This window comes from Jatropha curcas, chromosome 5, assembly GCF_041381405.1.
Source record: "Jatropha curcas cultivar XTBG-Jc1 chromosome 5, XTBG_Jcur_1.0, whole genome shotgun sequence".
Taxonomy (NCBI): domain Eukaryota; kingdom Viridiplantae; phylum Streptophyta; class Magnoliopsida; order Malpighiales; family Euphorbiaceae; genus Jatropha; species Jatropha curcas.
In genome coordinates this window covers 1,690,030-1,762,118 of record NC_143155.1, presented here as the reverse complement: position 1 = coordinate 1,762,118, position 72,089 = coordinate 1,690,030, and the positions used below count along the sequence as shown (strand labels likewise).

The 72,089-nt window shown below is 33.4% G+C and overlaps 6 protein-coding genes, 2 long non-coding RNA genes and 1 other non-coding gene across 10 annotated transcripts in view; 4 read left to right on the top strand and 5 right to left on the bottom strand.

Annotated features, from left to right (window-relative positions):
- The window catches only part of LOC105650295 (uncharacterized), an 8,052-nt gene extending 2,114 nt beyond the window's left edge, over positions 1-5,938 (bottom strand). The window contains exons 1-2 of one of the 2 annotated variants that reach the window (XM_012237172.4): positions 5,780-5,938; positions 2,008-3,340 (exon numbers count right to left, since the gene is read on the bottom strand). In XM_012237172.4, the coding sequence (XP_012092562.1) occupies positions 2,008-3,340; positions 5,780-5,781 (1,335 nt within the window). In that variant the 5' untranslated portion in view covers positions 5,782-5,938. Of the gene's footprint in view, positions 1-2,007; positions 3,341-5,694 lie in introns of both variants that reach the window. The other variant, XM_012237173.4, reaches the window with a different exon arrangement.
- A 2,821-nt stretch (positions 5,939-8,759) lies between these two features.
- On the bottom strand, positions 8,760-12,134 carry RBL1 (RHOMBOID-like 1). Its single transcript, XM_012237174.4, has 6 exons — positions 11,614-12,134; positions 10,997-11,160; positions 10,099-10,262; positions 9,727-9,986; positions 9,207-9,333; positions 8,760-9,006 (listed from the first exon to the last, which is right to left on the bottom strand). The coding sequence occupies exons 1-6, from the start codon at positions 11,961-11,963 to the stop codon at positions 8,884-8,886; spliced, it is 1,188 nt and encodes a 395-aa protein (XP_012092564.1). The 5' UTR covers positions 11,964-12,134; the 3' UTR covers positions 8,760-8,883.
- Positions 12,135-32,932: 20,798 nt separating this feature from the next.
- Positions 32,933-40,127, bottom strand: LOC149496003 (uncharacterized). The gene is made up of 3 exons (XM_089722144.1): positions 38,939-40,127; positions 33,877-33,948; positions 32,933-33,143 (listed from the first exon to the last, which is right to left on the bottom strand). The coding sequence occupies exons 1-3, from the start codon at positions 40,011-40,013 to the stop codon at positions 33,094-33,096; spliced, it is 1,197 nt and encodes a 398-aa protein (XP_089578270.1). The 5' UTR covers positions 40,014-40,127; the 3' UTR covers positions 32,933-33,093.
- A 604-nt stretch (positions 40,128-40,731) lies between these two features.
- On the bottom strand, positions 40,732-42,872 carry LOC149496002 (uncharacterized). The gene is made up of 3 exons (XR_016320978.1): positions 42,657-42,872; positions 41,596-41,667; positions 40,732-40,862 (listed from the first exon to the last, which is right to left on the bottom strand). It is a non-coding gene; the product is annotated as an uncharacterized LOC149496002 (long non-coding RNA).
- Positions 42,873-51,582: 8,710 nt separating this feature from the next.
- On the top strand, positions 51,583-53,632 carry LOC149496001 (putative xyloglucan galactosyltransferase GT11). Its single transcript, XM_089721092.1, has one exon. It carries the CDS (start codon positions 51,773-51,775, stop codon positions 53,510-53,512), a length of 1,740 nt encoding a protein of 579 aa, XP_089577218.1. The 5' UTR covers positions 51,583-51,772; the 3' UTR covers positions 53,513-53,632.
- A 5,842-nt stretch (positions 53,633-59,474) lies between these two features.
- TRNAG-UCC (transfer RNA glycine (anticodon UCC)) lies at positions 59,475-59,546 on the top strand. The gene has a single exon. It is a non-coding gene; the product is annotated as a tRNA-Gly (tRNA).
- Positions 59,547-60,297: 751 nt separating this feature from the next.
- On the top strand, positions 60,298-64,013 carry LOC105629961 (PGR5-like A protein). Its single transcript, XM_012211628.4, has 7 exons — positions 60,298-60,630; positions 60,970-61,032; positions 61,120-61,206; positions 61,674-61,911; positions 63,112-63,185; positions 63,364-63,462; positions 63,629-64,013. The coding sequence occupies exons 1-7, from the start codon at positions 60,385-60,387 to the stop codon at positions 63,707-63,709; spliced, it is 888 nt and encodes a 295-aa protein (XP_012067018.1). The 5' UTR covers positions 60,298-60,384; the 3' UTR covers positions 63,710-64,013.
- Positions 64,014-64,107: 94 nt separating this feature from the next.
- LOC105629962 (Rab5-interacting family protein) lies at positions 64,108-67,571 on the bottom strand. Its single transcript, XM_012211630.4, has 4 exons — positions 67,155-67,571; positions 66,675-66,778; positions 64,901-65,030; positions 64,108-64,525 (listed from the first exon to the last, which is right to left on the bottom strand). The coding sequence occupies exons 1-4, from the start codon at positions 67,269-67,271 to the stop codon at positions 64,487-64,489; spliced, it is 390 nt and encodes a 129-aa protein (XP_012067020.3). The 5' UTR covers positions 67,272-67,571; the 3' UTR covers positions 64,108-64,486.
- Positions 67,572-71,511: 3,940 nt separating this feature from the next.
- The window catches only part of LOC110009089 (uncharacterized), a 1,496-nt gene continuing 918 nt past the window's right edge, over positions 71,512-72,089 (top strand). Inside the window, exon 1 of the long non-coding RNA XR_002283914.3 lies at positions 71,512-71,843. This is a non-coding gene — a long non-coding RNA (uncharacterized LOC110009089). The remainder of the gene's footprint in view (positions 71,844-72,089) is intronic.

The window sequence follows — 72,089 nt, the reverse complement described above, 5'->3', positions numbered from 1 at the left end:
AGTCTAATTTACTGATAAATGGAAAGCTGAAAATACAAGCAAGAATCTTTTACCAAGTACAAGGCTAAACAATTAGCAACTTTGTATGACTGCCATTTGCATACAAATCCAAAGTTCAACTTTTCCAAATTTCCCCATTAAGTTGTAGTTCTAATGCATCATTCCCTTATGCAACAACCTTGCTTTCTTAATCAGGGTATTTTAAATAAAGTAAAAATTGAAACCTTGGTTGCATAAAGTGAAAGCAGAAGCACAAAAGCATTATGGTGATAACAATATAATGCACACACAGGCCCTAGCCTAAATATATGTAATTTATGTCCGCATATGAAAACTTTAAATACAATTCATCTATGCTTTTACACATGGAAGAAAATGTAACTTCTGCATTCCAGTGGGAAACTCCCAACTCATGTTTACTGCAACTAAGAAATGATTTATGCTTGAGATTAAAATTGTTAATGTAGACTCTAGACTATGCATCACTTTTAATCACATAAAAATTGCCAGTATGGAATCTGGCTGTGGTCAATTTTTAATCACTACAAACATTTCTTTGCCTGTTGCTCTTTTTTATGTTATAGAAATGGAGGGGGTGGCCTTAACTTTTTCTTGAATGCAATTCCCCTTTCATGTAATCTTTAAAGAACAAAAAGCCGGATTTCACTCCCACAATGGCCCTTATCCATGAAAAGGCGCCCACTTTATATCTGACCTCACTGGCCACATGGCATTTGTGTTAACTTGACACTTAAGCCCATTTATAAGTAAAGATTAATGGATTATGGGCCTAAGTTCGCAAACCTTTAAAGAAGTAAATTCGTGAGGATGGAGGGAAGAAATCATAAATTGAGAATTCTTATTTCACAAATTTAGCTCATGTTCATTATTCTGTAAAGTAGATTAGCTCAAGGATTTCATGGTACTTCATTCGCCAAACAAACATATCACATATGCTTGGTAAAAAATACATCAACCGTCCTATGAAAGCTAAAAGTAAAAGATGAATAAAGCAAATCATGGGAAAATCAAACCAAAAACCAAGATAAACATTAGAAAAATAACTCATTCGCTGTGATTTGGCCATCTATATATATATACCTTTTGGCATTAATGCAGACTTAGTTATGAACAAAGTGGAATGGTACCAAAAGATTGATATAACCGACCCCAAATAATTTGAGATTAAAGCAACATAGTAGAGAGCATATGATGCAACTCATAGATAATAATTAGAATAAATGACAAGCAACTTTCAATACCAAAAAATATTGCCCAAGTAATGATCTAAGAGTGAAAATGGTCTAATCGAGGAAGGTCCCATGCATCAAGCCATAGTATGTAGGTGTGGAACATGGAAGCCAAAAGCCAACAAACTTTTAGCAAGCTCTATGAATTGTAACAAATATTAGTTAACTCTAGCTAAATCACGCCTAGACCTTTGTAAATTACTAGTTAGTTAAACAATTGAAAAGGGGAGGGGATGATCACATGGCCAAAAAGTCAACTTGGGTGTTAAAAGTAGTCCACTGAGGACTTGAGAAATTGAATTAATGTGTAGCTTAGTGAACTATTGCTAACACGTAGATGTTTGACTATTAGACCATGTGATCATGCTAAACTCACCCAATTGTTTGGCTAAAAGCAAACACAAGCCTAAACATGACAAATAAATGTTTTGCAATGAAAATTTTGAATTGGATAAGGTCAAATCCAAATCAATTCCTTCATGTAAAAATTGCTTTACAAGTGAGTTCTTAAGAAAAAGTTGCACGTGCGAATTCTAATTGCTTGTTAATGATTGGTCGAGAAATGTTGTTATCGAATGTTATCGATTGAAGATATAAGGGCAAACCTTTGACCTTAGCACTTGTCAAACAACAATGTAAGGATAAGTAAAAAGTGCGAATCTTGGAATTTGCAACCATTGCTAAACAAAACTATGCTTTGAGAACTTAAGCCCGAAAAAATTAAAATAAAGTTGAAATGTAATTCTTGGCCACTAACCTGGGCAGGGAATGCAGAATTGAAAGCCATTGGTTCGATATTGTAACCCCCAGGTCCCGCAGCTCTATAGATCCCGTACAACAATTTCAAATCAAAATCAAACAAGAACAACTTCATCCCCTCACAAATCTTTAGAACAATCTCTCTTTTATTTGCAGGCAAACCTAAAACCTTGTAACGGTAGCAATCTTGCTTTGTCTTAGAACTACACATAAATATCATGCCCATAAGCTTAGCATCTTTTACCTTTTTGTTTATAGGTTCTTTGCCATTCATACCCTTGACAGTTACTTCATTCACACCCATTCGAGCTATCTTCTTTTTCAAGTCTTCCCTCTTCTTTTTCTTCAATTTACCTATTTTCTTTTGAGAAACATCTTCCACTCGTTCTCCATCCTTCACTTGTTCTTTTATATTTCCTTCATGCACCATTTTCTCATCAATTTTTGCATTGTCATTCAACTCCATCATCATTTGAAGGTTGTTCTCACTAGAAGGTTTTTGATCAGTTGTATCCTTGACAATCACTTTATTCATAGATCTTAAAGTTATTTTCTTCTTTAAGCCCTTTTTCCCCTTCTTCCTCGACTTAGCTACTTTCTTCTTGGAAGTAACTTCAACTTGTTCTTCATTATTCACCTCTTGTCTTACCTCTTCTTCTTGTTCCAGTTCTTCATCAAGATCCTCTTTATTATTCACCTCTTGTCTTGCCTCTTCTTCTTCTTCCAATTCTTCATCAGGATCCTCTTCATTATTCACCTCTTCTTTCACCTCTTCCTTATGTTCCAATTCTTCATCAGGATCCTCTTCATTATTCACCTCTTCTTTTGCCTCTTCTTGATATTCCAAATCTTCATTAGGATCCTCTTCATCATTCAACATTTCCATTGAGTGCTCCTCCTCTTCATGCATGATAACTACATTAGATTCTCTTGTAAGCTCTTCATTCTCTTCGCCACAGGGAAAAAATATTGATTCTTCACCATTCACGTTCACGAACTTTGAGGAGACAATCTCAACCTCGATATCACCAATCTTATCATTATTCATCTCTGCATACATATTTTCTTTCTCCGCTTCTCCAATAAGCATATCAACTTCTTCCATGAATTGTTCACTCTCAAAACCACTAGGATTAGGAATAAGAAATGGTTGTTCATCATTTGCCTTCATTATCTCAGAGGAAGCTATCTCAACCCCAATAATGCCACTCTTACCACCATTCATCTCGTCCATCTTATGTTCTTTCTCCATTTCATCTTCAATATTGCCATTATTAGTTTTTGGCATGGAGCTACAAGCATCGTTGCCTTTCATTTCATCCATTGGCACCCTGTATGATCATTTAAAAGTTTTAATCCAGTATAGACCCTACAAACATTTAAAAACTTCAAACAATTGAAATAAATGGAGCAATAGCCACAAAGCATTTTCAAATTGCGCCCCAGTTATCAAGTTCAAGTACTTGACTTCCTAGTATACTTGCTAGAGCTCTTGAGGATTCCATAAAGAACCTAGCCTATGAACAACATGAAAGAACCACATTATCAAAAGAAATTATTCTAGCAAAGTAGAAAAATAGAAGGTTGTAGTTTGCCATTTAGGTACTTCCATAGTTTGCACAATTTTCCATTACGCTACTAAATCAAATCCAAACTAAGCTATCCACAAGAGCACAACCTAAATTCCAATACATCAAACTACATCGGCAAACACCATATCTAGTTGGAGATAAAAGGACTAAAGAAAAGAGAAATGGTTCACATTGTAGCTTTGAGCCAAATTATTATGGTATATAGCAAAAATGTTTCAATCCCACATACCAAGACAATTTTATATAGCATACACTTGGTGCCATTTTGATAAGCCCAAAATGAGGAATATTGGAGCATAGTGAATGATTGTAACACCATCCAACTATGGTTGACCATATAATTACTTTAACTATAAATAATGGCATTTGAATTATTAGTGAGAGGGAAGGGAGAAAATTTTCAAATTATTGAATTGGGAACCTATTAAATCAAGAATCCGAATAATCGATGAAAAGTCACATTTTAGTTCATTCATAGCGTTGGAAAAATTAATAGTCAAGTGTTGCATCCATGCTTCTCTGGAAACGCAACACCTCATTTTGTTTGCCAATAATGACATATCAAGAATAGGTATCGAAATTTAACTCATATGAGTTAAGTTCCTGATAACCAAGAATGATAATGATGGGAATAGAACGACTTATATTGCCTTATTTCATTCCCATTTATAGGAATGAGGAATATAAGTGAGGCAAATCTTCGTAACTAAAGAAGACTTCCATTTGAGTTCAATTCCTAAATAAAAAAGGAAAAAAATCTCTTCCAACAAAAAAAAAAAAAAAAGTCCACAAATAGAAAGGAAAATATGCCACATAGCAAGTCAAACAGAAATGCATAATAATAATGACTCTGACATTACACAAAATTTGTCCTACCAAACCAAGATTCTAATCCCATCAATAAGAACACTTATTTTATTTTTGTTTTCCTCCTTTCCCTTCCTCCTTTGCAACTTTTTTCAATATCATCTTGTAAATATTTTGATCCCCAACCGCTTAATAATCGCACCACATGACCACGTCAGGTTACGTCCTCCACATGATTGCTATCATGCTTACTCTTCTCTCTTTTCACCGCGTGAACACGTCATGTTACATCCTCCACATGATTGCTATCATGCTTATTTTCTTTTTGTTTTCCTCCTTTCTCTTCTTTTGCAACGTAAATATTTTGATCCTCAACCAATTTATAATCGCACCACGTGACCACATCATGTTACATCCTCCACATGATTGCTATCATGCTTACTCTTCTCTCTTTTCACCCATTGATGAGGTAATTAGTAAAGAAGACAATATGAGAGATAGAATAGTTAATCCAAAATAGATACATCAATGTCGAAGAGAAACTCATCAAAAATAGGATAGCATAGTTTAAGCATCATCTAATCATATGGTTATATCTAGAAATTGGGCAAATCTACTTTCAAAATATTTTCAGTAAAACAAGAATTTGGTAGAAAATGAGCCAATAAAAAAAAATCGAAGTTCCTAGTCCATCAGGTTTTCTACTTATCCAGTTTTAAATGAGCTTACAAAAACTGCCATACTGCCTTTTTAGCAGTTCTCTAAGTTGTCTTCTCAAGTTTAAGAAATGAAAACCCCTTGGTTTCCAAATTTGGAATAAAATGGCCCCAAATTTCACTTCAAGTTAGGAAAAATTGTAAAATCCCATATCTTAAATTTGAATGGATACCTACAGAATAGGTTACCAAATTTAGGGATTCTAAGCTACCCAAGGAACAATGAAATGGAAAACTATGAATCTACTAATGCAATATCATAATATCAGAATTCAACCCACCAATCTATAACGAAAACACCCTACCTCTACATCAACGAGAAAATTACAGAAACCTTGTATCTACTAATTGTTATAACAAATTAAAGGGAATAAATAAATAAACCGCACCCATAGATTCTTCAAAATTTTAAACCTGCGCAGGTACAACAAGAACATGCAAAACAAAGACATATATCTGTTTGGTTGCAGACAGAATTCCCATTACTCAAGATGAAGAAACTAATCTGATAGTTGAAAAACAATTTCTAAACAGAAAAATAAATAAATCATCAACCCTAGATAAGCTAACCTGCAATCATACATGGATCGCAACTCGCGAGCAATCACTAACAAAAAAATTGAAATGAAACTGCAATCGGATAATGAGGACTCACATGTTCCTTTCCAATTTAGAGAGAGATTGTCAAAATCGCCTCGCAGAGCGAAGCCTAATAGAGAGGAGAGGTTAATCTGATATATTAAAAAGTGCGATGATAAGAACGTCAACCGACCGATCGTAATACATTTAAGATGCTTAATATAATCCAAACAGACAGTTGTTTCTATATGAATATATTATTATTTGTATTAACTTTTGTATTTTCTTAGCTTTAGGGAAAATAATGAGTTGATTAAGTGATAAAGATAAATAAAAAAAAAATTTGATTTTCATGTTAAAAAAACTTGACTTATATATTATGTTTGGAACAAATGAATTATGGTTATAGAATTCTTTTATAAATGAATTTCTCATGTTCGGTGTGTGATAAATTAAAATAAAGAATTCAATTGAATTCTATAAAATTATATTTAGAATAAATTCTTAAATGAAAATTCATTTATTTTTATTTTTTATTATACCCTTGACATAATAATTTAATAATAATAAATAATAAACACCAATTATATTTATTATATACAATATAATAACATATTGTTTTTTAAATTGTTTAATTAATTATATAAGTATTAACATTCATCATAATAATTATTTTAATTGTTAAGAAGTCTTATTGATTTAAGTAATTAATTTGAAAACTATAAAAATATTTTTAAAAATTATTACTGTTTTCAATTGAATTTGAAAACAATTGTTGATAATGAGTTTTTATTGTTTCACAATAATAACTAACCTTTTTACTAGATTAAAAAAAATTAACGTTATTACTAGTTCATAGTAAAGGTAAAAAATAACGTAGGTTATTATCAGATTTCAGAAAAAAAAAAAAAACATTAGTAGGAATTTTCCAAAAAACAAAAAAGTAGATAAAAAGGGAAAAAAAGAGTAAAAGAAAAAAAAAATAGCGTTAGTAGGAATTTTCAAAAAAAAAAAAAAAAGTAAACAAAAAGGAAAAAAAAAAGAGTGTAAAAGAAAAAAAAAAATAACGTTGGTAAGAATTTTTCAAAAAAAAAAAACAAAAAGAGAAAAAAAGAGTAAAAAAAAAATTGAATTTATAATAGAGAATGGTCAAGTTCGCGGAATTCATTTAGAGATTTCATCGATTTCAGTAGAATTTGAATTAGATATACCAAATTCCATAGAATTCAAATCTATATTTTTCCATTCCAAACACAATATTAGATTTTCAATGAATTTGAAATTCATTTATTCCAAGTAGACTAATAATATTTACAAAAATTTGTCAAACTAAATATTTTTACAATATTGTTAGTAATATCATTAAGTATTGTAAGAAATATAAAAAAAATTACTTGTATTAACAATAGTAAATTTTTCTATCATATCACTAACAGTTGTAAAATACATATAAACAAATCAAACTTACTTATATGAATAAATAGAGGATTTTGTCGAATAAACGTGGGTTTGATTGATCTTTTTTCACTAATATGAAATATGACGTTTCAGATTTGAGTTCTCTCGGCAATAAGAGTTTTTACTAATTTGATGAATTAAGAGAAGTGTTATCTATGTTGTTAGCAGACAATATTATTCAGCCCATTAAATTAAAAAATAAAATTTTTTTTATCGCTATTTATTAAATATTTTTTAAATAAATGTAAAATAGCTATATAAAAATAAACATGAATGATTATTTGAATAACGAAAAAAATTGGAAAAAATGTTACATGCAGTGAAGCTACTATTATAAGCAGTGGAGAAATGGAGATCGATTTAATTGCAAGATTGTAGTTATTATATATTAATTTGAAGCAATTTTTCTAATAAATATGTAATTAATATCATAAATGATATTAATTCCAACTCCGTCAATGTTTAAATTAAAAGAAAATTAAATTGTAAAAGAATCAAATATTAAAAAAATTAAAATTAAAAAGGGAAAATAGATATAGATAAAAAAGTAAAATTCTTTTAAAATTAAAAAAACTTGAAAAATACTAAAGACATTTTTTATTTCACTATAATTCATATAGATATTGATTATATTATAATTTTACTTATAATTTTGAAATAACATTAATGACATTATTAATTTGATTAATTATTAAAAGAAACTGAAGTTGAAATATTTTCAAAATATTAATGATATTATTAATATTATTAATGAGATTAATTTCACTCCACAATATCTATAAATGATATTAAAAAATAATTTCCTTTAAATGAAAACAAATATTCCAACTAAAAAAAACTTATGTTTTAAAAATTGCACAATTCACAAACATGCTTCGTGTTTTATAGATCTATATATATGTTCAGAAAATAGAAAATGTTCTCATTTTTAAAAGATAAAGAGGTTGAATAAGCTATTTTAAAGGAACGAGGATTTATATGCTGAGATGGATTTAGGTTAAGTTTAATAGAGAAAAATGATTATATTGTTTATATTCATCAAAAAAATTTTTTTTTTTGACTATTATTTCTTTCACTCTAATTTTGTAATTTTATTTATGGTATTTTATAATGGCTTAAACTATAAAAATACAAAAATGCGACTTGTTGGAATATCATTCTAAAATGACATTTGTCTCTTGCACATCCTTATTTGAAAATTGAATGTGGGATCCACTGATTTACCTTAATTAAATTAACCCAGTGTAATCGGTAGGTCTCGCATTAAATATCACTTCAATGGCATAGTTAAGTACAGTTATATGCATAAAAATGTGCAAATCTCTTATTTAATAGAAAAAAGAAATTTGAATGTGATTAAATCATATTTATAGAAAGACTATAGTGGCCACAAATAGCTATGAAGTGGGACAAGCAACCGCTTATGACGCATATATTCTCTTTAACTCAATCGTATAATTCAATTTAAGGTTGTATTTTTTATTTTTTATATAAGTGATTTATTATTAGACTCTATATACAAAATATAGAAACTTGTTTGTATACGGTTTTGTCAAAAACCATAACCCCAAACATTAATACGTAGTTTGACGAGAGAATTTTCAAGAAATTGAATCGTTAATTTGATAGAAGAATGTTGTCTACAAATGCATGAACAAGCCATGTACAACAATTTGTTAAACAACCTCCTTCAATACCATCTCTTATAGATACATATGTGCATCAATCGCAAAGCTGAGAACATAACACCTCAATCTGGGAAGATGTATCTCCTGATAATGAATAAGCTCGGCTTTTCCCGCTGCTCAGGCATGTCAAGTTAAATTGATTTCCGATTTGGCTCGACTGAAAAAACAGTGACAATTGCTTGAGAAAGCTGAAGAATTTTAATTCAACTCCCTACATCTACCTTCAATAGTAGCATCTCACTATCTAAATTCAATTATTCGGCTTTTAACTGAATAGCACAACTAAACCAATGAAGAATTTGCAAGCACAGGGTGCCGGTGTGTGCGTGTGAGAGAAAGAGAGGCAGTATCAGTTACCTCACAAAGAAATTTATTTGACTTGCAACTCCATAGTTTAGTAGGTATACAGCTCAAGTAATGACACCAAGAACAGTCATTATTCAAATCTGCCCCTCGTAGAAGTTTAACCAACCCAGCAGTAAATCTGGAACATTACATAATGTCTGTTAAGGAGCAGTCCTAAATTATTCTAAAGATGCTAAATACTTACAAAACATTTATGAACTTGTTAAGATGATCTCTCAATTCGACTCATTACTATAGTAAATAACAAGTAATGAAGAATTCTCTCAATAATTTCATTTTGGTTATAGAATCGGAAGGCTGCTAAAAGGTGACCATGCATAGTAAAAAGGATCTAAGTAATGATATTGTGAAAATCTAATCAAGATTAGTAGCTTTCCATTAGGCTTTATTTAAATCTCGGGCAGCCGACTTCTCTCTGAGATCAAATTAGAAAGTTCTTTGAATCGTGGGACAATATCATATGCAAAGAATCAAAGAAGTAAACAAAATTCCAACATAAAAATCAACTTACCCAACAATCAGTAGTACCACAGAGAGAATCAACAGCACATACTGATAAGTCTTGTGTTTAGATTTAGCTGGAGGAGCAATGTATCCTGGAGGACAAGCTTTTTGGTTAATCCACCCAAACTGGGGACGAAGTAAGAACACAAATCCAAGAAGAAAGCCCGAAATAAATCCTCCAATGTGGGCAAAATTGTCCACGTGTGGAAGGATTCCAACTGCTAAATTTATTATTATAATGGAAACAAGAGTCAACAATGCTGCCAACTGCATATGAAAATTTGCAAATGTAAGAGAATCAAACCACAAACAGTATAATCTTCAAAGGTAAAATATTTTACTAGGAAACTAAGTTTTATTCAAAGAAATTGAAATGTACCTTATTTGCATATATGGACCAGTTAGTAATCAGCTCAGAAAGCATGCCTCCTAGTAGGCCAAAGAGTGCACCAGAGGCACCAACGGAGATACCTGACTGAATAAAAAGAGCTGACAACAAACTCCCACCAAAACCAGATATGACATAGACTAGTCCAATTCGAACTGTAAAAGTGCAAATCAGGGAAAGAAATTATAATTTGCACCTCAAAGAAAAAAGCATTAAAACTTCAACCAATAAAACAAGAAGTCATTCTACACAAAGTCAGAGCACCCCTCTCCTCTCTCGGATTATCAACCCACACGTACATGAACTCAAGTAACTGGCAAGAATTCTCAGTGTATGACTGCAGCCTTAAGCAGCCAAGCACATTCATGAACTCAAGTATTTAAGTTTAAAAAGTTTTGGTACTGTGACTACACAGAGTTTATAAGTGAAAACGCACAGATGAAATTACCATTATAGTTGTTTATGCATCAATCAACACTCAATACCATCCAATTTTCTTCAAAAAATTCCAATTCAAACCAGACAACAAGTAGTACAAAGATATTTTTAGTAGATAAAAACAGTATGAGTACACAATTATCTTTCATTCATCTGACCCATAAGCCTGATACAACTAATATATTTTTCAGTCTTAGGCTCAAAAGATCAAACAAATACATTTCTCCAATCAATCAGCAAACGAAAAAACAAAAGTTCCAAGAATTGTACATACTTTGATGAACTTGAAACTCCCTAATTCACATTTCAACATTAATATACAATAAAGTTATTGCAGACACCTGTTTCTGAAAGGTAATTGCAATAGTTATTCACATAAGCAAGCTTTGCCATACACATAAACATGAAAACATTAATAACAAAGGTTCAAAATGAGAAGCCAGATACATACTAAACCCAAATTCTTGCTCGAGGCGAATTCCAATAAAGATAAGGCTCAACATGTTAGCAAGTATATGGAACACTCCAGCATGCAACCATATGCAGGAAATCAGGCGCCAACCCTGGTGACTGTTCACCACTTTATCGACATCTAGAGCTCCCATCTTCTCTAATCTAATGAGATAAACCACTATTAGACACAGAAAACAAAAATTGCAATTTCACACATCCAAACAAATAAAATGGCAAGTAAAAACAGTAAAGGCCACAACTTTTATGCACGGACATTGAATAAACCACTAAAAATCCTACAACCATGCAAGCACTTTTGTCCTAAGACTTGCAACAAAATTTGGACTTACAAAAAATAATTAAAAATTATTCACATATTCAATAGAGGTTTATGCAACCAGTTATTTATAATAATAGAATTGAGCTCTTTACAGAACAAGAGTACAAAACAAAATAAAAATCTCCAAAATTTTCACCGACTGTAACAGCAATATAGAATCAATATTCAAATTTAGAAAGCATTTAAATCAAACCCAGAATCCAAAAGTTTCAAAATTTCGGAAAAAGAGGAAAAAAAAAAAAGGCTTACGAACAAAGCAAGAGATAAGCACTTACGTGTTAGAGGAAGGACCAAGAAGGGGATTTTCCTTCATGGATTGAAATGAGAATCGTCCAAGAAACTTTCCAACACAAGACTCAGAGTTCTTGGGGCAATTATTAATAGACATAGCAATAATAAAAAGAACAATATTAGCCACCACAAATAAAGGTACCAACCATGGTACCCAGCGCCTGAACGGCCTGAACTCGCCGGAAAATATAGACTGTTGCTGTTGCTGATGCTGCCGATCCCGACTATGAGACGTCACTGTAGCTTGTGGACCCAATGAGTGCACCGTGTTGTCTCCCAGCCTTGAATGAACCTTGATTTCGACGCCATTGTCAGCTAGCTCTCCCCCCCTCATAATCAAAGATTTAGATCAATGTTTTAGCTGATAACGAGACATCAAAGAGTAGTATAAAGATAGATCACACAATGTGAACAGAGAATGAGAGAGAAGGATTGAAGGGAGGCAGGGAGAGGGGGAGAGGAAGAAGAAATGGAGTGCCGTTTGGTTAATCATTTGAGATGGAAAGTGTGCTTTTTAAATAATTATAAAAAAATAAAGGGGTGAGGTTGAGATTTGGAATATTTGCAATTTATTATTTTTGGAATTTTTAGGGAGTTAGTATTAAGTTTCTGATTTTGCACGGATTCTATGATCTACGTGCATAAAACAAATTCTGATCTTCCAATGATCTTGCTGTATAAATCTGATTCTAGGATGTTTGGTGACATTTTCTATGTGAAATTCTTAGATTTTTTTCTAGTTTTAATATAAAACAATATGTTTGGCAACTGGGAATCAAATTTTCGTACTCAATTTTAAATTTTATTTTTGATTTAATAATAATAGGTTTAATTTAATTTTCACACATTAAAAAATATAATTAATATGATCAAACTAAATTTTTGTTTAATTTTCTCTTAAATATATCATATATTAAATATTAATAATCCAAATTTCAAAATTGCAAAATTGATTAATATAATTGGCAATAATTAATTTATATGTCCAAAGATTTGAATAATAATAATAATAATAATAATAATAGCAACCTATTTTTGATAGAGATAAATATTAAACATGTGTAGAATATGAAAATTACTAAAAAAACATACTTTCTTTCTTTTTTAAAAAAAACTAAAAGTAAAATTATCACAAGTAAAAAACGAAATGAATATACTTTTTATGGAAGGAAGGGAGAATCATTTATGATTTTATTAAAAAAGTCATTTTTTACATTAAAGTATATTGTTGGGGGTACAAGTGCATGTAGAATTTGACAAGATATTTGAATTCTAATGCTCTCTTTAGTATTCGATGAAGGACTAAATTATTTTGGTTCACCGAATTTCGCTTCGATGGTTGATATGGAAAAAATGAACTAACTGTTTGACTTTATAGTTTAAAGAAATCATAATATAAGGACTAGATAATACAATTTTAAAAATTGAGATTTTTAATAATATAGTTGATCAAAACCTAAAGGCTCTGTAACAATTACCCCTTAATTTTATTTTGAATTTTGTCGTATAACTAATCATTTAACTTTTTATTTTTTCTTTTTATTTTTTATTATTGGGACAACATTTAAACTAAAGATATTTCAACCATTTATTCACAAATTTCTTCCCTCTTTGTGTAAAAAATATTTAACTTTCATGTAAATTATATAAACTTGTAATATACCGTGCTATGCACGGTTAAAAAAAAGTACAATTGAGAATATATATATATATATATATATATATAATTTACAGATTTTTAAATACAATTTTTTTTATTATATTATTAAAAAATATTATAAAGATTTATCAATAGTTAAAAAAAATATATAGCATGATTTTTTATTATTAAAGTAAAAATTAGTAGATAAGCATGTGTTCAGGAATATGGATTAAAAATATTAAAATTTATTGAGATAAATTAAAAATAAATAAAATGAAAGGTAATAAAATTCATTAATTTGATTTATTTTAAAATTAATGTAAAAAATAATTAACTCATTATTTCATTAAAATTCAAGAATAAATAATTTATTTTAAATAATTAAGATTCGTATAAATTTTCAACTTATCATATTATTAATATAATAGTTAATCAATTATATTTAACATAATTTAATTTTAATACAAAAATTTTTAATGTTTTAATATAAAATAATAACTACCAATATCATTAAAATTTATAAATTATGTAGTTTATTTATACCATTAAAAAAGTTATATAAATTGTTACTTAATACATTATTAATTCTTTAATGTTATATTAATCAATTACATTTAAAACGAATTAATTCAATTATAAATTAATTTATTTTTAAATAAATATAAAAACAAATAATTAAGTCATACATATGTCATTAATTTGAAATCCTATATGGCAATATCAAGAAAAAAATGAGAAAAAAATGTTTGAGTAAGAACTACTAACCAACTTAGTGAAAATAGTTCAAATGTAGAAAATTTTGAACTTTTTAAAAAATTGAATAATCTATACTATACATAAAAGTGAGAATAAGGAAGGGAATAATGAGATTACGTGTAATGGCTTTATTGAAATTTTAAATGTTATAAAATAACCTTATTAATAACCAATTAAATTTTATTTCAGTTATATAAAATTGAAATAATTGAATTAAATCTGTTGAATTGAATTTTATTTGTTATTTTGGTGCAAATTAAATTATCTAGCTATCTTTTTCTTATTTCGGTTCAAAAATTGAATCAACCAATGCGCTACTTATGACCTAGCTTAGTTTAAATAGGAAAAAATAATTGGATTTCTAATTTTTATCATAATTAATACTCCATATATTTCTTGCTACTTTCGGGGACAAATTTCGAAATTTCTAAATTATATTCAAATTAACATTTAAGTACCACCACTACTTAAAAAAAAAAAACATTTTTATACATAATTCTCAATTTTAAGCTAAATAACATTTTTTAACACCAAGACACAGTCTAGTAATAAGTGCATGTATAACTTGGTAAAGCTTGTCCATATTGAAGCCAAAAAATTAACAATTTTTATACCTTAATTTTTCATTAATAAATTACTTTTGTCCTATGTTTTGTCAAAATTAACTAATCTATCATTGTAGTTATTAACAATTTTGTCTTTGTATTTTATTAAAATTAACTAATGTGTACTTATACTTAATGAAAAAATATACAAAAATTAACAGAATAATATATCAATGCAACGTAGGTAAAAAGATAACGATAAAACTATGCATTTCGAAAAATGCAAGAGTAAAATAATGTATTTTGATAAAATATAATGATAAAATAGTAATTTTTTTCTTTAATTATATATTGAAAGGACTGTAATTTGTATTAAAAGTAATGGGAAAAATTATTATTGGCACTTAATTCATGTAGAACGAGATTAAATTTCTTGTTTAGGTAATTTTTTAAGGATATGCCCACTTCCTCACATCGATTTTTTATGTCTATGGTGTACGTTATCATTATTTATTTTTACTCATTTATTATTTTTTATAATAATAAGAAAAATATAATTATCTGTATGTATATATCTATAATAGTTGGAGTCAAGGCGAAACTACCTGAGTTAGGACGCCATTGCCGCCGAGACCTTCAAAATTATATATTTTCAAAATTAACCTCATTGGCCTTCCCAAAATATTTAAATTCAATTTTTCTCCCCTCAGTATATATAACATAGGCCCCTCAATTTTATTATTATTATTGTGATTAACAACCAATACTTAAAAGTCTTGTTCTGCCTATGGTGGGAGTTCTTTTTTTCAACAAACTCCAATCCTAACTAATAAGGAATGAGAACTCCTTTTCTTACTCTAATTATACTAAATTTAAGCATGAACAATTTCCATATCAAGAAACAGAAACAAATTACTTTCAAAGCAAGAGATCACTTTTGAACAAATGAAAGATATCAAAAGGGCCCTCACATTTTCTTTTTGTTTAATAATGGTCCACAAAGAGATTCCATATTTCCACATTTGGCAAAAATATTATGCCTCAAAAACCTTAATTATTCACAATTATCCAAATTATAGTAAATTAGTAATAACTAATCAATACAAATGAACAGTTAGTAACCTCAAATCCTCATAACCAATTAGTAATAAAAGGAATTTGTTTTATGAATTTATACATGTGGATTAATTCATTTTCCTACTAATTAAACTTAAATGCATTAGTTTTAGTTTAGGGTGAGCAAGATTTGGCTTGGACCTAATAGCCGAACCAAATCGACTCATTTTAGTTTGGTTCGATCAAGTTTTTTAGAGATCAGTTACCGATCGATTCAAATAGTGATAATTGAATGATTTTCGGTTTTCAATTTGATTACTTGTATAGCTAACCGAATTGATTTTATTCCAAAATAGATTATTTGGTTTGGAATAATTGAACCAAATTCGAATTGATCTAATTCGATTCAATGCCAAACTGATTTTCACGGTCTTCAATACAGTTTTGGTCGGCATGAAATCTATCCGATTATATCGATTGAACCAATTCGGTTCGATTAAACTGAATGTTGACCCTAATTTTAGTTAAACATAATAAAAGAAAGTCACCATCTACCTTTCTTTTTCGGGTGGGTTAATGCTGTTTTTAGATGTTGATTTAAACATTTGTTGATTCAAGAAATCGTACGTAAAGTAGCTAAAAGACAACAACTTAAGGTGGTGCTTGCAGGCATAAAAGAGTTTCAACATACTTCCAAGCAATTTCCAAGTGTTTGTTAGTTGAAAGGTACGTGTTGTTAGGTTGGATCACTTTTTGAGAGTTGAGATAGATTAGTACTATCTAACATTTAGACCTAATTATATCATAAAATTTTTAGATTCTGGCTAAGTTTGGTAATCCTAAACTTAGGGCTTCAAAGATCAAATAGGAAATACAACCTGATATATATTAGGAGTATCAAGTTATTAAATATCTTTCGTTTGAAATAAAGGAGTGTTCACAGTTTAGATTTAAAATATATTAAGGAAAATCCAAATCAAACAGAATTTCTAAAAATATTTAAATTTTATATATTTATTCGATCTAGATTGTTTGACCAATTTATGTGAGTTAAACTTCAATCTATTATTATATTAGGTTTGAATGAAAATAAAATTCAATTTTTTAATTTATCAAGTCATAGAAAATTATTCTTTAAAAACAAAGTACAGAAAATTATTAATCACTTTGAAATGAGAGAATAAAACCATTATTAACTTGTTGATTAATTTTTTGTATGTAAATTAAAATTTATTGAAAAATATATTATTATCGTAGTCATCTTATTAAGTAGTAACAATAACAATTAATTATAATGAACACTCATCAATCGCATCAAATAGCTTAACCAAAGAAGCAGTAAATCTATTCATAAGCATGGATCCAAAAGTTCTACTTAATAAATTATGGAATTTCAAAATTCGTAACACTAGTCCACCTTAATGCACAAAGAAGGGGATTAATTTCACCGGAATTACATACCTAATCACTTCATGTAGATACCAATTTTAATTTGTATTTTAAAATTACTTAAACTCTCACATTTATAATAGTAAAATGTCTTTTGACACAATTAATAATTTTCGATCGCCGAATTACTATGTATTTAACACATGGCTTTTATTTTAAATGAAATTTCGTTTATAAATTTTCTCTCTACTCTATATCCTTAACCCTCTTTTCTCTCTCTAACGTGTTGGTTTCCTTTTGCTTTTTAACACAGATCTCTCTCTCTATCTCTCTCTCTCTCCCTTCTGGTTTTTAACGTAGATCTTTCTATTTCTCTTTATTTTTAACACAGCCGGCATCTCTTAATCCATGTTCTTTTCTTGTTTAAATATCATTTTTTTTCTTTTTTTTTTTTTTTTTTTTTGAAAGGATCATTTCTATTATATAGATCGAATAAAATCCTAACATGATTCTTCTTCTTCTTCAAATATAGAAAGAGAGTCCACAACGAATGAATATTTTAAAGAAAGTTCAAAACATGTGATACTCTTGTACCAAAAATAATTAAAACATACGTATGTATATATAAAGTATTTTCCATATAATAGCACCAAAGAATTGGAAAGTGAAATGGTAAGTATACTGTTTCTCTCTCTCTAAAAAAATCCCAGTTCCTCTCTCTAAAAGTCACTCTCCCAATCTCTTTCTCTCTCTTTATAGTTTCTGGCGAAAGAGGGAGAATATTTTTTTCGTTTACAGTTGATTTCTGGAGAGAGAATAAGGCCAAAAAGGAGAATCGAAATCGAAAAGGGTAAGAGAGAAAGGGGGCGAAGATAGAGGAGAGAAAATTTTTAAAGTATTATTCATTTAAAATAAAAAGTCACGTGTACACGGCAATCCAGCTATCAAAAATTATCAATAGTCTTAAAAGGCATTTTATTTATATAAAGTTCAAATATTTTTAAGATTCAAATTAAAATTGATATTTATTAAGTGATTGGATATATAATTCAGATTTTTTCGGTGAAATTAACTCAATAAAAAAAAGAGTACCATTGTAATTCCATTTAAAATATCAATATATTGTTCTATTTTTAGCTCTCAATTGGGCCATTTTGGCCGACATCACAAACCATCTAATCAATCCAAATATATGAAATTGCATGTAATTGCTTTTCTTTTGATACCTCAGTTTGCAAGGGTATCACTTTATGGTCCTAAACTTCATTTTGTTTCTCTTTCGACTTAACCCGTAAATATATTTGGAACTTTGCTTTACATGTTGCAATATCACTCTAAAATAATTTTTATTTCCATGATATCCCGACTTTAAAACTTAGATATATTATCACCGTAAATCCAAAATTCATCTAAGGTTTGCAATATATAACATAAAAGTGAAATTCACTAAACCAGCTTAACTTAATTTAACCCAAGATCCTAAGATTTAGGAAATAACCGTATTTATTTTGGTTGAATCTCTAATTTCCTTTCTGACTTCATCTCAAAATTCACGGTTTTGTATGAAATGCACCATTTTTTCACTTGGTAGAGGCCCATATTCTCCAAGTGGAATACTTTTTTCAAGATTTTAATCAGTTGATTTTCAATTTTATTGTTAGATGAAAATTTGGATTTTTGGATGTGATTGTCAATTCTTTTCAATTGTTGTGGCTCTATTGTTGCTCTTAATTAGTGGTTGTGGTTGATAAGTGTTATTTTTATAGTATTTTTAGTGTAATTTTGATTAAAATTTCTATTACTATTAGTTTATTTAAATCAGTTTTTATATAATATTAATATGTTTTTATTTAAAAGCTTCATTGAAACACAACTCACTTGATTTTAAGGGAAAATGTAGGTTTTTGCAAGATAAGGACAAAAATGAGGCAAAATATAATTTGGCACGCCCCGTCCCGTGCTAATCAGCACTGTAACATCCTCTTGAGTTGAGTCGGGTTGAACCAAACCTGGTTGGGGTAGAATGGATGATAAGTGGACTTATTTGCATGGAAAGTTTAGGACTTGTTTGCCTCCAAACATATAGCTTGGGTAGTAAGTTGTAGCCTTTGTATACTTGAGGTACCAATTAGAGAGTTTACACAGCCAAATCACTTCTTCTAGAGTCTACCCGTTCCTATCATTTTCACTTTCCTATTTTCACGTTTTTCATTTTCTTCTTACGTTTCCCTTCCATTTCCTTGCACTTTTCATGCAAGTTACGCAGTAAGTCCACTCCAAGTAAGTAGAATTCCTTGAAGTTATATGTTATTCACTCTTTAATTGAGTTATATTGGAGATGAGTTATGAGAATTCTTGTGTATAGGAGAAGAAAGTTCAAAGGTAGCAGAAAAGAGAAGCTAAAACAGAGCCCCAGCTTTGTGGCAAGACAGGTTTGATATCTCTTGTTATTTCCCATGTTCTTTGCATGAAACATTGTGTGGAGTGTTGCTCATGAGATCATATGTTGCTTATTGTGGAGTGAGAGGATTGAAAATGATGTGAAAACAGGGGATGGAATGAGTTTATGAACCAGAGTTTGCTGGAAATTTTACCAGCAACTTCATCTTGATTTTGACCCCAGTAAATGATGGAACTAGGAATTGTCACAGAAGAGTTATTTGTCCCTTTTTGTGTTAGCTTTACGCGCGTTTTGGAATCACTCAATTTGAAGTTGTATATTGAGAGTTATGGCCAAAAGAACACAGACTGCACAATCTGGAAACACGTCGCGCGCCCGCGGGGTTTGGAAAGCAAGTCGCGCTCGCGACTTTCACATGCGCGGTCGCGACTTTGGTCAAAAACTCTCTGACTCTCAAATGGCACATTTCGCGCTCGCGAACTCCACAAGCGCGCCCGCGACTTCATCTCGCGCTCGCGACTTGTGCTGCGCGGTCGCGACTTGAGCCAGAAACCTCTCTGACTCTCGATTGCACTTCTCGCGCTCGCGAGGTTTGAAGACGCGCTCGCGACTTCTCCCTGGGAAGCATCTCGCGCTCGCGACTTTTCCCTGCGCGCTCGCGACTTGTGTTTTCATGCATTTTGGACTTCATTTTCTATACAATTACATTCCTTTGCTCAACATGCATGCATCCAATCATTGCAAAACGAAAATATAATATAAGAACATGGATTAAAACAACATGTAAGCATTTATATGGTGTGAAATCAAATCAATATGATGAACTATGACATTGTGAAACCATTTATGTGCTATTGTGTTACATTGTTGACATGCTAATCTTAAGCTCCATTGAGGTTAGGTGGAAACCATGTAGATAAGGCTATGTCGCGACATAGAATAGCAGATCCGCGCCCCATACAGTTTGGAACTCCGGCTACAGGCCGTTGAGTGGATATGATTAAACCGTGCGGTGCAAATCCGGTTAGGGGCACCAAAACGGACAATATTGGCATAGGCGAATCCGGTTCGGGGCCTATAGCATACAGTTTCATCCAGTTTCATACAGTTTATCTTATCACTTCGGTTTCACTATAACCTTATGGAGCCATACAGATATTTTAACTTGCTATTGCATGAATCAGACAGTAAAATAAACAGTAAGAAAGATCATCAAGGTGAAATGAAAGCCGTATGTTATGTGTGATTATATGTAATTACATAATTCTTTCTGCATATATGTGTGCTTAATTATGTCTTTCTATATTGAGATATCCACTGAGCTGTAATAGCTCAGCGAGTTACCTGTTTAACTCGCAGGTTTTGAGACTGGTCTATAGAGCGACAGCGTACAACTGCAGCAGTTCATCTGTAGAAGACACGGTCTTCAGGGTAGCTCCCTATTTTGATATGTATCTTTTATTATTCTTTCATGGCATGTACAGGGCACACAGTTGGGCCCATCTCATTTTGAACACTTGTATAATGTATATAAATATTCAGTACACTAGTAATGTCAATGACATCGGTATATATATATAAATATTCAGTATTATGATATCAGCATGTCTAATCATACAGTCAACCAGTGTTGTAGCATCTCGACTCGGTTCATTCGGGTTAACGGGTGGACCGGGAAGGGGTGTTACAAATTTTGGTATCAGAGCCCTTGGTTTAATTTCCCCGGGCTTGAATGCATAAGTCAGTATATGTACATGCCATGACTACCCTGATGAACTAAGCAGTTGTTATTATTTTAGGAGGATGTCTCAGGAAGGTGAAAGTGAGTCACACGCCTCCAGAGCAGTGGAGGGTGAGGCTCCAGCAGCACCAGGTCAAGCTAGAACAGTGGAGGGTGAGGCTTCAAGAGCACTAGGTCAAGAGGTGCTGTTAAAACAACTTGCAGATACTTTTCGACAGATTGCAGGGGTGATGCCTCAAGCACCAGTAGTGGTGGAGAGAGAGAGAAAACCCCCATTGGAGAAGCTTAGAAAATATGGTGCAAAGGAATTCAAAGCGAGCAAAGATGATAGTCCCGAAGTAGCTGAGTATTGGCTAGATGGGACATCGAGAGTCCTAGAACAATTGCAGTGTACAGCCGAAGACAAGTTGATTTGTGCCACTTCATTGCTGATAGAGGAGGCATATACATGGTGGACCACTGTGCAACAGAGAGTAATAGCAGATCAGCGTACTTGGCAATTCTTCTTGGATGAATTCAAGAAGAAGTTCATTACCGAGGCTTACCTAGATGCGAGAAGGAAAGAATTCTTATACCTGCGACAGAACAGAATGTCTGTAGCTGAATATGAAAGAGAATTTACTAGACTCAGCAGGTATGGTAAGCAGATAGTGGCTACAGAAGCCGAAAGGTGTAAGAAGTTTCAAGAAGGCTTGAATGATGAGATTCAGATGGGAGTGGTAGCTTCCAGATTCAGAGAATTCTCAGCCTTGGTAGAGGCAGCTCAAGAGATAGAGCGAATACAGGCCAATCAGCATTCTAGACGCCAGCGGTCTCAGCAGAGAAGAGACCAGACTCAGAGTGCACCCAGTACACATCAGCCGGAGAGCAAGAAATTCAGAGGTGCAAGTAGTTCATCTGGTTCTAGGCCTCCTTTTAGTCAAGGCTTAGTCAGGGGCACTAATATGCCAGCAGCATCAGTGGTGGCTAGTTCTACCAGTGGGAGTCGAGGTTCAGGCAGAGGTTCTGGTAGAGGCACTGGTAGAGGTGCAGAGTCAGCTGGTTATACTTCGTCACCTTGTGAGCATTGTGGCAGACGACATGGTGGAGATTGTTGGTTGGTGACTGGTAAATGTTGGACATGCGGAGCCTCAGACCATCAGAAGAAGGATTGTCCTAAAAGGGCAAGAGTTCCTACACCGTTCATAGCAGGCCGAGGTCGAGGCGAGACCTCCGGAGTGCAGAGACAGCAGTCAGAGACTGTGGACAGGCCTGAGACCAGGGGTCCAGCCAGGGTTTATGCCATGCGAGCCAGAGAAGATGAGGAAGCTCCAGATGTCATAGTTGGTGAGTTTTCTTTATGTGATCATGGAGTTTATGCTTTAATTGATCCTGGCTCATCTCATTCATACATTAGTGTGCCTACACCTTGGGTTAAAGGGTTAGCGGTTGCACATGTGGGTCAGGGTATGTTGGTTACCAATCCATTAGGAGATGTAGTAACAACTCATACAGTGATCAAAGACTGTCCAATTGTTATTCATGGAAAGGAATTTCCAGGAGATCTTATGGAGTTGCCATTTAGAGAATTTGATGTTATTTTGGGTATGGATTGGCTATCTAGACATAATGCTCTAGTTGATTGTGCAAAGAAAAGGGTGACATTATATACACCAGCAGGGGAAGAGATTACAGTAGTTGGGAAGCGGCGAGATTTTTTGAGTAATGTGATATTAGCCATAACAGCAAAGAGATTAATTCAGAAGGGTTGTGAAGCATACTTGGTATGTGCATTACACGCAGAGAAAGAAAAGTCGAAAGTGGAAGACATACCAACAGTGTGTGATTATCCAGATATATTTCCAGATGAGTTACCAGGGTTACCACCAAGGAGGGAAGTGGAGTTTACCATAGATGTCTATCCTGGAGCAGCACCAGTATCTATTGCACCTTACAGAATGGCACCAGCAGAGTTAAAAGAGTTAAAGATTCAGCTGCAGGAGTTATTGGATAAAGGCTTTATCAGACCCAGTGTATCACCTTGGGGAGCACCAGTGTTATTCGTCAAGAAGAAAGATGGATCACTCAGACTGTGCATTGATTACAGACAGCTGAATAAACTGACAATCAAGAATAAGTATCCATTGCCTCGAATCGACGATTTGTTTGATCAGTTAAAAGGTGCAGGTATGTTTTCTAAGATCGACCTCAGGTCAGGATATCATCAGTTGCGTATAAAGGAAGAAGATATCGCTAAGACTGCATTCAGGACCCGATATGGTCACTTTGAATTTTTAGTAATGCCATTCAGTCTCACAAATGCACCGGCGGTTTTCATGGATCTCATGAACCGCGTATTTCATTCATACCTGGATCAGTTTGTGGTGGTGTTTATAGATGACATTTTGGTCTACTCCAGAGACAGGGCAGAACATGATAAGCATTTACGGATTGTACTTCAGACATTGAGAGATAAACAGATGTATGCTAAGCTCAGTAAGTGTGAGTTTTGGCTAGAAGAAGTTTCTTTCTTAGGACATGTGGTGTCATCGGAGGGTATCAGAGTGGATCCTAAGAAGACTGAAGCTATTGTTGATTGGAGACCACCCAGAAATGTCACAGAAGTTCGAAGTTTTCTGGGTTTAGCCGGTTATTACAGAAGGTTTGTAAAAGGATTCTCCATCATTGCATCACCTTTAACAAGACTATTGAAAAAAGAGGTTGTATTTCAATGGGATGCTAGATGTCAGCAGAGTTTTGACACTTTGAAGAGAAAGTTGACTGAAGCACCAGTGTTAACTCAGCCAGTGTCAGGTAAAGACTTTGAGATTTACAGTGATGCCTCTCATACTGGGTTGGGATGTGTACTCATGCAAGATAAGAAAGTGGTCGCCTATGTCTCCAGACAATTGAAACCACATGAGTTGAATTATCCAACCCATGATTTAGAACTGGCAGCCATTGTTCTAGCATTCAAAGTATGGCGGCATTATCTGTATGGTGAAAAGTGTTACATTTACACAGATCATCAAAGTTTAAAGTACTTACCAACACAGAAGGACTTGAATTCAAGACAACGGAAGTGGATGCAGATTCTGGCTAATTATGATTATGTCATTAATTATCATCCGGGCAAGGCTAATGTGGTAGCGGATGCCCTTAGCCGGAAATCCTTGTATGCTTTGAGCTTAATGAGAATTAGTATGGAGTTACAACAGCAAGGAGCTATTCTCGCACAGATGCAAGTACAACCATCTTGGCTTCAGGAAGTTGCAGAAACACAGAAGAAAGATGCACAAATAGCCCCATGGGTTAAACAAGTCCAGGCAGATCATGGTGGGAAATTTAGATTGGATAGCAATGGAGTTTTGTTTTATGCAGATAGAATTGTTGTACCACAGACAGGGGAGGTCAGACAAAAGATTCTGCATGAAGCTCATAACAGTCCATATACAATGCATCCAGGTAGCACCAAGATGTATCAAGATTTGAAGAAAGGCTACTGGTGGCCAGGCATGAAGAGAGACATCAGAGATGTTGTAACAAGATGTTTAACATGTCAACAAGTAAAAGCAGAACATCAACTGCCATCCGGGTTACTTCATCCCATAATAGTGCCAACATGGAAATGGGATCAGATCACGATGGACTTTGTTACTGGCTTACCTCAGACACAGCGGAAGCATGATGCAGTATGGGTAATTGTGGACAGATTAACCAAGTCTGCTCATTTCCTACCAGTTAAGACGGACTATTCTCTGGACAAGTTAGCAGAAATTTATGTTAGTGAGATAGTTCGACTACATGGAGTTCCATCATCCATTATCTCTGATCGTGATCCAAGGTTTACATCGAAGTTCTGGGGTAAACTTCAAGAGGCATTAGGAACGAAACTGCATTTCAGCACTGCATTTCATCCGCAGACAGATGGGCAATCAGAGAGAGTGATTCAAATCCTGGAAGACATGTTGAGATCATGTGTTATTGAATTTGAAGGCAGTTGGGACAAATATGTATCTCTCATGGAGTTTGCCTACAACAACAGCTATCAAGCGAGCATCAAGATGGCACCCTATGAAGCATTGTATGGTAGAAGATGCAGAACACCTGTATGTTGGACAAAACTTAGTGAGAAGAAGATTTTGGGTCCAGATTTGGTGAGAGACACAGAAGAGAAAGTAGAAATCATCAGAAGACGGCTGAAGGAAGCAAGTGATCGACAGAAATCCTATGCGGATTTAAAGAGAAAAGACATTGAGTATTCAGTTGGGGATAAAGTATTTTTGAAGGTTTCACCATGGAAGAAGATCCTAAGGTTTGGACAAAAGGGTAAGCTAAGTCCTAGGTTCATTGGTCCATACGAGATTGTTGAACGCGTAGGACCATTAGCCTATCGCCTAGCATTACCTCCAACCTTAGATCGAATCCATAATGTATTTCATGTATCCATGTTGAGAAGATACAGATCAGACCCCTCACATGTGTTATCAGCAGACGAGATTGAAATTCAGCCGGATCTCACGTATGAAGAAGAACCAGTTCAAATCCTAGCCAAAGAAACTAAAGAATTGCGGAACAAGAAAATAGCATTGGTGAAAGTTCTTTGGAGGAATCATAAGACAGAAGAAGCAACTTGGGAATCAGAAGAAACCATGCGACAACAATATCCGCATTTGTTTACAACAGGTAAACTTCGGGATGAAGTTTTTATTTAGAAGGGGAGAACTGTAACATCCTCTTGAGTTGAGTCGGGTTGAACCAAACCTGGTTGGGGTAGAATGGATGATAAGTGGACTTATTTGCATGGAAAGTTTAGGACTTGTTTGCCTCCAAACATATAGCTTGGGTAGTAAGTTGTAGCCTTTGTATACTTGAGGTACCAATTAGAGAGTTTACACAGCCAAATCACTTCTTCTAGAGTCTACCCGTTCCTATCATTTTCACTTTCCTATTTTCACGTTTTTCATTTTCTTCTTACGTTTCCCTTCCATTTCCTTGCACTTTTCATGCAAGTTACGCAGTAAGTCCACTCCAAGTAAGTAGAATTCCTTGAAGTTATATGTTATTCACTCTTTAATTGAGTTATATTGGAGATGAGTTATGAGAATTCTTGTGTATAGGAGAAGAAAGTTCAAAGGTAGCAGAAAAGAGAAGCTAAAACAGAGCCCCAGCTTTGTGGCAAGACAGGTTTGATATCTCTTGTTATTTCCCATGTTCTTTGCATGAAACATTGTGTGGAGTGTTGCTCATGAGATCATATGTTGCTTATTGTGGAGTGAGAGGATTGAAAATGATGTGAAAACAGGGGATGGAATGAGTTTATGAACCAGAGTTTGCTGGAAATTTTACCAGCAACTTCATCTTGATTTTGACCCCAGTAAATGATGGAACTAGGAATTGTCACAGAAGAGTTATTTGTCCCTTTTTGTGTTAGCTTTACGTGCGTTTTGGAATCACTCAATTTGAAGTTGTATATTGAGAGTTATGGCCAAAAGAACACAGACTGCAAAATCTGGAAACACGTCGCGCGCCCGCGCGGTCTGGAAAGCAAGTCGCGCTCGCGACTTTCACATGCGCGGTCGCGACTTTGGCCAAAAACTCTCTGACTCTCAAATGGCACATTTCGCTCTCGCGAACTCCACAAGCGCGCTCGCGACTTCATCTCGCGCTCGCGACTTGTGCTGCGCGGTCGCGACTTGAGCCAGAAACCTCTCTGACTCTCGATTGCACTTCTCGCGCTCGCGAGGTTTGAAGACGCGCTCGCGACTTCTCCCTGGGAAGCATCTCGCGCTCGCGACTTTTCCCTGCGCGCTCGCGACTTGTGTTTTCATGCATTTTGGACTTCATTTTCTATACAATTACATTCCTTTGCTCAACATGCATGCATCCAATCATTGCAAAACAAAAATATAATATAAGAACATGGATTAAAACAACATGTAAGCATTTATATGGTGTGAAATCAAATCAATATGATGAACTATGACGTTGTGAAACCATTTATGTGCTATTGTGTTACATTGTTGACATGCTAATCTTAAGCTCCATTGAGGTTAGGTGGAAACCATGTAGATAAGGCTATGTCGCGACATAGAATAGCAGATCTGCGCCCCATATAGTTTGGAACTCCGGCTACAGGCCGTTGAGTGGATATGATTAAATCGTGCGGTGCAAATCCGGTTAGGGGCACCAAAACGGACAATATTGGCATAGGCGAATCCGGTTCGGGGCCTATAGCATACAGTTTCATCCAGTTTCATACAGTTTATCTTATCACTTCGGTTTCACTATAACCTTATGGAGCCATACAGATATTTTAACTTGCTATTGCATGAATCAGACAGTAAAATAAACAGTAAGAAAGATCATCAAGGTGAAATGAAAGCCGTATGTTATGTGTGATTATATGTAATTACATAATTCTTTCTGCATATATGTGTGCTTAATTATGTCTTTCTATATTGAGATATCCACTGAGCTGTAATAGCTCAGTGAGTTACCTGTTTAACTCGCAGGTTTTGAGACTGGTCTATAGAGCGACAGCGTACAACTGCAGCAGTTCATCTGTAGAAGACACGGTCTTCAGGGTAGCTCCCTATTTTGATATGTATCTTTTATTATTCTTTCATGGCATGTACAGGGCACACAGTTGGGCCCATCTCATTTTGAACACTTGTATAATGTATATAAATATTCAGTACACTAGTAATGTCAACGGCATCGGTATATATATATAAATATTCAGTATTATGATATCAGCATGTCTAATCATACAGTCAACCAGTGTTGTAGCATCTCGACTCGGTTCATTCGGGTTAACGGGTGGACCGGGAAGGGGTGTTACAAGCACGCCCGTGCTAAAAGCAAGGCAAAACAGAAAAAGAGTCAAGGGCGCACACCCCAGCCCATTCTGAGCCGCACGCCCGTCCCACAATTGCCCTAGACTTCCAGAGATGCGCACGCCGCCGCCCGTGCTAAGGCGCACTCCTGTGCCCGCATAGAAGATGAAGTCCTGACCCGTGCCGCTGAAGCACGCCCGTGCTACGCATGCTCTGGACTTCCAGAGGTGCACACGCCCTAGACCGTGCTATATAGCACGCCCGTGCCACAAGACCCTCTTCAAAGTGTGCTATTCAGCACGCTCGTGCTGAGACCTCCAGACTTCCAGAGTCTGGCACGCCCCTGCCAAGCAAGGAATCCTGAATTGAGTCAAAAGTTGGCAACTAAATCCTACCATTTTCACAGCTCACTTTGGATACTTTCTTCACATGCCAGTCAAGCTTCAAACATATGCACATGGAGAGCCATAATTGAGAGGAATTTATGGCTTGATTTAGAGCTTTTCCACCTAATAAAGTTGGACTTTATTCATTAAAGCATGTGGATTGCTCCCCCAAGAAGTCTATATAAAGAGGAGAAGAAGCCATTCCAAATGCATCCCACACATTACACTACACTCCATATTCTTCTTTCTCTCATTTTATAGCTTTGTATTTAGTTTTATTCTTCTTTAGAAGTTAAGTATTCAAGAGTTGTGTAACACCCCTTCCCGGTCCACCCGTGAACCCGAATGAACCGGACCGAGACGTTACAAACTGGTTGACTGTATGGCCTGACATGCTGAAATCATAATGTATATTGAATATAATATCATGCTGATACTGTTTACAAAAATAATGTACTGTATATTTACAAAACATGATACTAGTGTCAAAATGAAATGGGCCCAACTGTGTGCCCTGTACATGCCATGAAAAGGAGAGACAAAAGGTACACATTAAAATGAGTAGCTACCCTAAAGACTGAGTCTTCTACAGATGAACTGCAGCAGTTGTAAGCTGACTCTCTACTGTCCAATCTCAAAACCTGCGAGTTAAACAGGTAACTCGCTGAGCAAAGAAAGCTCAGTGGATATCTCAACATATAAAGAAACAATTAAACACATACATGTATAGAAAGAACCATGTAAACATATATGGCACATATAAGCTCACACATTATGATACTTTCATGATACCTTGATTATCTTTTGTACTGTTTATAATACTGTATAATTCATCAAATGTTATGTCAAGATATCTGTATGGCTCCATAAGGTTATAGTGAAACCGAAGTGATAAGAAAAACTGTATGAAACTGGATGAATACTGTATGCTTGGCTGCTATGGCCCATATAATCATATCCACTCAACGGCCTGTAGCCGGAGTATCAAACTGTATGAGGTGCAGATCTGCTATCCTATGTCGCGACATAGCCTTATCTACATGGTTTCTACCTAACCTCAATGGAGCATAATGTTGATATGTCAATAATATAACACAACATCATAGTCATAGTTCATAACTTCATAATTCATAATGTTTATTTGATTTCACATCATTTGCATGCTTGCATGTTGTTTTGATACATGTTCAAATGTTGTATTTGATGTTAAAATGATTGGAGGCATATAAGTGAAGCAAAGGAATACAATTGCATTGAAAAAGAAGTCCAAAAATGCATGAAAACACAAGTCGCGAGCGCGTAGTTCAAATTCGCGAGCGCGTAATGCACTAGATGAGAGACAGTGAGTTATCGGGCACAAGTCGCGAGCGCGTACTTGAAAGTCGCGAGCGCGAGAAGTGCCAAATGAGAGATAGTGAGTTCTCAGGCTAAATTCGCGAGCGCGCGATGAAGGTCGCGAGCGCTTACAGGCCAAGGGCCAAGTACGCGAGCGCGTACTTCAAAGTCGCGAGCGCGAGATGTGCCAAATGAGAGTCAGAGAGTTTGCGAGCACAAGTCGCGAGCGCGCACTTGAAAGTCGTGAGCGCGAGATGTGCCAAATGAGAGTCAGAGAGTTTCAGGTGAAAGTCGCGAGTGCATGGTTCAAATTCGCGAGCGCGAGAAGGCAACGCGAACTCGTCATGCAATTCGCGCGCGCGCTTCCAGCCTGCACTGTTTGTACTCTTTTGGTCATATCTCTCAATATACAACTCCAATTTGGATGATTCAAAAACCCATGTAAAGCTAACACATAGAGGAACAAATAACTCTTCTATGATACTTCCTAATTCCATCATTAAATGGGGTCAAAATCAAGATGAAGTTACTGGTAAAATTTCCAGCAAAACCTGTTTCAACATAAACTCAATATTCACTTCATTTATTCAATACCTCCCCTGTTTTCCCCTGTTTTCTCCCCATTACCAGTCCTCCCACTCAACATGAAGCAATATTGTCTCAATAGCAACACACCACACAATTCTCATGCAAAGAAAATGAAAAATAACAAGAGATATCAAACCTTTGCTCCAAAAAGCTTGAGCTCTTCTTTAGCTTCTTTTCTCTACACTGCGGATACTGTTGTCGCATGGTGTCTTCAGATTCCCAAGTTGCTTCTTCTGTCTTATGATTCCTCCAAAGAACTTTTACCAATGCTATCTTCTTGTTCCGCAATTCCTTAGTTTCTCTGGCTAAGATCTGAACTGGTTCTTCTTTATAAGTGAGATCCGGCTGAATTTCAATCTCTTCTGCTGATAACACGTGTGATGGGTTTGATCTGTATCTTCTTAACATTGATACGTGAAAGACATTATGAATTCGATCTAAGGTTGAAGGTAACGCTAGGCGATAGGTTAATGGTCCTACACGTTCAACAATCTCGTATGGACCAATGAACCTAGGGCTAAGCTTACCCTTTCGTCCAAACCTTAGGATCTTTTTCCATGGTGAAACTTTTAGAAATACCTTATCACCCACCGAGTACTCAATATCCTTTCTCTTTAAATCAGCATAAGACTTCTGTCGATCACTTGCTTCTTTCAGCCGTTTTCTGATGATTTCCACTTTCTCTTCTGTTTCTCTAACCAAATCTGGACCCAAAATCTTCTTCTCACTCAGGTCTGTCCAACACACAGGGGTCCTGCATGGTCTACCATACAATGCTTCATATGGTGCCATCTTGATGCTTGATTGGTAGCTGTTGTTGTAGGCAAACTCCATGAGAGGTACATATCTGTCCCAACTGCCTTCAAATTCTATAACACATTTCTAGAATTTGAATGACTCTCTCTGATTGGCCATCTGTTTGAGGATGAAATGCAGTGCTGAAATGCAATTTCGTCCCTAATGCTTCCTGCAGTTTACCCCAAAACTTCGCTGTAAACCTTGGATCACGATCAGAGATAATGGATGATGGAACTCCATGTAGTCGAACTATTTCGCTCACATAAATATCTGCTAACTTGTCCAGAGAATAGTCCATCCTGACTGGTAGAAAGTGTGCGGACTTAGTAAATCTGTCCACGATCACCCATACTGCTTCATGCTTCCGCTGCGTCTGAGGTAATCTAGTAACAAAATCCATCGTGATCTGATCCCACTTCCATGTTGGCACTGTTATTGGATGAAGTAACCCAGCTGGCAGTTGATGTTCTGCTTTTACTTGTTGGCATGTTAAACATCTTGTTACAACATGTCCGATATCTTTCTTCATGCCCGGCCACCAATAGCCTTTCTTCAAATCTTGATACATCTTGGTACTGCCTGGATGCATTGTATATGGACTGTTATGAGCTTCATGCAGAATCTTTTGTCTAAGCTCCCCTATCTAAGGTACAACAACTCTGTCTTCATAGAATAAGACTCCACTATTATCCAATCTGAATTTCCCACCATGATCTTCTTGTACTTGTTTCACCCATAGTGCTGTTTGTGCATCTTTCTTCTGTGTCTCTGCAACTTCCTGAACCCAAGATGGCTGTACTTGCATCTGTGCTAGAATAACTCCCTGCTGTTGCAACTCCATACTAATTCTCATTGCTTTCAAAGCAAATAATGATTTGCGGCTAAGGGCATCAGCTACCACATTAGCTTTGCCCGGATGGTAATTAATGACATAATCATAATTAGCCAAAATCTGCATCCACTTCCGTTGTCTTGAATTCAAGTCCTTCTGTGTCGGTAAATACTTTAAACTCTGATGATCTGTGTAAATGTAACACTTTTCACCGTACAGATAATGCCGCCATACTTTGAATGCTAGAACAATGGCTGCCAACTCTAGATCATGGGTTGGATAATTCAATTCATGTGGCTTCAATTGTCTGGAGACATAAGCTACCACTTTCCTGTCTTGCATGAGTACACATCCTAACCCAGTATGAGAGGCATCACTGTAAATCTCAAAGTCTTTACCTGACACTGGCTGAGTCAACACTGGTGCTTCAGTCAACTTTTTCTTCAAAGTGTCAAAACTCTGCTGACATCTATCATCCCATTGGAATACAACCTCTTTCTTCAACAATCTTGTTAAAGGTGATGCAATGATGGAGAATCCCTTTACGAACCTTCTGTAATAACCGGCTAAACCCAGAAAACTTCGGACTTCTGTGACGTTTCTGGGTGGTCTCCAATCAACAATAGCTTCAATCTTCTTAGGATCCACTCTGATACCCTCTGATGACACCATATGTCCTAAGAAAGAAACTTCGTCCAGCCAAAACTGTCACACCTTACCCTACTGTAAGACATGGCATGTCGCCCGTAATATAATTAATAAGCACTTAATTCTTATAAAATGCTTACTAAGTATACTACAAGGGACTTAATCCTTTTAATTCCTTCATTTTTATATCTTGTAGCAAAATAATTTAGTTATTAAATATATATAACTTCTTTTGGTAGATATTAATCTCAATATAATTTCTTAAACATATTATAAAAAAAAACATAAAATAAAATGGTTCCATAACCCATAAGTCCATGGATGATTGAATTACATATTGGAGTCCTGTTCAAATCTTAGATACATAATAGAAATTAATTACTTTAATAGACTATAAATTTTCAAATTCATACAATCATAATTTACATGAATCTGCTCAAATATACATAAATGATCTGTTAATGTTTAATACATCATACATATTCCAAAAGAAGTCAAATATACAATAGCTACATCAGTAGCATACTATCTACATCAAATAAAAATGATCCTCTCTTGGTTCTTTTTCCTTTCCTTTACCTGCGATAGTACAAAAGCAACTATCGCTAAGCATATGGCTTAGTGGTGTACTAATAAAAATAATAAGGAATGACAATTCATAAATCCACCATGGTAAAGAAAATAAGAAACAAAATAAATCAATACCATTTAAATCATCAATTCATAATATAGTCTTTACAGCTTTTATAGAGTCAATTCTGAGGGCCATCAGTGTCTAATGTGCACATCTAGACCTGCTATCTACAACCTCAATCTGTGATATGATTTCAACAGAAGAGGGAGCAATCTACAACCTCAACATGGAGGGAGAATTTCATATCAATCATATATCATCTAGTGATGATATCCATGTTCAATCGATCGTAATATCAACTTCAACAAATGAAATGATATTCGGGGTAATAACCATATCTATATCAGCTGTAAGACTTTTAAACCATTCCATTTATGTACTAATATCAAAATCACAATGGACAACATTTCATTTCACAACCACTGCTAAAAACATTCAATCACGGCCACCCCTCATACTACATATATCAATTGGCCAACATCCTCCTCTTTCACAGTATAAGAATCATAAAATTCATTTATAAATATCATTCAGTCGTATGCTTTCAAAATAATCTTTTTCCTCTTTAAAAACTTATGAATATAATTATAATTCATAAAGCAAATCCATTGAAAATATTTTGCAAAATCAATTTCATTTTGGTTAAATAAAAGTAGGAAAGGAATAATATACACTAACCTGAACTAGATGGCTCCCCTAGCCCTTTTCCTCTAGTAATCACCCTCTCCTCAACTCCCTTTCTCTCAGCAGCTGTAGCATGATATTAATACTCACATTAAGATCATACTACACAATGTACACACATGCACTTCTATAAGAATGTAAATTAAGCATTAGAATGTAGTCTCATGCTTTTTCTTTCATTTTCACTATACTTGTCCAAGTGTTATATGATCTGAGTTTAAGCATGAAACACTTCATATCCAACACTTAACCACATCCTAGACACAAAATACTAACAATGAAAACAATAGAAGTGAATAGCATGCTAAATTCGTTCAAGGTTTATGAAATGCAGAATTTCAGCATTTGAGTAGCTGGCATTGCGTTGACTATATCTTGAATTCCCCATATTCAATTGCCCTGAAATTTTGACAGCATGTTCCAAACATCTTAGGGTACTGTTCTGGAAAATTTCATAAATTTTAAAGCTCATTTGCATTTTTAAATGACATAATTATAGAATCTGAAGTTCAGTTTTTCTCATGCTGAGCAGCCTGCAGTGATTTACTTATAACTCCATTTCCTTTTATCCAATGGCCTTTAAATTTTAACACGACCTACCCAACATCTCAGCCTATCTCCATATCAAATTTCATAAATTTTGGAGTTCATTTGCTTAGTCAAATAGGTCAATTACAGAAGCTGAATGTCAGGCAGCATAACTGTAACATGTCCAACAATGATAAGTTTATTTAAGTATTCTCAACTCACTTCCAGCATAAATTCATGCAATCCAACTCTTGTATTACTGAAATAACATCATAATATAAGATATAGCAGAGTCCATAGTTCATAGAATATCAAAACCAAACTCAAAATCATCCATCTTGGTGACTTATGCAACTTAGACTTTGAATTCATGCATAACTACTTTCAATCATCTTAAATCACCTTAAATCACTTCTCATCACTTCATCTTCACCAAATCAGATTACACAAACAAGCACCTCACTTCAAAATTCATGGAATTCAAAAAGTAATCCATAGAAATGAAGGAGGAAGTGAAAATAACTAACCTTTTCTTAAGAATTACTTGAAAATTCTTTGATTTTCACCTTCTTTTTGCTTGGTTTTGACTCAAAACCCTCCTCCTCTCTTCTTGAACGGTTTGGCCTGCAACAATGAGTGAAGTGTCGTGGTTCTTTCCTCTTCTTCAATAAAATTATATAATAAACTTTATTAAAAATTCCTTCCATGTCCTTTAAATGCAAATTGCACTATAATCCTCCCTTTTGTTTTCCCTTCATCCTTTGGCACTCTAATCTTTTTAATCATTTAACTTCAGTCCTATTAGGTATAAACCAAGTGTATTTAATATTCTAAACTCCACTTGGTAAAAATCGTACGGAAATAACCGTTTTTCAGGCTTTTCAGGTAAAATCGTGCTTTACCGAGAAGTCATTCATCTTTCAACTCATTTTTGATTTCCTTTAAGCTTTCACATGGATTTGTAAAGATCAATTAATGTTTCATTTAATTAATATTAATATCCTCAATCTATAATGTTTCCCATTATTTTAAGTTTTCCTTTTATTCGGATAACCGAATTCATCGAAAAAGCTAAAATAGAAAGAACTACAAAATTGAGGATATTACAACTCTTCCCTCCTTAAAGAAATTTCGTCTCGAAATTTTACCTGTTATAGATCTCTGAATAATTGTGGATGTTGTCTTCTCATATCTTCTTCACGTTCCCAAGTAGCCTCTTCTCTGGAGTGGCTTCGCCATAACACCTTAACTAGGGGAATCTGTTTATTCCGAAGTTGCTTAATTTCCTTAGATAGGATAGCCACTGGTTCTTCATCATATGTGACGTCTCGATTAACTTCAATTGATTCTAAAGGCAATATATGTGAAGGGTCCGATCTATATCGCCGAAGCATAGAAACATGGAAAACATTATGAATCTTATCGAGGTCTGGTGGTAAGGCTAACCTATATGCCAATGGACCAATCCTCTCAAGTATTTCATAAGGTCCTATGAAACGAGGACTTAATTTTCCCTTTCTACCAAATCTCATAACACGCTTCCAAGGGGAAACCTTGAGGAATACTTTATCACCCACCTTATACTCTATATCTCTTCTCTTTAGATCCACATATGACTTTTGTCGATCTGTCGCCGCCTTCAATCTTTCTTTAATTACTTTGATCTTTTCTTCTGTTTGTTGAATAATTTCAGGACCTAGTAATTGCCTTTCACCAACTTCATCCCAACATAGAGGTGTCCTACATTTTCTACCATATAAAGCTTCATATGGAGGCATTCCGATACTGGTCTGGTAACTGTTATTATAAGCAAATTCTATCAAAGGCAAATAGTTATCCCAACTACCTTCAAACTCAAGAACACAAGCTCGAAGCATATCCTCCAATATTTGAATAATCCTCTCAGATTGACCATCTGTCTGAGGATGGAATGCAGTACTAAAATTCAATCTAGTGCCCAGGGCTTTCTGTAAACTAGCCCAAAATCTAGATGTGAATCTTGGATCTCTATCAGAAACAATGGATACTGGCACTCCATGTAGTCTAACTATTTCACCAATATACATTTCTGCCAACTTCTCTAAACTATAGTCTGATCTTACAGGTAGGAAATGAGCACTCTTCGTCAATCTATCTACAATAACCCAAACTGCATCATGTTTCTTCTGGGTAAGTGGAAGTCCCATTAGAAAATCCATAGTCACTCTTTCCCATTTCCATTCTGGAATCTGAAGTGGATGATGTAATCCTGCTGGTACTTGATGTTCTGCCTTGACTTGTTGACACGTTAGGCATTTAGCTACAAATTCAGCAATATCTTTCTTCATACCAGTCCACCAATAGTTCCTCTTCAAATCCCTATACATCTTGGTCCCGCCCGGATGCATAGAAAATAGAGAATCATGTGCTTCCTTCAAGATGAGATGTATCAAATCTAAATTTGACGGAACATATAACCGGTCCCGAAATAGTAATAACCCATCTCTACTGACAGAAAAATCTGGTCGTTTACCATCTTGTGCCTCTGAAAGAATCTTTTGATAGTCATCATCCGTCAATATTGCTGTTCGAATCTGATCAATCAATAAAGGCTTCACCTGAAGATTAGCTAACACCCAATTGTCAGAAATCTTCTCAAACTTAGCATTAATAGACCGTAGATCATGGACTAGAGATAACGCTATCGTCCTGAGGTTAGCAATAATCTTAAGGCTCAATGCATCTGCTACCACATTAGCTTTCCCTGGCTGATAATCGATAATACAGTCATAATCTTTTATCAACTCAAGCCATCGTCTCTGTCGCAAATTCAACTCCCTTTGAGTACCCAGATACTTTAAACTTTTATGATCTGTGAAGATATAGCATTTCTCACCATAAAGATAATGTCTCCATATCTTCAATGCAAATACAATGGCTGCAAGTTCCAAATCATGTGTAGGATAATTCCTCTAATGTGGTTTAAGTTGGCGTGATGCGTAAGCAATAACATTTCTATCCTGCATCAACACACAACCTAAGCCATTATGAGAAGCATCACTATAAACAGTAAACTCTTTACCTGGAATAGGTAAAGTCAAAACTGGCACTTCAGTCAAGCACTTCTTCAGCTTATCAAAGCTCTCCTGACATTTATCTGTCCATTCAAACCTAACGTTCTTCCACAATAGTTGAGTTAAGGGCAAAGCAATGATAGAAAATCCCTTAACAAACTTGCGATAATAGCCAGCCAAACCCAAGAAACTACGAATCTCGGAAACATTCTTTGGTGGCTTCCAACTGGAAATAGCCTCAATCTTACCAGGATCCACTGCAATACCCTCTGCAGATACAATATGACCAAGAAAAGCAACTTGTGCTAACCAGAATTCACATTTAGAAAACTTAGCATAAAGTTGTTTTTCTCGAAGAGTTTGAAAAATGATTCTTAGGTGCTTATCATGCTCTTCTATATCTTTGGAATATACCAGAATGTCATCAATAAAAACCACAACAAACTGGTCAAGGTAAGGTCTGAAGATCGTGTTCATCAAAGCCATGAATGCTGCTGGAGCATTAGTTAATCCGAATGGCATAACTAGAAACTCATAATGGCCATAGCGAGTCCTGAATGTCGTCTTAGGAATACTCTGCTCTTTAACCCTGAGTTGATAATACCCCGATCTCAAATCTATCTTAGAGAATACAGAAGCACCTTGAAGCTGATCAAAGAGGTCATCAATCCTTGGCAAAGGATACTTATTCTTGACTGTGACCTTATTCAACTGACGGTAATCGATGCACAACCGTAAACCGCCATCTTTTTTCTTTACAAATAGCACTGGAGCTCCCCATGGTGACACACTAGGACGAATAAACCCCTTATCAAGCAATTCCTATAATTGTGCTTTTAATTCTTTTAATTCAGCAGGAGCCATCCTGTAAGGAGTAATGGAGATCGGTTGAGTCCCTGTCATAACCTCAATCTCGAATTCAACTTCCCTTTCTGGCGGCAATCCTGGTAATTCTTCTGGAAAAACATCTGGAAAGTCACACACTGTAGGAATGTCCTTAAGACTAGGAGTACCTACCCTTGTGTCCACAATGTGAGCTAGGTATGCCTCACACCCATGACGGATCAATTTCTGAGCTAAAGCTGCAGTTATCACAGATGAAGGAAGTATCTGTCTCTCACCCTGTATCACCACATCAATATATTCTGGCAGTTTAAATAGTATCTTCTTAAGGTCACAATCAACCACTGCTTGATATTTTTTTAACCAATCCATGCCCAAAATAACGTCAAAATCTCCGAAAGGCATCTCAACTAAATCAGAAGGGAATACATGATCTTGGATTATGAGTGGGCAATCAGGATATAATTTGTTAACAATAACCTCCTGTCCTAATGGACTCGATACAAGCACATCATACCCCAATCGCAAACAAGGAATAGATGCATAGCAAGAAATCCCAGCACTAATATAAGAGTGAGATGATCCAGGATCAAATAACACATAAACATCATGATTAAATAAAGGAAATATACCAGTCACCACATCAGCTGCATCAGCATCCTGCCTCTGCCTCATAGCATAAACTCTAGCTGGCACACCAATAGGCTCTGGTTGATTCACTGTCCCCTGACTACCCGACATGCTACCTCTACCGCTGCCCCTACCTCTGCCTGAAGACTGAGAAGAGCCATAACTAGCAGCTGGTCTTTGAATCGATCCTCCTGTGGCTGTATATGCCGTAGTCGATCTCAGTTTAGGGCAATCCCTCACAAAGTGTCCAACCTCACCACAGTTAAAACATGCTCCTGTGGTCAACTTACACACTCCGCCATGATATCTACCACAATGAACACAACTACGAGTAACTGGAGGAGCTCGTGGAGGTGGCAATGGTGGTCTGAACTGTCTCTGGCTCTGTGGCCTCACACTGCTAGATCTAGGAGGAAATGGACTGAAGAATCTCCTCTTTTTATTACTAGAGCTACTAGCCACTGGGAAAGTCCTCCTGACACTCTTCTCCTCTGTAGCCTTTTCTTGATCAACCTTCTCTTGATTCAGAGCTTGTGATACCAATGCAGAAAAATTCTCATGTTCAAAGCCGATCACATGGCTCTTAATACTGGGCTTCAATCCCTGTTCAAATCTCTTGCACCTGTCCCTACCTGTAACTAACATCCTCCCAGCATAATAACTCAACCGAGTAAACTCCCTCTCATACTCAACTACAGTCCTATGATCCTGTTTGAGCTGCAGAAACTCCTCTATTCTGGCATCCACATAGCTAGATGGAACATACTTTTTCTTAAACTCCCTCAGGAAGTCTGTCCAAGTCAGAACTGGTGGTTGCACTCTGCTCCTAGGAACTGTCTTCCACCACTCATATGCATCTTCCTGAAGTAAAGAGACTGCATAATCGTACTTCTGAGCATCATCACACTGGAGTTTTAGGAAAACCCTATCAATCCTCTCTAGCCACTGCTCAGCTACCATCGGGTCAGTGGTGCCTGAAAACTCTGTGGCCCCATACTTAACCAACTTATCATACTGTCTAACTGGCTGCTGCTGTTGCTGTAAGTTACCCGCCATTTGTCTCAATAACGCAGCCATCTGCTGGGCTATAGGGTCAGCAGCTGGTGCAACAGGGACATCAGCATGCTCGGGAGCATTACCACGCTCTTCCTGTCTCGCTTCAGACTGCTCCTCAAGCGGATTAAAATTATCTCCCCGACTAACACCCTCCATACTATCGATAAAAAATAACACGCTCTCTGTATATTATCACAGAAAACCATGCATCGTATTAGAATATTGTATGATGTAGATATCCAACAATTAACAGGCATGTCATATTTGAGCAGATTACATTTCACACATTTATATGCAGTAAAAATATGATCCAATATGCAATTAAAACTGTTCTGATACCAAAATAAACATGTCACACCTTACCCTACTGTAAGACATGGCATGTTGCCCGTAATATAATTAATAAGCACTTAATTCTTATAAATGCTTACTAAGTATACTACAAGGGACTTAATCCTTTTAATTCCTTCATTTTTATATCTTGTAGCAAAATAATTTAGTTATTAAATATATATAACTTCTTTTGGTAGATATTAATCTCAATATAATTTCTTAAACATATTATAAAAAAAAATATAAAATAAAATGGTTCCATAACCCATAAGTCCATGGATGATTTAATTACATATTGGAGTCCTGTTCAAATCTTAGATACATAATAGAAATTAATTACTTTAATAGACTATAAATTTTCAAATTCATACAATCATAATTTACATGAATCTGCTTAAATATACATAAATGATCTGTTAATGTTTAATACATCATACATATTCCAAAAGAAGTCAAATATACAATAGCTACATCAGTAGCATACTATCTACATCAAATAAAAATGATCCTCTCTTGGTTCTTTTTCCTTTCCTTTACCTGCGATAGTACAAAAGCAACTATCGCTAAGCATATGGCTTAGTGGTGTACTAATAAAAATAATAAGGAATGACAATTCATAAATCCACCATGGTAAAGAAAATAAGAAACAAAATAAATCAATACCATTTAAATCATCAATTCATAATATAGTCTTTACAGCTTTTATAGAGTCAATTCTGAGGGCCATCAGTGTCTAATGTGCACATCTAGACCTGCTATCTACAACCTCAATCTGTGATATGATTTCAACAGAAGAGGGAGCAATCTACAACCTCAACATGGAGGGAGAATTTCATATCAATCATATATCATCTAGTGATGATATCCATGTTCAATCGATCGTAATATCAACTTCAACAAATGAAATGATATTCGGGGTAATAACCATATCTATATCAGCTGTAAGACTTTTAAACCATTCCATTTATGTACTAATATCAAAATCACAATGGACAACATTTCATTTCACAACCACTGCTAAAAACATTCAATCACGGCCACCCCTCATACTACAGATATCAATTGGCCAACATCCTCCTCTTTCACAGTATAAGAATCATAAAATTCATTTATAAATATCATTCAGTCGTATGCTTTCAAAATAATCTTTTTCCTCTTTAAAAACTTATGAATATAATTATAATTCATAAAGCAAATCCATTGAAAATATTTTGCAAAATCAATTTCATTTTGGTTAAATAAAAGTAGGAAAGGAATAATATACACTAACCTGAACTAGATGGCTCCCCTAGCCCTTTTCCTCTAGTAATCACCCTCTCCTCAACTCCCTTTCTCTCAGCAGCTGTAGCATGATATTAATACTCACATTAAGATCATACTACACAATGTACACACATGCACTTCTATAAGAATGTAAATTAAGCATTAGAATGTAGTCTCATGCTTTTTCTTTCATTTTCACTATACTTGTCCAAGTGTTATATGATCTGAGTTTAAGCATGAAACACTTCATATCCAACACTTAACCACATCCTAGACACAAAATACTAACAATGAAAACAATAGAAGTGAATAGCATGCTAAATTCGTTCAAGGTTTATGAAATGCAGAATTTCAGCATTTGAGTAGCTGGCATTGCGTTGACTATATCTTGAATTCCCCATATTCAATTGCCCTGAAATTTTGACAGCATGTTCCAAACATCTTAGGGTACTGTTCTGGAAAATTTCATAAATTTTAAAGCTCATTTGCATTTTTAAATGACATAATTATAGAATCTGAAGTTCAGTTTTTCTCATGCTGAGCAGCCTGCAGTGATTTACTTATAACTCCATTTCCTTTTATCCAATGGCCTTTAAATTTTAACACGACCTACCCAACATCTCAGCCTATCTCCATATCAAATTTCATAAATTTTGGAGTTCATTTGCTTAGTCAAATAGGTCAATTACAGAAGCTGAATGTCAGGCAGCATAACTGTAACATGTCCAACAATGATAAGTTTATTTAAGTATTCTCAACTCACTTCCAGCACAAATTCATGCAATCCAACTCTTCTATTACTGAAATAACACCATAATATAAGATATATCAGAGTCCATAGTTCATAGAATATCAAAACCAAACTCAAAATCATCCATCTTGGTGACTTATGCAACTTAGACTTTGAATTCATGCATAACTACTTTCAATCATCTTAAATCACCTTAAATCACTTCTCATCACTTCATCTTCACCAAATCAGATTACACAAACAAGCACCTCACTTCAAAGTTCATGGAATTCAAAAAGTAATCCATAGAAATGAAGGAGGAAGTGAAAATAACTAACCTTTTCTTAAGAATTACTTGAAAATTCTTTGATTTTCACCTTCTTTTTGCTTGGTTTTGACTCAAAACCCTCCTCCTCTCTTCTTGAACGGTTTGGCCTGCAACAATGAGTGAAGTGTCGTGGTTCTTTCCTCTTCTTCAATAAAATTATATAATAAACTTTATTAAAAATTCCTTCCATGTCCTTTAAATGCAAATTGCACTATAATCCTCCCTTTTGTTTTCCCTTCATCCTTTGGCACTCTAATCTTTTTAATCATTTTACTTCAGTCCTATTAGGTATAAACCAAGTGTATTTAATATTCTAAACTCCACTTGGTAAAAATCGTACGGAAATTACCGTTTTCAGGCTTTTCAGGTAAAATCGTGCTTTACCGAGAAGTCATTCATCTTTCAACTCATTTTTGATTTCCTTTAAGCTTTCACATGGATTTGTAAAGATCAATTAATGTTTCATTTAATTAATATTAATATCCTCAATCTATAATGTTTCCCATTATTTTAAGTTTTCCTTTTATTCGGATAACCGAATTCATCGAAAAAGCTAAAATAGAAAGAACTACAAAATTGAGGATATTACAAAAACTCACACTTACTGAGCTTGGCATACAGCTGTTTATCCCTCAGTGTCTGAAGTACAATCCGCAAATATTTATCATGTTCGACCTTATCTCTGGAGTAGACCAAAATGTCATCTATAAACACCACCACAAACTGATCCAAATATGAATGAAACACGTGGTTCATGAGATCCATGAAAACCGCTGGTGCATTTGTGAGACCGAATGGCATGACTAAAAATTCATAGTGACCATATCGGGTCCTGAATGCAGTCTTAGCGATATCTTCTTTCTTTATCCGCAACTGATGATATCCCGACCTAAGGTCGATCTTAGAAAACATACCTGCACCTTTTAACTGATCAATTAAATCATCGATTCGAGGCAATGGATACTTATTCTTGATTGTCAGTTTGTTCAGCTGTCTGTAGTCAATGCACAATCTGAATGATCCATCTTTCTTCTTTACAAATAACACCGGTGCTCCCCAAGGTGATACACTGGGTCTGATAAAGCCTTTATCCAATAACTCCTGTTGCTGAATCTTTAACTCTTTTAGCTCTGCTGGTGCCATTCTGTAAGGTGCAATTGATACTGGTGCTGCTCCAGGATAGACATCTATGGTAAACTCCACTTCCCTCCTTGGTGGTAACCCTGGTAACTGTTCTGGAAATACATCTGGATAATCACACACTGTTGGTATATCTTGCACTTCTGACTGTTCTTTCCCTGCTTGTAATGCACATACCAAGTATGCTTCACAACCCTTCTGAATTAATCTCTTTGCTGCCATGGCTGATATCACATTACCCAGAAACTCTCGCCGCTTCCCGACTACTGTAATCTCTTCCCCTGCTGTTGTATATAATGTCACCCTTTTCTTTGCACAATCAACTATAGCCTGATGTCTGGATAGCCAATCCATACCCAGAATAACATCAAATTCTCTAAATGGCAACTCCATAAGATCTCCTGGAAACTCTTTTCCATGAATAACAATTGGACATCCTTTGACCACTGTATGAGTTTGTACTACATCTCCTAATGGATTTGTAACCAACATGCCCTGACTCACATATGCAACTTCTAACCCTTTAACCCAAGGTTTAGGTACACTAATGTATGAATGAGATGAGCCAGGATCAATTAAAGCATAAACTGTATGTTCACATAAGGAAAACTCACCAACTATGACATCTGGAGCTTCCTCATCTTCCTTGGCTCGCATAGCATAAACCCTGGCTGGACCTCTTGTATCAGGTCTGTCCACAGTCTCTGACTGCTGTCTCTGCCCTCCGGAGCTCTCACCTCTACCTCTGCCTGCTATGAACTGTGTAGGAACTTTTGCCCTCTTCGGACAATCCTTCTTCTGATGGTCTGATGCTCCGCATATCCAACATTTACCAGTCACCAACCAACAATCTCCACCATGCCATCTATCACAATGCTCACAAGGTGGAAAAGTATAACCGACTGACTCTGCACCTCTACTGGTGCCTCTACCAATTCCTCTGCCTGAACCTCGACTACCTCCAGCAGAACTAGCCACAATTGATACCGCTGGCGCGTTAGCACCCCTAGCTGAGCCTTGGCTAAAGGAAGGTCTAGCACTAGCTGAACTACTAGCACCTCTGAATCTTTTGCTTTCTGACTGATAGGTACTGGGTGCACTCTGAGTCTGGTCTCTCCTCTGCTGAGACCGCTGGCGTCTGGTACGCTGACTGGCCTGAATTCGCTCTATCTCCTGAGCTGCCTCTACCAAAGCTGAGAACTCTCTGAATCTGGAAGCTACCACTCCCATTTGAATCTCATCATTCAGGCCTTCTTGAAACTTTTTACACCTCTCGGCTTCTGTAGCCACTATCCCCTTACCATACCTGCTGAGCCTGGTGAATTCTCGCTCATATTCGGCAACTGACATTCTGTTCTGCCTCAAGTATAAGAATTCCTTCCTTCTCGCATCTAGATAAGCCTCTGTGATGAACTTTTTCTTGAATTCATCCAAGAAGAATTGCCATGTACGCTGCTCTGCTGATACCCGCTGCTGAACAGTAGTCCACCATGTATATGCCTCATCTATGAGCAATGATGTGGCACAAACCAACTTGTCCTCTGGTGTACATTGTAATTGTTCCAAAACTCTCGATGTCCCATCTAACCAATACTCAGCTCTTTCTGGAATATCATCCTTGTTAGCACTGGATTCTTTCGCCCCATATTTCCGAAGCTTCTCTAGTGGGGCTTTCTTTCTCTTTCTACTACTATTGGTGCTTGAGGCATCACCCCTGCAATCTGTCTAAAAGTATCTGCAAGTTGCTTTAACAACACCTCTTGACCTGGTGCTATTGGAGCCTCACCCTCCACTGGCCTGGAGGCGTGTGACTTGCTCTCACCTTCTTGTGACATCCTCCTAAAAGAATAACAACTGCTTAGTTCATCAGGGTAGACATGGCATGTACACTATACTGACTTATGCATGCAAGCCCGGGGAAACTAAACCTAGGGCTCTGATACCAAAATTTGTAACACCCCTTCCCGGTCCACCCGTGAACCCGAATGAACCGGACCGAGACGTTACAAACTGGTTGACTGTATGGCCTGACATGCTGAAATCATAATGTATATTGAATATAATATCATGCTGATACTGTTTACAAAAATAATGTACTGTATATTTACAAAACATGATACTAGTGTCAAAATGAAATGGGCCCAACTATGTGCCCTGTACATGCCATGAAAAGGAGAGACAAAAGGTACACATTAAAATGAGTAGCTACCCTGAAGACTGAGTCTTCTACAGATGAACTGCAGCAGTTGTAAGCTGACTCTCTACTGTCCAATCTCAAAACCTGCGAGTTAAACAGGTAACTCGCTGAGCAAAGAAAGCTCAGTGGATATCTCAACATATAAAGAAACAATTAAACACATACATGTATAGAAAGAACCATGTAAACATATATGGCACATATAAGCTCACACATTATGATACTTTCATGATACCTTGATTATCTTTTGTACTATTTATAATACTGTATAATTCATGAAATGTTATGTCAAGATATCTGTATGGATCCATAAGGTTATAGTGAAACCGAAGTGATAAGAAAAACTGTATGAAACTGGATGAATACTGTATGCTTGGCTGCTATGGCCCATATAATCATATCCACTCAACGGCCTGTAGCCGGAGTATCAAACTGTATGAGGTGCAGATCTGCTATCCTATGTCGCGACATAGCCTTATCTATATGGTTTCTACCTAACCTCAATGGAGCATAATGTTGATATGTCAATAATATAACACAACATCATAGTCATAGTTCATAACTTCATAATTCATAATGTTTATTTGATTTCACATCATTTGCATGCTTGCATGTTGTTTTGATACATGTTCAAATGTTGTATTTGATGTTAAAATGATTGGAGGCATATAAGTGAAGCAAAGGAATACAATTGCATTGAAAAAGAAGTCCAAAAATGCATGAAAACACAAGTCGCGAGCGCGTAGTTCAAATTCGCGAGCGCGTAATGCACTAGATGAGAGACAGTGAGTTATCGGGCACAAGTCGCGAGCGCGTACTTGAAAGTCGCGAGCGCGAGAAGTGCCAAATGAGAGACAGTGAGTTCTCAGGCTAAATTCGCGAGCGTGCGATGAAGGTCGCGAGCGCTTACAGGCCAAGGGCCAAGTACGCGAGCGCGTACTTCAAAGTCGGGAGCGCGAGATGTGCCAAATGAGAGTCAGAGAGTTTGCGAGCACAAGTCGCGAGCGCGCACTTGAAAGTCGCGAGCGCGAGATGTGCCAAATGAGAGTCAGAGAGTTTCAGGTGAAAGTCGCGAGTGCGTGGTTCAAATTCGCGAGCGCGAGAAGGCAACGCGAACTCGTCATGCAATTCGCGCGCGCGCTTCTAGCCTACACTGTTTGTACTCTTTTGGTCATATCTCTCAATATACAACTCCAATTTGGATGATTCAAAAACCCATGTAAAGCTAACACATAGAGGAACAAATAACTCTTCTATGACACTTCCTAATTCCATCATTAAATGGGGTCAAAATCAAGATGAAGTTACTGGTAAAATTTCCAGCAAAACCTGTTTCAACATAAACTCAATATTCACTTCATTTATTCAATACCTCCCCTGTTTTCCCCTGTTTTCTCCCCATTACCAGTCCTCCCACTCAACATGAAGCAATATTGTCTCAATAGCAACACACCACACAATTCTCATGCAAAGAAAATGAAAAATAACAAGAGATATCAAACATTTGCTCCAAAAAGCTTGAGCTCTTCTTTAGCTTCTTTTCTCTACACTCTTAGAACTCCCTTCACCTATAACTAAGAATTCTTATGAATTCTAAAATAATAGCACCAATTGATTCAATTATGAACTTCAAGAAGGTTTACTTACTTGAATAAAAGAGAAGTTGAAGTTAAGGCTTAACTACCATTAAAATTGAAAGTAAGGTGGAAGAGGAAAGGAAGAAGATGAAGATAAACATGAAAATGGGAAAGTGAAAATGAGTATTACGGGTAGGCCATCAAAAATCAAGGGATTTTATGTAAAACTTCCTAAATGGTACCTCAATTGTAAACAGGCTACAACTTAATACCCAAGCTCAATCTTTTAATGCAAATCACTCCTCACCCATGTGCTTGATCTTTTTCTCTCACTCAAATAAGTCCACTTATAATCTCATTCTACCCCAACCGGGTTTGGGTCAACTCGACTCAACTCGACTACTCAACTCTATGCTAAGACTCGACTCAGTAGGATGTCACAAGTTGTGCAGAGGTTCAAGGAAGCCATCCAAGCCAATTGTTACTAGTTCTTATTTGTAAACTCTTAATCTTGTTTATTTCTTTCATTATTCTTATTGATTATGAAATACTTATCAAGTATTATTGAATTTCATTTAAGTGCCATGTCTAACTAAACTCTTATACTAGGGGGTTGATGTAGCTTAATCTCTTTTCCAATTTATGCAATTAGATTTATTTTTCCTTATTCAAGTTATGATTTATTAATGAACTTAATGCTTCCAGGCAGAGGTTTCCCCCTGGATTGATTTGTTTCAATTATCACTATCGGAAGAGGGATTTTTGATATGAAAAGGTTAATAAAACACATGAGAATAACAACTTGATGCGGAAGCTATATGGTTTGACTCATGAGGGGTTTTCATGATTTATCAAACCTTAAATTATGCATTCATAAATAACTACATAACTTAATGATTTAATTCATATTTGATTGTGCTATTGGAAGATAGGTAAGTAAATAGAATTAAAATAGCTAACAATACATCGGAAGAGCTTGTTAGTGAATTCAGAGTTGTTTCCCCTACTTGAATAATTAAATTGATTAATGAACTAATGAAATAAATTGGATAGGATTAAGTGAAATCAAAACCCCTAGTAGTTTGCATCCCTTGATTCCTTTTAATCAAATTTTGTTTACTTGACTCTTGTTTGTTTTATTCATTCATTTTATACTTATAAAACAATTCTCTCAATTATCATTTAAATAATAACGAGATAACATAATTTTGGTATTTGGAATACAATCCTCATGGGAACGATATCTTACTCATCATATATTACTTGTAGCGATTCGTACACTTGCGAATAAGCTGTCAGTGGTGGTGTTGAAGGAGGTGTTGGTAGTAGTATTGTTGCTAATGGAGGTGCCTAGTGAAGAGTGAAGAGGGTAGATTGATAATACTTAAAGAGGATCATCGAATTGACTTAATTTTATTTTTAATTCTTATTCTCTTCGATGCTTTATATTAACAATAGGCTGAGTTTTTCACAGAAAATTGGTGAAAAGATAGTGTTACAAAAATTGAAATTAGAAAAATTTTGAATGATGAAAAGAAGTTCTAAAACGATTAAGTAATATTCTCTGAGTTGAGAGACAACAGATAAAAATAAGCCGCGAATGGTTAAATAAACTACAAATGTTGGAAGAAAAATTAGAATTTAACCGTATTTTTTATTTTTTTATATTTATTTACATAAAATAAAAATATAGCCATAAATAATTTTTAATAAAATTAAAATAATTATAAATATAAATTATTTTTCAAACAGAATAGCGAGACAGAATAGCAACGGATTTAGATACGAAATTTATTCCCAAGGAAGTCAAAACTTAGAAACGAATTTACTAGATATTAGCAACTTGTAATCGTTGCCATTTCAGAAGCTGATACTATATCCATTCTTATACTACTTTAGAAATGCTCAAAGTTGTCACGGATAATTTCTATTTTTAATCTGTTTCTAAATTAATTTAGCAACGAATATAATCATTAGAAACAGAATAATCTTTTCTATTCAGGTTTTTTCTTATAGTGTTAAAAATATTATATTCTTATCATATTTAATATATATCATATTTAGTATCTATGAAATAATACTACCATATTATATTTTATTACTATACAAAATGTATATATTACCATTATATTACCATATGTATATATTACCATATTTAATATATACATTATATATCTTATTTAATATTGTATTATATGGTTTTGATTTTAAAATTGTCGGCTTGAGTTATAAAAAAGGTGGAATCGAGTGGTATTACCATATTTCATATATATCTTATATAATATATAATATAATTTATTATTTTATCTAATATAATTTAAATTAATATGACCAATTAAAATTAAATTACCTTTTTTTAACCAATCAAATTAAAATCCTTAATAGTATTTTTGTTAATCCCTAAATTTAGTAGAGGCCTTTTTGACAAGCTCGATGTTCGCTCACACATACTATTAATCAAATAGCTAATCATTTTAATTTAATTTTTTTAGATAATCAAATTTCAAATATTATAATTAATCAAATATCATCTATATTTTAAATTAAAATATTTTAAATGGCAATGGCTAAGAATATTATAGGATATATAAAATTTCACTAAAGACATTTTAAAAAAATCTTATTATTTCTGCTCTCACATTTATATATGTTATTATAGATAGATGGATAGATAGATATATTATTTCTCTATATATAAAAAAATAAAGAGAAATATTAAAAATTTTTAAAAATGAAAAATAGAAAGCAAAATGATCATTTTGATTCTGCAACACACTAGTAATTTTATGTGAAGATTAGAAATGGATCATCTTTCCTTTTCTCACGGTCATTTCTATTCCGTTTCTAATCTGTTGCTATGTTATGTAGGTTTATTTCGCGGGCATATTAGCAACGGTCTATTGCGTTCTAATTTATTATCCATTTTCAATCCGTTTCTACATCTAATAAAAAATAGCTTTCAATCTGTTTCTAAATAGAAACAAATGAGTTCATTGCTAAAAATCCGTTGCTATTTCAGTATTTTGTTGTAATGTGAATATAACATGGAAACCACTGGTATCCAAACCCTATTGCTAAGCACTGCCTAATTCGGCTTGGGGCTTAATCACAGTTAAAGCTCCTCGCCCCTTTTTTCAAGTGCATTTAGTGGGGATCGAACCTGAAAACTTTTCCTATATGTCTAGTCTGCTTTGCTAAAAACGGCACAACCTATAAGTGTGAACTGAAGCCAACCTTTTTAGTTCTCTTTGCTTCACCTTTTGTTTATATAGTAATTTTACCTACTATCACATGTAATGTAGGATTAGTGATTCTAGAGCCAATAATGATTTGTGAGCCTGAGGATTCATTTGCTTTAAAGATATTGCCAGAATGTTTTTTTTTTTTTTTTCTTTATTTCAAGCCATGCCTAATTCAAAGTTTTTTCTTTTTTTTGGAAAGAAGCTAAATAATATAATATAGTAGCTCAAATCTCAAAAGAGTGATGCGTTCATTTTTATTCTAAATATAAGTTTTCTTTTTCTTCATGTAGAAAAATAATAAATAAATCAATCAAATTCTCTGAACTCTTAATTTTTAAGAGTTAATTAATTTGTTCAATTGTCTAATTAATTTATATCTCCTAGAAATTAGGAAATATATTTAAAATATTGTCATTATAGGAAATAAATCTTTCAATCATAATAACTGATAAGATTAAGAGAAAAATAAATTGATAATAGTATTTAAGATTCAGCAAGACTTTATATCATAATATTATATTATTATTATCAATATGAAATAAACTAGGAAAATTGCTATTTTTCCTAACTTTATATTTACCGTTCGATTATAATTAACTCAAACAAAATGTTTAATTCAACGGTTCAAAATCATCTGTGTTAGAAGAAGGTGACTATGTCTTAATAAAAGACAGAGTTAAACCAAATCTGATTCTTTGTTAACTTAAGAAGACAGATAAGGTACATGTATTTGTATATATATAGAAACATCCATTCAAAATATTCGGGTGGATCAAAATCTTGAATTCTTCAAAGCCATCACTTCCTTCTCTCTTCTTTCAAATTGCTTTCCAAGCCAAAGTTCTTGCCTTTTTCTTTTCATTTCACATATCCTTAAACCCCAGAAATTCACTTTCATTTTCTTGCAAAACAAACAAACCCTTCAATTCGATTTGCTTTGATTCTTTGATTGCCAAGAAACTTTCTTTCCATGCATGAACGTGAAGCACTCATAGGGAATAAACCTATGACTTGGAAAGGCCCCAAGATATTCTGGTATTTTGTCTTAGCATCATTCCTTTTATGGTTATTGTTGCTTTTCTCATATTATTCAGGTTTAAAAGACAATAGTTATGAAATTGCTGTTCACACCCAGAAATCTAATTCTGTTTTTGTTCAAGAGAAAAATCCAATTGGAGAAACTATCAATATGACTGAGTCTAATCCTATTGATAATTTTTTTATTGGAGGTGATTGGGATAAGTTTGTCAATGAAATAGAGAAGAAAGAATTAAAGTCTCACCTTACAGAAAATGAAGCTCAATCAATTAACAATGTTTTTGGTAAAGGAAATGAAGGAGAAGAATTTGTTAATGGTGATGAAGAGGAACAGAAAATAGAAATTGAATCTAGTTCAGATTCAGATTCAGAACCTTGTTTAGGTAAATACATATACATTCATGATTTACCAACTGAATTCAATGAAGACTTGCTTAAGCATTGTAAATCCCTAAGTGACTGGTATAATATGTGTCATTATATGTCAAATTTTGGATTAGGGCCAAGGATCAATAATCCTGACAAGATATTATCTAATACAGGATGGTTTGAAACAAATCAGTTTATGTTAGAGGTTATTTTTCATAATAGAATGAAGCAATACAAGTGTTTGACAAATGATTCCTCTTTAGCTTCTGCAATTTTTGTGCCTTATTATGCTGGACTTGATGTTGCGAGGTATTTATGGAATTCTAATAGATTGAGGAGGGATTTTTACTCCGTTAGGCTTGTTAAGTGGTTAAAAGAAAAACCTGAATGGAAAAAATTATGGGGTAGAGATCATTTTTTGGTTGCCGGAAGAATTACTTGGGATTTCAGAAGATTGACAAATGGAAATTCTGATTGGGGAAATAGGCTTATGCTTTTGCCTGAATCAAGAAATATGACTATTTTAACAATTGAGTCTAGTCCTTGGAGTAAAAATGACTTCGCAATTCCATATCCAACTTATTTTCATCCTTCAAGTGATGGACAAATTTTTCAATGGCAGAACAGAATGAGAAGAATGAAAAGAAGGATCTTGTTTTCTTTCGTGGGAGCTCCAAGGCCTAACCTTATTAACTCTATACGAAACAATATTATCCAGCAATGTCAGGCTGCAAGAAAGAAATGCAAGATGCTTGACTGTGCTTCGGGTTCGAACAAGTGTTATAAGCCTACTTATGTGATGAAAATCTTTCAAACTTCTATATTTTGCTTGCAGCCTGCAGGAGATTCTTATACAAGGCGATCCACTTTCGATTCCATCTTGGCAGGTTGTATTCCTGTTTTTTTCCATCCTGGTTCAGCTTATGTTCAATATTTATGGCATTTACCTAAGGATTATACTAAATATTCTGTGTTCATACCGGGAAATGATGTGAGAAATGGTAAGGCCAACATTGAGAGGATATTATCTCGGATTTCGAAAGCAAAAATTCTGGCTATGAGAGAGCAAGTGTTGAAGCTTATTCCAGGAGTAGTGTATGCTGATCCAAGGTCTAGTTTGAAGATTCTTGAAGATGCTTTTGATATAACAGTAGATGGAGTTCTTGAAAGAGTTGAGAAGATTAGGGAAGAAGTTGAACAAGGTAATGAGGTTTCTGATGATGGAGAAGAATTTACTTGGAAGAAAAATTTGTTTGGGACAGTAGAAAAACATGAATGGGATCATTTCTTTGATAGGTCATAGATTTTTGAGGAGTATATATAATTTAGGGGGACATGTTAGAGAAAGAGACACAAAGGAGAAAAGAAAAATATATATTATAATTATACAAACAAGGATTAATTAGGCTGTGGTTTTTTCTCATTAATTGTTGCCTTTGATTATATGTTTTTTGATTTCTTTCTTTAAAGCTGATTGGTTCTGAGGATATCATGAAGGACGACTTGTGTTTTTTGGGGAGAAAAAAAAACAAATAGGCAAACTTTTTTTTTATTTTTTTATATTCATTGGGTGACTAATAGGCCGAAATAATAGCATTGGCTATATAAGAGCGGGTGATCTGATTTAGCAAATTGGTCAGAACTAAAAACTTCATCTCTAGTTGGTATTTGCAAACTAAAATGCCTTTTAATAAAAAAAGAATGAAATTTGTAAAATTTATTTGAAATTCTACATTTATCAAAATAAATGATTTTACTTAGAAATAAAATTTTATGAAATTTATATAAATTTACATTAGGTTGTACAATATTAAATTCAATTATACAAGAAAAGGTTATAACTTATAATAACAATAAGATTGTTTCTGCTAGGCACATTAACTCTTGATCCAAATCTTACTAAAATAATGGGAAAAAAAATAGATAAAATAAAATAATCGAAAATTTCTTGTTTTAAGTGGACCATGAAGAAGCCATATTTGCAGCCATAAAATAAGCAAGCCAAGTCAAAACCAAACTTTCGGTATCGTGAACTGTAGCTTTTTCTTTTTATTATTAATAATAATAACTAATGTCACAACCTTTGCCATACTCGGAATAATATTAAAAAATAAAATAATTTTTTTATAATTTGACACAAACACAATACTAAAGTTAAACGTTGACACGAATATTATACGTTTAATCCACTTAATATCATAAACAGATTAAATTGATCATGTTGACCCGTATACAACTCGTGTAACTCATTTAATATCATAAATAAGTTAAGTGGATGTATTGATCTATATACGATCCACTTAACATGCTTATAGTATTTTTAACTTTTAATATATCCAATCATATTTAAAAATAAATTTTCACACGTAAAATACATAAATTCTTCAAGATTCATAATTAAAATAAAAAATAATACAACAATAAAATTTAAATAGGTTTTAGTTAGAGTATTTATATTTAACACTAAAATTACCTCTTTACTTTTAAATAAACGGGTCACTTGCCTAACCCGCATGTCAATCCCCGACACAATACGTTTATATTTTTGTCACAAATGGGTGACTCGTTTATGACACGAACTCGTTTAACCTTAACCCTAACCCTAATCCATTTATTTTACGTGTTAAGCGAATCATGTTCGCATGTCGTGACCCATTTTGAGACCCCTAATATGACTTGCATAAAAAAAATGCACACATACTATTAATGCATTTTTCAATAGTGATAATAATTTTGAGAATTTAACTAATTATATTGAAATAAGAAATTGAGTATTTTTTATTTTATGTTTATGATTTATTATAAATGATTATTTATTTATTTGAAATATCAATGTAATATACTTATTTAGTGTAGTGTGTCCTAAACATGTGGATCTCCTACTTTTTAAAAAATTATTGTATCACGTACGTTCTCGTATTGTGTGATAAAGTGTTTTATTTATTATTTTTGTATTTTTTTATTAATGAATAATCAGAAAAAATAAGAAGGGACTAATTTTTTTTTCAAAAAAACTTTTGTTACTTATTTTTTTATATAAAAGAAAAATAAAATTAATTTTTCTCTACAAATTTATTTTTATAGTTTTTTATTTCCTTCTAATTTGAGGTTAAAATTATCGGAATTTTTTTTTGTTATATTCCTTTTTTATTTCCAAGTAAAAAAATTTTTTGTTTATTAATATTAATTTAGTTTTTCTCCTCTTATTATCTAAAAATATAATTGTTTTTTTTTTCTTTATATTCCGTACGATGCACAAGATACTATTAAAAAATGAAATAGCATTTTATAACAACATTCAAAAATAGTAAAATTATATAATAAAATGATAAATTACATTTTATTGAGATATGTTGAAAGGTTGCGATGCTAAGATATGCTTTCTTAAGTATTATGTGAAACTTTTCACAAGGTATGTAATAGCAAAATCCATACATGATATGACCTATATAAAAAGATGCATACACACTATTAATATATTTTTCAATAGTGATAATAATTTTGAGAATTTAACTAATTATATTGAAATAAGAAATTAAGTATTTTTTTATTTTATGTTTATGATTTATTATAAATGATTGTTTATTTATTTGAAATAATAATGTATTACTTATTTAGACTAGTGTGTCCTAAGCATATGGATGTGTTTTTTTTTTTTTTTCGTATCTCTATGTTAATAAAAAATGAAGTGTTTTTTTAATTTATTTTTTGTCATTGAAATCAGAAATTAAGTTTTTTTTTTTATTTTGTGTTTATAATTTATTATAAATGATTATTTTTTTTATTTGAAATATTAATGTATTACTTATTTAGTGTATTGTGTCCTAAGCGTATGAATGTCTTACCTTTTAAAAAAATTATTATATCTCGTACGTTCTTGTATTTCATACGTTCTTGTATCTCGTGTCCTGTATTTGTCCAATCTAGCTCCTGGTATATAAGACTACTTCATACACTAAGCTAATCAACTAATTTTTTTTTATTGCCAATAAAAATGAAGCCTTTTTTTTTTAATTTGCTTTTGCGTCATTGAAATAAGAAATTTAATGTTTTTTATTTTATGTTTATTATAAATAATTGTTTATTTATTTGAAATATTAACGTATTACTTATTTACTGTAGTGTGTTTTAAGTGAGTCAATGTCCTACTTTTTTTTAAAATTATCATATTCAGTACGTTCCGTATCTCGTGTCTCGTTTCCATACAACTTAACTCCTGGTATATAAAACTACTCTATACACCAACCTAATCAACCAAGGTTTTTTTATTACCAATAAAAAATGAAGTATTTTTAAATATTTTTTGTGTCATTGAAATAAGAAATTAATTTTTTTATTTTATGTTTATAATTTATTATAAATTGTTATTTATTTATTTGAAATATTAATGTATTACTTATTCTTTTTTTTTAATTTGCTTTTGCGTCATTGAAATAAGAAATTTAATATTTTTTATTTTATGTTTATTATAAATGATTATTTATTTATTTAAAATATTAATGTATTACTTATTTACTGTAGTGTGTTTACTGTAGTGTGTTTTAAGTGAGTCAATGTCTTACTTTTTTTAAAAATTATCATATTCCGTACGTTCCGTATCTCGTGTTTCGTTTCCATATAACTTAGCTCCCGGTATATAAAATTACTCTACACACCAAGTTAATCAACCAAGGTTTTTTTATTACCAATAAAAAATGAAGTATTTTTAAATATTTTTTGTGTCATTGAAATAAGAAATTAATTTTTTTTTATTTTATGTTTATAATTTATTATAAATTGTTATTTATTTATTTGAAATATTAATGTATTACTTATTCAGTATGGTGTGTTCTAAGCGTGTAGATGTCCTAATTTTTTAAAAATTATCATATTTCCTACATATCAATTTATATTTTTTTTAAATTGCATATATATTGTTTATTTTATAGTAATGTATTGTTTATTCACACTCTTTTTAAGCGTGTTGATTACTTATTAATTGTTTTGTAAGAAGAAATAAATTTATATTAATATATTAATGCTAAAGATAATCTTTTTTATAGATATTATATTAATAGAGGGATTATCTGAAAATATAAAACAATTGATTTTTTTGTAATTCCTGCAATTATGCTAAATTGTATGAATTTTAATATTCGTCATTCTATAATCCAAAATAATGTCAAGTGACAAACTGTGCTACTTACACTTGGCTTCCATATAAATCAAACTACCCAAATTTTATATATTATATAAATAGATATAAATTTTTCAATAGTGATAATAATTTTGAGAATTTAACTAATTATATTGAAATAAGAAATTAAGTATTTTTTATTTTATATTTATTATTTATTATAAACGATTGTTTATTTATTATCATATTTCGTACGTTCCCGTCTCTCGTGTCCCGTGTCTATGCAATTTAGCTTCTGGTATCTAAGACTAGCTTATATGTCAAGGTAATCATTAAAATAAGAAATTAAATATTTTTTTATTTTATAGTTTGGGTTATATGTATTTTAGTTAAATTTTAATTTAAACTAATTATATTAAATAAAACATACGTATTTTTTAATTTATATTTATTATTTATTATAAATAATTATTTATTTATTATCATATCCCGTACGTTTCCATATCTCGTGTCTCGTATATGTGCAACCTAACTTCTAGTATATAAGACTACCCCATACATCAAGGTAATAATTAAAATAAGGAATTAAATATTTTTTATTTTATAGTATGAGTTATATGTATTTTAATTTAAACTAATTATATTAAAATAGAACATTAAGTATTTTTTTATTTTATGTTTTTTATTTATTGTAAATGATTATTTATTTATTATTATATATCACGTGCGTTCCCATACACCAAGGTAATCATTAAAATAAAAAATTAAGTATTTCTTATTTTATGGCTTGAATTATTGGTATTTTAATTAAATTTTAATTTAATGTAATGCATTGTCTAGATGAGATGTAACTAATAGATATTATCATGATAAAAATATTATCTAAAAATATAAAATAACTTATCTTCTTACAATCGTATTAAATAATTATTGTCACCTCATGTTTGGCAATTTCAGAGATTTACACTTGACTTCCATACAATGCAAACTGCTCTATTTATATATATAACACAACCAAGATTTCAAGAATTTGTTAAGTTTATATTGAAAATCCCTTTCTTAGTATTGATTTTGAAATATATGCCTTTTTTTAGTTTTGTTTTAAATTATATTCGAAAAATCAATTTTTAGAGAAAGATAAAAATATCCAATTTTATGAAATCATGATTAAAACACAACACTCCAATATCTTGTCCCAAAATTAACACTCTTTGGAAAATTGGCCAAACCAGCGTAAAAGCTTTTTTTTTTTTTTTCCCTTTTTTGGGTAAGGGTATAAAATTGGGTTACGTAACATCATTCACGTAATATAAAAATTAAACAAGTTAGTATTGAATTTAAATATATTTATATTATAAATATGCGATTCATATATAATGAGTTTAAATGGATCATATCATATTTGATTTGCGAACCTATCTAACTCACTTATTCGATTTAATTAAGATTAAAATGATAATTTCATATTACTAATATACCAAGCTAATTATATATATATTATAAGTGTCGAATGTTCATATCCATATATGATTCATTTAATTAAACTGGTTGGACTGTTTGACTCATATATTACAAATTCTTACTTTTTTTTTTTCTTCAACGGAAATGAAGTTGGTCATCAATAATTGGTTTTTCAAGAAAGATATAATTTATAGGAACAGTAAAAATTGATTATAAAAAACTTCCAGAGAGTTTCGAAAGTGTCCATGAACCATAAAAACAAGGAGGCTTTTAAACTCTAATGAATTATGAACAACTAATAAACTGAGTACCTGCTTCGCTCAGAGAGTTTAAATATCTACTGCTTGATGATGGCAACAAGATGAAGAGTTCAAAAAGAAATTTCGTAGAGAAACAAGGAGGAGACTTGTTAAGGGTAATATGTTGGATAATAACATTATTTATCTCTTCTGACAATTTATTTTTTATTTGACCTACGGAATAAAATAGATTAAAGGACAAATGTTTTATTTTTAATTTGACCTACGAAATAAAATAGATTTAAGGACAAATGTTTCTAACGAACCATCCAAAAATATGTCAATGTTGTCGTATATGTTTTTAAACTAGAGGAACAGTATAGTAACTTATGGCAAATTATAGAACTAAAATTATTATTTATTATCTTTACTTTAACTTTCAGCAAGCCGCGTTTGTAGTCCAACGGTTAGGATAATTGCCTTCCAATCAATAGACCCGGGTTCGACTCCCGGCAAACGCATGCTTTTGTGTTTTTACTAAATTTCCTGATACGGCATCGTTCAGTAGTATTTAATTTTTAGGTTAAATATCAAATTGGTGCCTGATTTTTTTTCCCCTTCGTCTGATTAGATTGTAAAAGATTTTTTTTTTTTTTGGCCAAATTGACTCTTTAAGTTTTAATCACAGAACAACTAAATTCAAATTTCTTCACAACTTCTGTATCTACTATATAACCATTTTTTAATTCAAAAAATTAATTACTCATACAAAATAAATATAAATGGAGAAAAATATTTGATTAAAAGCAAATAATTACAAATTAAAATTCTAAGAACTCTAAATTGATATTAAAATATGAATATTATGATTAATTGTGATATTATTACTTATTCATGGTTCATTATATTTAATTTATGTATATTATTTTTCAATTTTAGTCGTGAGATAATTTGGATTTAATTGGCATAAAATGAAAAGGTTAAGGATCAATCTAGTACAAAGAGTTTTTTAAACATGATTGCACACCAATTACAAAAGTTCAAGGGCGAATTTAACATTTGTCTTTCAAATATCTCCTTACGACATCCTTCTATTATTAATTAGTTAACTTCTTCAAATGAATGCCGTTTTTAGCGAAAAAGACAAAAGTGGGCCTTGAAATATAACCAAGTGCCAAGCTAGATATTTACGTGCCAAAACCAACCAGGACCTCAAAGAGGGTATTCTCGTAAAAAAATATCGTCACTATTTAAACCCAAATTCTGCGGCTGAAGTCATTTCTAGAACCGTAACATTTCGACCTCATGTGCGCTTAAAAAACTCTTCTGCTCAGCAATACCTTATTCTCTTCTCGGTTCATGGCTGGCACGTGCACCTCCATCACGCGCCACGTGATCGGATCCACCACCGTCGAACTATCCAGAACCGCCAACCATTGCGGAGCTTCGTTTTCGGCCAGGATCTCGATGAAGAACAGTGGGGCTTCCGCCATGTCCGGCCACCGGGAGCTTGCAGCTGTAGCGACAGCTGAGGGTCCGTCTTGCATATACGTTGGTCCTATTGATAGTGCAAGTAAAGAAACCCTAGAAGCTCTGTATCGTCAAGTGAGATTCTACAGATTTTAATTTGTTGTCTAATTTAATGCAATTTGTTCATGGATGGATTTTTCTTTTCCGTGTTTGGTTGCCGAGAAAATATATGAAATATAATTAATAGAATTTAAAATATATATGTAAGGAAAATTCAAAGGGAATTTTGCCTATCCGTAACTTTTATAATTTATTTTACCTTTTTTTTTTTTTTTGCCCTTTCTTATGGATAAGCACAAGATATTACGTGAACTTTAGGTCTCCTATTATTTTCTTTGCGAAATTCTTAGTGTGAAACTTTGACTCCGAATAATGGGAAAGTGATGTATGGTATTGGATTGATTTTGTTTTTAGGCACGGGATGCGTATTACAGTGGTGAACCTTTGATAGTTGATGACATGTTTGATAGAGTAGAGGTAACATCATAAACTTTTTTCATTGGATTGAATTTCGAAGTTTATGGTGATTTTATTGTTATTAATTTCAATGAATGATTGAAGCAGTTAAAATTGCGGTGGTATGGCTCAAAATCTGTGGTCAAGTATCCCCGTTGCAGTATTAGGCGACAATCCACTTATGCAGATGCTGAGGTAATTGTCTTTAGAATCTTTTAAAGAAAATTTGAACTGTGTCAATATCTTGTCAATTTCACAAATTGGTCTATTTCTTTTAACTTCTTTGGCTGATTAGAAGGCCATAGTCTCAATTCCCACCATACTAGTGATAACTTCCATCTTAATGGTGAATTTTGGAATCAAATTTGAGTTTCCTTACTCCTTGTACCCTTGTAAAAGCATGAGGAGATTAAACAGGCTAAGCCTGATTGGCATTCTTTGTTCATTTTAGTGTGCCTATCGACAAGAAAGAAATGTTGAAGTTCGAGGAAATCTTTTATTATTATAAGGCATTTTCTTTTTTTTCCTCCATATGCATGGTTCATTTAGTTTGTATTTAGTTCTGTAGTAGGGTTGAGCTTTTTTCTTTCTTTTTTTCTTTTTTGTTCCCTGTATAGTTTTTTTCCTCCACTTGAAGATTGATTGACATGGCTGTAGGGCAGGAAGATGTATCACAGGTTTTTGCATTAGCAAGCATATGGATCATCTTTCTTGCATTTGGAAGTTCAGTGCTTGTTGGACCCATTATCTATACTGTTGTTCTAGCTTATCAAGAAGCAGTTAGCTCAGGAATTTCTCAAGGAACCCAAGGATCTATAATTCAATTTCTTGCAACAGTGAATGGCATTCTCTTCATGGCAGTGGGATCTTTGATTGGCTATCCAATTACATCATCCTCTGGTAATAATCTTTATCTGACGCTTATTTTACTCCGCAATTCCTGGAATGAGTAAGTCATTTGGTTAAAAAGTTGACTTTCTTTGGGGTAAATCCTCCCCCTCACTCCATCCATTCGCCAAAACAAATAAATAAAGTGCTGAAAAATATGAGAACTTTGATACATAAATGCTGGAAGGAATATATAATAGAAACTAACTCATCTGGGGTAATGACAAAGTTGAACTTTTTGAGTGGGTAAAGAGCACCAGGAGATCGTTTTTCAACCAAAATGTAAAGTTAGGAGAAGATAAGCTATGTGGAAGTATAAATATTTCTGGTTTGGTATTCATTGGTTAATCTTGATATTAGAGAACTTATGTGATTCTTTACTCAGTTATTTCATTGAAACATTATTTTTTCACTCACACTCCCAATGCATAGTGATGTATGATGCTTTTATTGCAGGCAAATCTCAAGCAATTGATGAGTTTAAGTCAAGATATAGAGCTTGTTTTTTATGCAATGAATTTCATAAACTTTATGGAATTTTTATATGAATATATATTTTCATGTTTTGTGTTAATAAAAATATGTCTAGAATTATATATTTTTAATTCTCCACAATTGGTTGTGTTTGACTCAAGTCCTATTAAAAACTAATAGAATTTGGAAATGAACTTTACCCTTCATAAGGGCACAAGCTATTAAACCTAATGAATTCTATTCTTAATTCAAGCATGCAAATTTGTTTGCAAAAAAATGAATTATATGTAGATTTATTTCAAAATACTATGTTATTGTACAGACTTCAGATTTAAGTATTCAAATTAAAGCTTATTTGTGATAGAGAGGCGAAATCGGTTGCTGTATATAAACCTACAGACAAGTACTGCAGCAGTAGATGAAAGAAGGGGAAGGGAGGAAACAAAGAGGAAAGGAGTAAAAATTAGACACCTAGGCATTCAAAATTTAATATTTGTATTCTATTGATCAAAACCTAAGAGCTGGTTATATGGATATTTCTAGGCCTGATACTTGATTGTACTTGGTATTCCTACTAGTATTTATAAACTTGAAATGGTGGGCCCAATGTCTCCTTAATAGGAAAGTACACAATATTCCTTTTTAGTATAAAATTTTTCTTTGGAGTCAAAATTTTCATAATTATACGAGAAGAAAATTAAAATCCTTTAATATTTTCTTTCCTTAACTGCATTACAGTTAAGGTGCTCCAGGGCCTATGGAGGAAAGACTTGGTGGCACTTAAGGGGGCATGCCCAAATTGTGGGGAAGAGGTCAGTTATATCGCATATTACCTTGTATTTATCTTTTTCACTTATTGTTCCCATTATGAAAAGAAGAAAACCTGAAAGCTTCCACTCTTGCAATATCTTACTGAGCACTATCAGGAATAATCATGATATAACTTGTAATTTTTCCTCCCATCATTTTGATTTTGGCATCTGTTTACAGGTGTTTGCATTTGTGAAATCAAATGAGCCTAACAACTCGCCGCATAGAGCAGATTGTCATGTATGTGAAAGCTTACTAGAATTTCGAACGAAGGTCGAGGTAATTTCTTCTGTTGCCCTATTCGAAATTGATACTGAAATTCTCATCTACTTTGCTCGATATTCAAATAGCAACTCCTTACACTGAAAAAATTACAATCTATGGTTTCTTTTAAAAAATTTATTTACCTAATAAGAAATAACAAATTTAATGTTGCTTCATGCAGCAAACAGCTTCGAGGCTGGGTAGACAATGGGTCCATGGTCGCATTTATCTTGTGTCACGAAGACGACATAGATGGAAGTAAAAGCTGAGCAAATTCATTCGATTGCAAAGCAGCCGATATAATGATTCTTTGCAGACTTTTTTCATTTGGCATGGGGAAATGATTCTGAAATGGCATCTCTTGCAGACAAATAACAGTTGAAAATTGTATATTGTAGTCCGTAGAAGTACATTTTCCTGGAAATTTATAATCAGAATGTAGAATATATGGCATGAAACGGATTTTCAGGGCATTTATCTCGCCATTGCAACTTCCTGTTAGATTTAATCTCTATGTTTGATTATTGGTGCCACTGGCATAAGTTGAGCTTATTACATTTGTTCAATTACCTGTTATACATTTTGAATCGCCTCGCTACAATTTGTTTTCAGATGATAAATGGTATTTGATAATATAGCCAACTAAAAGAATTTCAAATCTACGTTTGAAAATAAGTTGGCATTTCTTACCAAATGTTGAATCAAAATCTTTTGCTAATACAAATTCATTAAAATCATAGTCAAAACAAGTATTTCTAGCAGATCATAAACTTCACGTTGCTATATCTTGCCAGTGCATTTATGAAGAACCGTTGAATTAAAACATCGATTTACCATCAATGAAAAATTAGCATTCCCATGCATAGCAAAAACAAGATGTTGCATAATCAAAGCGTAGTCAAGTCATAATAATCGCCAGTAAAGAACTTTCTCATTCTTGTTTTCGGGATGGCATAAGTAATGGTGCCTCGTACAACTGACTAAGATAACACCACGCTTTGAAATGGCGGAGGAACCCAAATTTGTATACCGAGCAAAATCAGAAGTGCGCCAAGCTGTATACTAGAACCCATGAGAGCTGTGAACATTAAATAGAGAAAAGACAGAGTTTGTTAGTTATGGGAAAAACAAAAGCTACCCTTTTTCTAATTTAACATGCTTTGAAGATAGAATTGGCCTTGAAAGAGTAATGAAGACGAGAGACTAGTTGCTGTTTTGGTATCATTTTTGTTGTTGGTTTCTGTTTTATATGCTAAAATTTGTTACTTAAAGAAAATGGCCAGATGAAATGGAGGAAAACCACTTTTATGGTTTTCACTTCTCATGGCAAATTATTTTTCTGTTTTAAAACCCTAAACAAAAGTAAATATATCTTTAAAATATAATTTTCTTTTAAATTTGAGAAACAAAAACCAAAAACTAAATATAACAACCATATTGAGCTGGGCGTTACCAGAAAGAGAGTAAAAGAAGCAAAAAGCCCCTCTTGGAGGAGAGCTCCATGACCACCAAACTCTTCTTCATCAACCTTTAATATCATCGAATAATAGCCATATACGATCCCAGAGGATATCAAGAGAAAGCTGTCAAACCACAATCAGCAACAAGCTTTAGCAAAGAATTTACCATAGACACTGGAAAACTACAAAATTTTAGAAATTCAACCACAAGAAAAGTTTTCGAAAGTGAAATGTCTGCATATCTAGAATACAAACCAGAACCAACTACATTTCAGAACACAAATTAAGTTTAATTTAATGGAAGAATAGTTCCTAAGGATTTTAGCTAAAGAATCCACAACTATTTCTCAAACATCTAGAATATTTACCCCCTATAAGTTACAATAAAGGCTTCAAACAGGAAAAAGTGAATCCTCCAGACATATTTTATCTAAAGCTCTTTATTCCCTAAGTACATTCCAATAAGTACATAATTAAGCTTAAGTTGCGGGAAGTCCAGCCCCCTGAGGGTTCAGAGCAAAGCGAACGGCAAACTAGTAGTAGTACTTAAAACTTTCAATCCCTTCATCCTTACGAGCACGTAATAAAGTTCCCAAATAGGAAAAAAGTATCTTCAGGCTTTTTACAGCTGATGCACATGATTCTAGAGGTACATCTTCCTAGGTTAACCCATACAATTTTTGAAACTCAAGCTCCAATAACAAAATTAACTTGAAAGCTTACAATTGACTCTGCCAGCATTACTGTGTTACCCATAAGCTTTTTAGAACTCAAGCTCCAATAACAAATGTTGGATGATAATAATCAATAACATTTGACTACTGCTAGCTCCATTGGATCATAGCCAGTACTAATGTTGGATAATCATCAAATGATGGAATCCCACAAACAGTTAGCTCTAAGAAAGATACAGATATATGTAACATTCCCCTTCCACTAGGAGCCCATGACCTAATGGAGGAACCATGCAGAATATGACATATAGAGAATTTTTCGTCAACAACGTATATCTAGAGCAAACATCAAATGTTCAAAAAATTTAGTTTTAAAATACTTTTAAATTTTTAAAAAATAAGCAAAAGAGCATGCAAGAAAATCTGAAATTTTTGAATTCACAAGATACTAGCACATATAACAGCTAGAAAAATATCTAAAGTTTCATTGCTCTGGAGTCTCCTTATTGAGATGTATAGAGACCTTCTAATATGCTCAATATTCATGTTTATTTACATTAACTTTTCCATTTATAGCTCCTAAAATGCTCTAAACATCAGATTCTCAGAGTACTGAAGCTGGAACAAGCAAACTTAGCCACAGCACAGTAAAATTGTTCATTGATATCCAAAAGCACATCTAAAACTGGTGATGGACCTGGTGATTTTAATATGTTATATTTGAGGGGTAAAAGAAACTTTAGGAAATTTATTAACATTAATTTAATAACTGTCTTTCATAGAAACCATAAACAATAAAAGAACATCTCAGCTTGATTTTATATACAATGGAAATACCCGGAGTCATGTTCGATAACTAAATAAACTAACATAAATTCTGATCACAACTAACATGAAATCACAGCTTGATTTTATATCCAGCCAGATCAGTTATGAATGAGATAGTTGAAAGTATCAAATTGAATGGCAACCAAATACAGCATTTTCAAAAAAAAAAAAAAAAAAAAAAAAAAAAAAAAAAAAAAAAAGAGGAATTATGTACCAATCTATATTAGATGAAACCGATTAGAAGGGTCTACAAGTTGAAACTTACAGGCCAATCCAAATACCTCCAACCAAAGGTATAGCACCCCAAAGCATTCCACATACAAGGGCCACAAATTGCCTAATCCAGTGCAAGACATCACCCAATTGATCCTGAGAAAAAAAAAAAAAAAAGCCATTTATCATCAATCAATGACTTCATATATATCACAATAACACTCTTTTGCTAAAGCAGCAATTCATCCTTTTGCACTCAAGAACTTCATATATATCATAAATCACTAAAAAGTAGTCCACAATTCTATGTGTATTAATGGGTTTAACTCCAAAACCTCTACTAAGCTAAATATATCACAATAACACTCTGTGTTGACTGCACTACTGGAACTAGCACTTAAGTATATAATGAAACTAAAATCGCACTGACAGAAACTCAGTATATACTCAATAACCCAATAAAATTAATTCCTTGAAAACAAAGAAATTAACCCACAAAGAAAACAATGTTGAAGATTGAGAAGGTAGTTACTTTATCCCAAGAAGCCTCTGGATCCAACAATTTACCAAATTTGAAAGGAGAAAAATGGCCGTTTTGATGTTGCTGTGGCAGCTGATTATTCAATTTAGTCGATTTCCCTTCCTTCATTGCTGGTCAAACCCACAAAAAAAGTATAAAAATTTTTTGCAAAAAATTTTAAAAAGAAAAATCGTTCAAGACTAAATTTGGAATTTGTTTTTGATATTCTTCTGGGATAATGGATTGTCAATAGCGGCAGTGACAGTGAGTGAAAAACAAGCTAGGGTAAAAGAAGAGAGATCGAGTTTGATAGAAACAAGAAAGATTGAACTGGGTCTCTCCGTAGATCTACAGTGAAAGGTTTGGGATTTAGATCCGATAAGAGGCAGTAAAGGAGAGATTTTTATTGGAATAAATTATTTCCGCTAAGTAAATAGTCCATCCATGTGTAGATTTGTCGCAAACCACTGTTGGTTTTAAATTAACAGTCTAATGAGATACAATAGTATTTCAATATAGATTTATAATAAAAATAATCAAAGTTAAACGACATTAGGAAATAAGAGCAATGAAGCATACGACACCTTCAACAGAACAAAAAATAAAAACATTTTAATCAGATGATTTTTGTTTACAAGAAGTTAAAATGATATTTTAGCATTTAAATAATAATTTATTACTTTTATTTACCATGATAACTTTTTAAGTGGAAATTTAATGAATCAAAGTATATCCGTGCTTTGGTGGAGTGCACATGCTACCTCAACTTTTCATTATTTTATTTTGAGATAATGATGAAGTTAGTACCTTTAACTTTCAATCACTAGAACGAAAATTTTTTTTACAAGCAATTCATATTTTATTATATTAAATTATAAAATCAAGAAAAATTTATCAAACTCAAAAACTAAATCGAGCCGGCTTTCTCTATACACCTATACAGCCAAAATTATATTTGAGTTTAATAAGTGAAAAAATATGATTACACTCAAAATTACATTTGAGTTTATTAAGTGAAAAAGTATAGTTACCAAACATTCTATATAACAGTACAAATAGACGTAAATATCTTCTCTTGAGATAAGAAAACATAAGCTACAAAAAAACTCTGCAAATATCAAAACAATACAACTCTTAGCTGTTATATCCAAGCAAAAAGATACATAGACCTTAATACCTGTTTTTGCTAAGCAATCTGCGAAATGATTGTTATTTCTATTTCAACATTTTTTTTAAGGGAAAACCATAAGTGTACTCTTATATTTTATTGAAATTACCTACTCTATTCTTGTATTTTTTTTTAAATACATTATTATATCCTCATATTTTTAGTCCATTAAACACCATTTTTCTTCCGTCTATTTTATGCATTTTAGACATTAAATTATCATAAAATGACCCTAACTAAAAGACAAAATCAGTTTTGTTCTGAAATCAATTTTGTCTTGCTTGAATATAGTCGATGGTGTTGCCCACGGTAGCGGAAAAATCGAGTTATCTCAAAATCTTTCAACCTAACCACCGAAATGATTAGAATCTTATGGGAAACTCAATTTTTTACATCAATTTCCTTTATTTATCACAAATTAAAACTGATATCAAGTATTCTTAAACTCCAAAACTTTTGGAGAGAGAAAAACTTGTTTATATTTTCTCTCTAAATTGGAAATGCTAATTGTATTATTATTTCAACAATAACGATAAGGAAGAATAAAGATTTATATTACTATATTAATCTCTTCTTTTTCTTATTTTAGAGAGATAAAATAGAGAAAGGAATTATATATAATTGCTATTATTCTTGGTTTATGTTCATTTATCCATGCACATCAGCTTTATGTGGCAAAAAGCTACAATAGGTTGTTCCAACAGAAGGCGCTTAGATACTCTTACAATGGCCAAAATAGAACTTGTCAACAATGGCCAAAATAGAACTTGTCAAGCTTATATTTTTTCCATATCTAAACTCCTTCAAATATCGTCGCTTCTATTTCTACCTTTCTGAGCTTTGGCTTATCTCAAATTTCTACAAAAAATAAATGTTTCTGAAATAGAAATTCATTGAAAGATTCTCATATATAGGTGGTAATGATTATAGAGGGAAACAAAATGTTATAGAGAAACCGGAATCTATGGAGAGAAAGTTTTGAAAATGTTTGCTGGAAGAGAAAGAAAGGAAGAAGAATAGGGTGTTTGGGTAAAAAAAATTTCTCTCTCTTCAAACAGTTAGGTTTCCTTTGACTTGTTCTTTAAAAGTGTAAAAAATGGACGGAAGGGGTACTAGGTGCAACGGACTTAAAACATGAGGGTATATTAATATATTTTAAAAAATACAAGGGTAAGAGTAATTAAATTCAATAAAACACAAAATTATGATTATAATTTTTCCTTTTTCATAAAACCAATTAAGTGCCTCAAGCTAATATGTTTTCGCTGGAATGTTGACTGTGCATATATGGGTCCCATTTCAATTGATGCGGCAGCCAATGTGGATTAAAAAGTGTTACTTCATCCCTATTCGCAGTCTCTCACATGGATTGAGTTAGTGCTGTAAAAACAAGCCTAAGCCTGCGGACGGCTCGGGATCGCCTGAATTTTTTTTTGAATTTGATGACCATTTTCAAAAATAGGCTTTTTACTTAGACCCATTTTAAGAGAGAGCCTGCACAGGCCGGACCGGAGCGATCCACAAACTGGCTGCTTTAGAATGACTAAAATTTCATTGTTGTAAAAGTCACGACGGCGAGAATTACAACTAGCTTGTTGAAATTTTCACAAGCTATGAATCTGTGCACAAATACGTTTAATCATGGAAATTTAGTTAATTGTTTGCTTGAGTTTAATTAATTTTTAATTTGAAAGCAATTTTTTTTTAAGCGGACCAGTCTGGACCTTTCCATCGGCCCGCTGCGAGTGAGCCGAGCTTGAACACTGAAAGCTTGTTTTTAACATACATTTTTAGCTTAACCCATTTTGCAACTGAGCCCGGGCTGCCCGTTGCTCAAGACGAAACCCTAGATGGATCATCCTCAAGAAACACCAATCCCTTGCTCAAAATACCGATAGAAATGAGTAATTTACGGATGACCTATTATGCATTTCAATTTGTAATTTTTGAAATATTACACATTTTTCGACACTAATATCAGTATTTTTTAGAATTTTTGATTTCTATCTATAAAATATCAACTTAATATATAATTAGCATGACTTTTGGAATAATAATTTTCATAAATTTCAACTTTTCAATGAATGTTTAATTAATTTACATTTGCAAGTTTAAATGTTCAAAAAAATAAATTTGAAAAATAAAGTGTTTAATAGATATAATTTTATAAACTAAAATATTTGATAGATCAAAGTAAAAGTTAAAAGTACTATAACATTAAAATAACAAAGTTCATAGGTGAATTTATATATTCGCGCCATTTCTTTGTTTTGCTGTTTTTCACCTTTGGATATTCTAGTTAACTAATCTATATGTTTCACCCTTAGACATTCTACTTAACTAATCTATCATGCCCGATTTACTTTTGTTTATTTAAAATTTTTTTTCTTAAAATATATTTTTTCCTTCAAAATTTTAAATCATGGAACATCGCGTTGTTCTTTTTTAATTCATCTTCTTCTACAAAATGACAACATCATTCATTAGATAAGGTTACTGAACAAATACAAAGTCTAGAAAGGTAAAGCAATAAAACTTTCTCTTGTCCTTTTTGCTTTTGTTATGTTTTTATTTACTCCCATTTTAAATATTGTGCAATTCGTGTTAATGATTTTTTATTTATTCATATGTTAGTATTTAATTTCTATAATTAACAATGGGAATAGGATCATAAAGCATCTTAAAATTATTGGATTCCAGAAGGTTTTTTTTTTTTTTTTTGTGTTCCTGCACGATTAAGCTGCTCGTTATTTTTTTTGGTGAAAATCATTGATATTCGAATCCTATTATTAGGAACCACCTAATTCGGCTAAGGACTTAGTCATATTTAAGGCTCTTCGGCCTTCCTGCAGGAATTTTTTCTATATGTCCAATCTGTATTGTCAACTGAGCAACAATCCGTAGATAAGCTGCTATTATTTATTGTACTCTGACATTGCATTCATCCATTTTTTTTTTTGTTTTCAAAGTAACAGGTGTAGAATACTATATCTGCACTTCTGTTTTACTAATCACTTTGATATTGCCATAATTTGCGTTTTGGGACCGAGTGATGAGCATATAAAGGGCAAATTTGGGAGTTCACGACTCAATCCAGTGGGTCGGTGGGTGGCAGGCATGAAGTGACACTTTTTAACCCCCGACGACTATCACATGAGCTAAAATAAAGCCCACATATGTACATTCAATATTCTGGTGAGACATGTTAGCTCTAGGAACTTGATTGGTTTTTTAAAAAGTTCAGGCATTTAATCAAAAAGATTTTTTTTTTTTTGGGCTGGATGTTTGGTTGTATGATGTCCCTATTTCCTTTGTCTTCCCTCGTCTATTTCGACTATCAGTTAACAAAAGGTTAAAAGTCTCTGATTACGATTTGTCTGTGAATGGTAATTGGAGTTGGGAATTAGCATGGTTCCGGAATCTTAAATCTTTTGAAGAAGATTTTTGGAATCAGTTAAAAGCAAAACTTGTTGAGATATTTCGGTGTTCCGAAATGGTAACGACAGATTCATTCGGCGTTTTTGACAAAAAAGGTAAATTTTCTATTAAAAATCTCTTTTTGCTTGTGGAAGAAAAGGAGATGGGCAATCTTGTGGTTATGTTTAATCAGAAATTATTATGGTCTTCTATTGTTCCCTCTAAAATCTCTTATTTTGAGTGGAAAGTTTTCTTAAAGAAAATTCATTGTCAGTTGAATCTTTCTAAAAGAAAATTATTCAAACTCTCAATGATTGTATCTCTCCCATATGTGGTGATGAGATTGAAAGAGTTGATCATTC

What these genes read in the sequence shown, in the direction of transcription:
- RBL1 (XM_012237174.4), bottom strand. Translation starts at nt 11,963, where the DNA reads ATGAGGGGGGGAGAGCTAGCTGACAATGGCGTCGAAATCAAGGTTCAT. An exon ending in CTTGGTCCTTCCTCTAACAC is followed by an intron (nt 11,161 to 11,613) that starts GTAAGTGCTTAT and finishes TTATCTCATTAG; the next exon opens with ATTAGAGAAGATGGGAGCTC. An exon ending in GGTCCATATATGCAAATAAG is followed by an intron (nt 9,987 to 10,098) that starts GTACATTTCAAT and finishes TTTCATATGCAG; the next exon opens with TTGGCAGCATTGTTGACTCT.
- LOC149496003 (XM_089722144.1), bottom strand. Translation starts at nt 40,013, where the DNA reads ATGGCTGCGTTATTGAGACAAATGGCGGGTAACTTACAGCAACAGCAG. An exon ending in TGCAGCTGATGTGGTGACTG is followed by an intron (nt 33,949 to 38,938) that starts GTATATTTCCTT and finishes ATCATGCTACAG; the next exon opens with CTGCTGAGAGAAAGGGAGTT. An exon ending in AGGGGAGCCATCTAGTTCAG is followed by an intron (nt 33,144 to 33,876) that starts GTTAGTGTATAT and finishes GTACTATCGCAG; the next exon opens with GTAAAGGAAAGGAAAAAGAA.
- LOC149496001 (XM_089721092.1), top strand. Translation starts at nt 51,773, where the DNA reads ATGCATGAACGTGAAGCACTCATAGGGAATAAACCTATGACTTGGAAA.
- LOC105629961 (XM_012211628.4), top strand. Translation starts at nt 60,385, where the DNA reads ATGGCTGGCACGTGCACCTCCATCACGCGCCACGTGATCGGATCCACC. An exon ending in ACATGTTTGATAGAGTAGAG is followed by an intron (nt 61,033 to 61,119) that starts GTAACATCATAA and finishes TGATTGAAGCAG; the next exon opens with TTAAAATTGCGGTGGTATGG. An exon ending in CCACTTATGCAGATGCTGAG is followed by an intron (nt 61,207 to 61,673) that starts GTAATTGTCTTT and finishes GCTGTAGGGCAG; the next exon opens with GAAGATGTATCACAGGTTTT.
- LOC105629962 (XM_012211630.4), bottom strand. Translation starts at nt 67,271, where the DNA reads ATGAAGGAAGGGAAATCGACTAAATTGAATAATCAGCTGCCACAGCAA. An exon ending in GGAGGTATTTGGATTGGCCT is followed by an intron (nt 65,031 to 66,674) that starts GTAAGTTTCAAC and finishes GTGGTTTGACAG; the next exon opens with CTTTCTCTTGATATCCTCTG. An exon ending in CTTCTTTTACTCTCTTTCTG is followed by an intron (nt 64,526 to 64,900) that starts GTAACGCCCAGC and finishes TAATGTTCACAG; the next exon opens with CTCTCATGGGTTCTAGTATA.